Source organism: Amblyomma americanum, chromosome 5, assembly GCF_052857255.1.
Source record: "Amblyomma americanum isolate KBUSLIRL-KWMA chromosome 5, ASM5285725v1, whole genome shotgun sequence".
Classification (NCBI taxonomy): domain Eukaryota; kingdom Metazoa; phylum Arthropoda; class Arachnida; order Ixodida; family Ixodidae; genus Amblyomma; species Amblyomma americanum.
In genome coordinates this window covers 37,755,732-37,816,679 of record NC_135501.1, presented here as the reverse complement: position 1 = coordinate 37,816,679, position 60,948 = coordinate 37,755,732, and the positions used below count along the sequence as shown (strand labels likewise).

The 60,948-nt window shown below is 46.8% G+C and overlaps 1 protein-coding gene across 1 annotated transcript; it reads left to right on the top strand.

The window, feature by feature from the left end:
• Positions 1-234: 234 nt before the first annotated feature.
• On the top strand, positions 235-50,405 carry LOC144132380 (uncharacterized). The gene is made up of 6 exons (XM_077664737.1): positions 235-415; positions 9,136-9,360; positions 10,015-10,054; positions 37,962-38,039; positions 47,824-47,898; positions 49,873-50,405. The coding sequence occupies exons 2-6, from the start codon at positions 9,156-9,158 to the stop codon at positions 50,321-50,323; spliced, it is 849 nt and encodes a 282-aa protein (XP_077520863.1). The 5' UTR covers positions 235-415; positions 9,136-9,155; the 3' UTR covers positions 50,324-50,405.
• The last annotated feature ends 10,543 nt before the right edge of the window (positions 50,406-60,948 follow it).

Below are 60,948 nucleotides of genomic sequence, written 5' to 3'. Positions count from 1 at the left end.
GAGCTGTGATTCATATCCTATATGCTTTTAAACCTCCGTATATAGAAAGATAAACGACCGTCCCAGCAGATAAGTGGTGCCGCTCGGCTGACTATAGGACTCTTGCATGCATGGAGGCAACAGGCAACAGAAAGTTCCTGGTCTGCTCTCTACGGAGGAAGCATACAACGCTGGCGTCTCTTGACGTCATAAAGCCAGCCGCCAATAAAAGAGACTATGAGTATCTGCGGCCCGCGCTTCTGTGAACCACGAATCGCATTTTTTCTTTGTAGTGCGATAGTTTTTGCCATCAGACGCCTCAGTTGCTCCCGTCGTAACACTTGCTTCTAACCAAGGGGTACAGCGTTGGACTTCGTGCTACCATACGCCTGAGTACTAATAAAAAAGCACCTGCTTGGCATCACTTCTACGAAAAGTGAGTGGCTGTCCTTTGTTTCCATGCCAATTTGATGCCGTCCATTAATTTTCTTTACTTGACTTCTTTTCCTGCCCTGCGTCCTGTGCCATGATCTCTGGAATGAAATTTCGAGTCTCTAATATTTTGGCGTGCAGCCAACACTTGTTTCATGCTGCTAGACTTGAAACCGTAGATGGAAAGGATTGCTGTTTTCATTTGCTATGCCAAAGCAGTGCGAAGGCACAGAGAAGCAGAATGGACACGGTTTGGTTTAGCCCGCATGCTGGATGTTGAATTCAGCGCTTTTGATAGCCATACAAATTGCGAGTTCAAAAAGCATTCAAATATTCATTACTAATAAGAAAAACAGCTAAAGCCTGCAAGGTTGTTGTCAACATTTCAAATTTTTCCAATCCACAAGGTCGCATTGTGATGCTCTAGTGAGATGTGCTGAAAGAACCGAAAATTGTGATAGGAAGGGTATTGAATGCTTTGTTAGCTTCTTTTCACAGCTACTTTGTTAGTCACCACTCTAATTTGTGACCTTCTGATAAAGCGTAGGGAATGTTTCCAATAACCAGTAGTAAAAACTATGAGACCACTGCAGAAAATGCATTAGAGAAATACGAAAGAATGCACGTTTGCTGCAAATTTCGTTGCTCCTAGTGAACTTCGGTAACTGTTTAGTGCTCTTTAGTAGCCCCTAGTCGAGTTTGGTAACTTATTAGTGTTCTATAGTAGCTCCTAGTCAACCTTGGGGGATCCTTAAACCTCTTCTGCTCTTTTGTGGTTCCTTTGGCATCTTTACAAGCTCCTAGTCGACTTTTATGACTCCTTAGATGACTTTGGTAGCTGTTAATCTACAACCACTTAACAACTCCTTACTATCTAACCGCCAATATTCTACATCTGATGCTACCACTCGGCGCCGCAGCGTTCAATGGGTGAACAACCTCTGCGTGATAAATCATTAATTTAACGCTCTTAAATTGGCCCTAGCCCCAACGCTCAGGAGGCCGCTCTTCATGTTTGCTCCTCCTTAATGAAGTTAGTTCGCTATCAGGGGACACGGGTACTGAGGGGCGTAGTCCAACCACGAACTCTGGCTGTACTGCAGGCAACGGAGAGGTCACCTCGGATGCCGTAGTGAAGGACTCCGGAAATTTTGTCCGCCTGAGGTGTTTTAACCTCCACTGACATTGCGCAGTACACGGGCTTCTAATTTCGCCTCCATCGAAATTCGACTGCCGTGTCCGGGATCAAACCCGCGTCTTTCGGGTCAGCAGCCGATCGCCATAGCCACTTAGCCACCGCGACGGCTCATAGTACACTATAATATGCGAAAAGTTCAAAAGTTCAATGCGAAAAGTTTAAAGTTCAACATTGTAACAAAGATCATTATTTTATATTTAAAGGAGAGTGCGTAAGGTAAAACGTTCATATCTTCCAGAAGTTCAGGAAATAGGAAGTAATCCATAATAAATCAGGGAAGCTTACTCAGGTGTGGGTGCGGGCTAGTTGGTGATAGATAGTAAACCTAAAGCGCGGCAAACACAGGGACGTCAGACAAACTACGAACAAGCCTGCGTAGTCTTTCCTATGTCATTGTTTGCCGTTCTTTACATTTACTATAAATAAATGACACATATAAGCTCCCATCAGAAGAAAATCATTTCATTCAGGCTAATATCTGACCGTCATTATTAAAAACACTGAATTTAAATAGTACCAAAGCATGAAGGACAGTCTCAAACGCCTTAGCAAAACTAAATGAGCTCAATTTCATAACACGAAGTAACTTTTAGTCGAAGATAATTGTGCTTTCCAGAAAAAAGAACTTTTCTGCACCCGTGTCGATAATAATTACAAATGCTGCTGATTCGAGTAAACAAACAAGCTGAGAATAAATTGTGCTGAAGACGTTTCCTGAGTGCGCTGGATCACGGAATGGGCTGATAATTATATGCTGAACAAATACTGCCTGATTTATGTAACGAAACCACCTTTGGCTCATCAGTGGCGGAAAAACTCTACAATGATGGTAGAAAGATATCCCGAAGAATGAATGAAGAGCAGGTAGATGTGCTTTTCACGAGCTTCGTTCTTATGCCCTGAATACCTGAGCGTGCTGAAAGCTTCTGTCTTTCAATTAAACATAACCCACCAAGAGAGTCAAGGACAATCGGATCTGAAGAGCAATAAAGCTGTGCGCGATGGTGGGGATTCATACATTCGTAGCGCAAGCCAACTACGAAACGCAACAGAGGTGCAGTGTTTTTTCACGTCTTGCGCTATGCCTCTGGGTCTTCCCTACAGAAACATCCCATATGAGCAGCTCGTATGGAATTATGGGAATACAGAGTCCATATGACATAGAAATATATAGAAAAATCCACTTATTTTCTGTATAGTGTATTTATAAATCAAATTGATGTTTCTTGAACCAAGACACTTTTTTTTTTGGATACAGTAGTTTGAAGCTAGGAAGGAAGTTCACGATTCGGTTCACGATTTATAGAGTAAATGTCTGCGTTAATGGAGACAGGAATAACTTTTGTCGTTTCCGCAGAAGGAATATAAGAGCGCAGTTCTCTTACACGAAGTATACATATTGGAAAGGAACGCGCTGATATCTGGTAGTGAGAACGAGTTGCAGAATATTAGCAGATTTTTCTGTAGATCCTGTATTTTTCACATCAAGCTGCTTAAAATTAAGATCCAGGCAGAGCTTAATGAAGCGAGAGCACTCGGACGAACCCTCATTTGCGAGAGGGAAGTCCAGCCAGGTAAGAGCTAGAGAATTGACACCACCAAAAAGAAAGAGTGGACTTCGAGGCAACCGGACAATTTAATTCGCTTAATACATCATGTCGCTCAGAACTGAATTTAATGGAGAACTGGGCGAGCGCTTACACGGGCAAAAAATTAAATAACAATTTCTGAGAGTGACATGTGCACTAGCTATTTCTAACTGTCCAAAATATATAGTAATATTTAACACAGAAGAACTCAAACAACCAAACCATCAGCATGTCACCACGAGTATGCAAGGTACAGTCACAACGGAAAAATTTTCAAGCATTGTCACAATCAAAGATATAATTATCAGAAATATCTCTCGAGAGCAGCGTTTTGATGAAGACAGGAAACAGCTGAACACGTCTTAGCAACTGAAGATAGACCTTCGCGTTTCTTGGGCCCAGTGAGCACATAGGAACAAAAGAAGGCAACTGCCTTTACGAGTGGACAGATAAGTAGATACTGCAAGCGGTGCACAAAGCACTGGTGTTATTACTCGTTGAAGTAGAAACGCAAGATGCGTGTCTGTCAGCGTTGAGAAAACTGTCGGCAAGGAGTATAATTCACACACAAGGTCTGTGGCAGAACAGTAGTCGTATAACTTTTAGTACATGTGCACTTTTCTCCATCGCAAGAGATACTCTTCTCTAGCCGACTTACTGAATTGCACCAACTTCTTGGGGGACTAGCGTGTGGTGCGAGATATACCTCACTAATCGATATCTTGGATTTCCTAAGCTTCAGACGCTACGATATATTCTTATCTCTTGCTTTGAAGGAACCGAATTTCCGAATTGTTCATTCCTCTCATTGATACAGGCCCTGAACACCATCATCAGGGGAAAATACGTCAAGCGTGTCAGAAAGCATTTTGTGAACCTGTTGTGTAGACAACGCTTAAGGTTTAGTGCTCGGATCCGGGATAGATCAAGTTGCCGGGATGGGATCGCTCCTCAGGATCGTCCAGCCATGAATTTATTAAAACTGACTCAGTTTGAGCAGCTTTGGATGAAGTATCAGTGAGTGCAGCAGCATGTTCACTGTCCACCGAGTGTGCGTGGAATCGATAGCCGTGAGCGTGGTGGTGAGATCAGGCCCTTTCTGCTCGATCCCAAATTGGTTTTAATTAAGCTGGAATCGTTTAAGATCACCACGGCAGGGGTGTTTTTTGCAGCCAATGCAGCAATACCAGCAAGCACATCAGCTTTTAGGTTAGACTGCTATGTTATCCCTGCGCCAGCGTTGACTCAATGTCTCCTGCTAACATCAAACTTTTCACAACATGCTCCCATTCATTGATAGTTGAAACCTACAGAAGTGGACTTAGGACGGCCAGCGTACAAATATCGCTGGCACGTTTAGCGTGCATGGAAGGACCGTTACCAACCTGCATAGCAACCTGAACATATTATCAGGCATCCGCATTGCAGACGCTCTTCCCGGCCCACTCAAGGGGTTTGCTGAACAAGCGGGCTCCGGTGTCACTGTCACAAAGTTCGTGCCTGCCCTGTCCTTCATAAGCTTTTGCAGCCGAGATAGCCAAGACGTCTCTATTCTTCCGGAACATGTCGCGGCAAAGCGGCGACAATTTCGACCTCCCGCGGAGACAGAGGGAGTGAAGGGTAAATGCCATTACGCTCCCTCCCCGTATTGTAGCCTGGACGTGAGAGCTTGCACGTTGCAGGAACCGGGAGCTATGAGCTGAATGCCCCCGCACCCTTCGCGACCTTCGCATACGATACTCGTTGGCACCGCGGATTTCTCTCGTGTTCCTTCAGCATTTCTCCATCTTCTTTTCCCCTTTCAATATCGGCGTCTCGTTAGTACGCAGCGACTGAGGATTTTTTTTCTTAGTTCGCCACGAGAACACGGCGGCGCGAAAACCGCGACGCGAGCAGTGGGCCTGCCGAAATCTGTGCGTGCGGACGTGTGTGAAGTCAGACAGGAAAGTGGTTCCCAATCGAGCCCAGGCGGCGGTCTCACACGTAAAGCGCGGTACGCGTGGCCCAAGCTCACTCGTACACGTGAAACCTCAGCCCCGCCCCGCAATGAGCATCCGCAGCCACACGCTATCTGCGACCGGACCTTGCCACTCCGCAGCTAAGCCACCGTTTCTCCCCACTCTCTCGAATTCTTTTTTTTCTTTGTCACGTCGCCTACAGTTTCTCGTCTTGACCTTTTGTGCAGTAGTTCTTTCTTGCGCACAATTCATCATCATCATAGCCTGACTACGCCCCACTGCAGGGCAAAGGCCTCTCTCATGTCTCTCTAATTAACCTTGTCCTTTGCCTGCTACGGCCACCACATCACAGCAGATTTATAATCTCCCCCATCCACCTAACTTTCTGCCGTCTCGTGATAAGCTTGCCTTCTCCTCAAATCCACTCCGTTACCCTTAAAGACCACCGGTTATATCGCCTTCATATTACATGCCATGCTCAAGCCCGTTTCTTCCTCTTGATATCGACTAGGATGTCATTAAACCACATTTGTTACCTCACCCACTCTGCCCTCTACCGGTCCCGTTCCGTTACACCTATCATCTTTCTTTCCATGGCTCGCTGCGTTGTCCTATCGTACTCCACGCATGCACTGAGAACTTATACAACGTCACACTCTATTCTTCAGCCGTTAATGCCAGTTCTTCTCCCATGGAAGTTTGTACAGCTCAGCGACAGCAAGCCAACAGATAATCGCCGACCAACATCTGCTAATTGGGCATCGTTGCTTCGCCAGAAATTTGAGGAACAAGATGCTTGTCTGCCTGAAATATACATTGTTGTCTACGTAGACGCAAATACAAGCCTGCGAAGCAAGAACAGCAATCGACTTCCTGTGCAGACCTGCCCTGAATCAAACATCTACGTTTCAGCTACGGAACGCCCTTCTTCCTTTTGTGCAGAGCTCGTTGCAGTTCAAGAAGCACTCTGCTCCGTGGCCACCATAACTATGGTCCTTGCGGCCCGCGTTGTCATCCGCACTGACGCCGTTCAAGTTATCCGGTTCCTACGACGTGTTAGCCGCAGTCCGACGATATGTCGGGACATCCACCGGCTCGAGGCATGCATCCCGCAGCCAGTACGCATTGAGTGGGTCTCACGGGATCTTCTGATCTTTCAAAGTCAGGCAGATTTAGCGACCCGCCTTGCGAATCAAGACTCATCACAGCCTCGGTTCCATCATTTGGACAACTTTACCCTCCTTTCATCAAGAAAGTAACTCCTCAAGCGCTGCACACGTGCTCTCCTTCCTCCGTGAGCGTTAACTCTCCCCCGCGGTCTTAACCGTGCAGAGGAGGTTGCGCTTAGGAGGATCCGGGTCGGGGTTGCCCTCATACCAGTCGTCACTCGGAAGTGGCCTCAGTACCGAGATTTGTTTCCTCGGCCAGGGTGTCCGATAGCAAACACGAGGACATTTAAGCCGACATTCATAACTTACTGTGGGACTGCCCAGCTCTCAACACTACAAGGATCCGGCACCTGAAGGTAGCGGCTCTTTCGCCAAGCAACCCTGCTTCGTACATTGCCTGGACGCAGGGACCGTACCCTCGTTCTCTACTGAACTTCATCAAATCAGCTTGCCTTTTTCCATTTTTTAATCACTACTACATATTTCATCACACCTTCACCAATCACGGATGGTCTGGGGCGATAAATTTCGTTTAAAAAAAAAGCTCAACCCTATTAGTTCCCAAACGTTTTTGCCCGTTGATGAGTACCGATAACATACAGCGGTTGTATATATTTCTCTTGACAGATACTGGTAAACTGTCATTCATGATCTTAGAGAGCCTTCCATTTGCGCTCCAACTCATTGTTATGCTTCTAGTTGATCCGTCTTTATCCGGATCAGCAGCCACTACCTGCCCTAAGTAGACGTATTCCCTTAACACTTACAGCACGTCGCTGCCAATTATGAATTGCGCTTCCCATGCGAGACTGTTGAACATTCTTTTGGTTTTCTGCACAATATTTTTGGAGCCAGCTTTCTGCTCTGTGTGTCTAAATCATCGATCAAGCTTTGCAATTTATCTCTTGAGTGACACAGCGATGCAATAATGTCCTCGGCAAATCGCAGATTATTAGGTATTCTCCATTAACTCTTATCCACAAGCGTACCCAATCCAGGACTCTGAAAACCTCCTGCAAACAGGCGGTGAATAGCGTTGGTGAGACCGTGTCTCCCAGTCTGACACCCTCGTTATTGAAACTATTACCCTTTTCTTGCTTCCTCATATCTACGCGTTTGTTGGGATCGCAGCTGTGATCTGGTTTATTGCCTCGCGCAGGTTAATATGCTTGGAATTGTAATATTTATTTGTGATTCTTTATGCAAGTAAAAGTGTATTTTACTCAATTCGTCTGCTTCTCATGGCTTCGGTAAACGGCTAATCAGGCGTAGCCCCTATCGCGGGCCCGCAGTCCGAACCTATTCTTTCGCACGCCGGGAGAAGTCGGTCACTCCACCCACTCGAAACTTACCGAGAGTGCAGCAGTGCAGCGATTAAGAATAATCTTGGCGGAAAAAAAACCATCAAGCCACCCAGAATGTCCTGACAATCACGGATGACGCTTCGAGCATGCTTTGTTACGTTGTTGGCAGGAGTATATTCGCGAAATAAAGGAAATCCGCCATCCAGTTTACGGAGATTTGGATTTGGGAGAGGTCTTTCTGCTTCGACGGACGTTGTTAAGTTGATGGTGATGATGAATTTCTTCACCCCTACTTTCAAAAGCATAGCAGAGGTACGAGAAGCTTCTGGATATAAATGGGAAATGGCGATCGTATTCAGGGTGCCCAAGGCGTGCAAACAAGTTCGCAGATTAAGGTCGCTGGCAAAGATCTGGCGTCAAAAGAAAACCTTAATGAAATGCCGGGGTAATATTAAGTTATGGTTTGGTTCATATGGGTTTAACGTCCCAAAGCTATTCAGGCTATGAGGGACGCCGTAGTGAAGGACTCCGGAAGTTTCGACCGCCTGGGGTTCTTTAACGTGCACTGACCTCACGAAGTACACATGCCTCTAGAATTTCGCCTCCATCGAAATTTTACCGCTGCGGCCGGGATCGAACCCGTGCCTTTCGGGCCAGCAGCCGAGCGCCATAATCAGTTAGCCACCGCAGCGTCTAATATTAAGGTATATACTTCCTGCCATATTCAATTGCTTCTGCTGCGTCTTTAAAACTACTTAAAATGTAATTGTTTCCTTGTCTCCGTAATCACTTTGCATCTCTGCCCGAGAAATCGCAGGTTGGGGCCGTCATGCAGAGTATAATAAATATTTACCAACCACACGTAGAACTCCAAACACCTGTTTGCGCAACTTTTACTAATCTCATTTTCTAATTAGAGGACGAAAGCACGGAGTGTTAGCTCCCCGTCCTTTCAACAGTGGAGGGAATCGAAGGCAGCGGCGTTGTTAACCCAGTGTGTCTTAATAATCGAGAGCCTGGAAAAATGGCAAAGTTGTAAGAAGTAGAAAAATAGAAACGGGCTAAGAAAACAAAGCTACTCGAGCATTGTTGATGCCCGCAGTGAGAGAAAAATTTGAGCACCCCTCGGTGCAGCGTGACATTTTAAATAAAGTGTTTGAAAAGACTAGCCAACTCATCACCGCTCAGTGTTACTATGAGGAAAATCATACAAGGCTTATTTCTTTCGAAAAATTAAAGGTTTGAATGAGGAAAAGAGTTCAATAGTTTCTGTTTTTGTGAACAGTGTTCTCTGCGCTTTCTGACTAAAAATTGTTTTTCACTGCCCCATTTTTATGGGTCCCAAATTTGTGCCTGCAATGCTTTGAAAGTGCATAAATCTTTGTACGACAAAAAGCGCTAACTTCAAAATTTCTAATATATGTCTCTATTTATAGTGAATGAAATGCTTCGCACACAGATTTAAAGCATTATCAGAGGCAAATTTTGATGCGTCCCAACTTCCAGGAGCCCTTCACCTAGCATCCATGGACGCCTTCGCTCATGTCCTCGAAGCTGTTTTCCCTGATTGGAGTGAAGACCAGCGGACCCAAGTATTGGCCTACTTGGATCTCAAGGGTGTGAGATCTGTGACCGACGTGGAGAAAATTAATGAGGAGGAACTTGCTGACATCATCGGAGACCAGGTTGCAAGAACGTTCTTAGAGTGTATGAAGATGGCAGCCGGGGCAGGTAAGTTTTCATCGCTGTTTTAATTGGCATTCCTTTGAGATGTCGGTGGCCTAATACACGAATTGAGTTTATTATATTTAGGTTGTGATAAAAAGAGAGTAAGAAACACAAAATAAGCAATGTGTTTGCCTGCTATCAATACCAACAAGAAATATATCTACTTGTTGAGAGCAAGAAATCGAACTACTACGATGAAGTTTTATTCAGTGACTATAACAGCTCGACCTAAACTTAATGTAAAAAAGGGTATCAGGCATCTAGCAACCTAAATTAAGAAAACAAAAGAACCCTAATATATGTGCATTAATTATGTCATTTACATATTATTTGCATTTTCAGAGATGAGGAAACCTTGGGTTGTTGTTGCCAAACAGACAGACATTATTTGCAAATGCGAGTGTGTGCTCACAGACACAGCTACAAGATGATAGTCTTGCGAACTGGTCCGTGCGAACAGAATTGCTGGATGCCGTTAAATTTCAGCTGTCATAACATTTTCGTTCACTAACGTAACTACGTTCAAGAAATGTTAGTTCATAAAATGCGCATAATAATATTTATTGACCTGCCGAAACGAGGTAGGCGGCACAGTCAGCTGCAAACGTGTCTCCGGTCTCTGATGTAAAACAATTTTTGTTTACAAAACTTTTGCAGAAGCCACAAACAACGAGGCTCCTCCAACTCCTGTCGCGAGGTAAGAGACGCAACGCGAAATATCGTCACGCTGTTGTGACCCAATGTCCGGCAGGCAGAGAGACAGCGATGAGCGCTTAGTAGTCGTCGCTTGGTAGCGTGGTTGTAGTCGTCAGAGATCAAATTGATCACTGATTTTACCTGCGTTAAATTACGGGTGCCAAATAACATTTGGTTTTAATCTGAGAAAGCGTCTGCGCCAATCTGCAGCATCATATAAGTAGTTTTATGCGGCTGCAGTCTTGTGTGATGTGCTTGTCTCTTAGGAATATTCATTCAACTAAAATGGATGCAATGTTGTCAAGAACTGGCAATGCCCGCTCCACGTACATCTCGGTTTACTTCTGCCACTTCGAAGCCCTGCTCCAGGCGTAACTTCCGCATCCCGCGATTAACAGTTACTGCGCCCCTCTCGACCTGTTTGTTCCACCACAGTGCCTCGGCTAGCACGAACACAAGGTTCGTCACCTGCGGTCTGTGGCCGTATATCCTCGAATCCCGGGGCATATCGTTTACTGCTTGTGCTACGTGACCCTTCAGAACATTATGTAGTCCTGTGTCTGTAGCATTTCCGGTAATTTCCTTTTTGTTTTTTTAGCACCACGGTCATTGTGCTGCGCGGTAAAATCAACTGCTACTGGGCTTTACACGCTCCTATCTCTCGAGTGCCTATAGGTCCGCAGCGTCACCTATCAACAGAGGAAGGTGGCAGGGTGTGAGAAGGGAGAGAATGTGGGAGGGGACAGGCAGCCTTATGTATGAGGTGTCCGCCTCAGCTGCGGAAAACGGTTGGTTCGAAAACTACTGCAACCATACCAGTGCAGCCGAACACCACTCCAGAAGAAGCCCCGATACACGTCTGGCTGTGTACTTCGGCGGAAAAAGATAGATGTCTGTAAAAAAATATTCGCTGGTACAACGCAGCTAACGCTGAAACATTCGCATTGCCCACTCCATTGAGCGAGCGGCCAGACGGTTCTTTCAAGCGGGCAATCCAGCATGACACAAGACGGTTTGCGGATCGTGGGGGTTTAACGCCCCAAAGCAACTCAGGCTATGAGGGACGCCGGAGTGAAGGGCTCTGGAAATTTGGACCATCTGGGGATCTTTAACGTGCACTGACGTCGCACAGTACACGGGCCTCTAGATTTGCGCCTCCATCGAAATTCAAGCACCGCGGCCGGGATCGAACCCGCATCTTTCGGGCCAGCAGCCGAAGCGCCATAACCGCTGAGCGAAAGCACCGACATGACATAATGATGAGTCACAACTTTGAAATGTCTGTCTTACAAGTACGGGGAAATTTCGACATTGCCCACACAATCGGAAGGCCCTCTTCCCCTGTCGTGGAACACTTCGCCTATGCCTTCGGTAAAGAGCACCTTGTGTAAGCTATTACCCCCCTCGCTCCCTTGCTGCTTCGGGACGAGAACGACCCTGAAGCCAACATTGCGCACGTCTGCATCAATTTCGATTTCGCGGCGACTGTATCAGTGCTTAAGTTCCTCGAATTTATTTTGTGGAGCTTCCCACTTGGATAGAACATCAGACTTTGTTAGCTGCGTCAAAGGCAAGGAGTTGCGCGAAACGATCTTTGCAAGTAATCGGTAATGCGCATGCAGCCCAAGATTCGACGCGACGCTTTTTTGTCGTTTTGCTGCGGGAACTGTGCAACAGCAGCAGTTTTATCGGCCCCGTTTGTATTCCATGGTTGCTTACCATGTGGGCTGGAAACAGCAGCTGCTCACAAGTGAAATGGCATTTACTTGTTTTCTGAGGAGCTGTGATGACTTGATGGCCCCTAGCAGCGTTCGAAACCTTTTCAGACGACAGTCAAAGGTCCAGAAGACGACGCCAACGTAAATGTTGTATACGAGCCAAATATGCCGCTTGGGGCCTGGTACTACTCTGGTTATTACACGCTGGACGCTGCTAGGGCAGAACGAAGTCCAAATAGAAATAACTTCAACTCGCAGCCCGTCGGGTGTGAAGGCGGCCTCCTCGCGGTCCCTTGCATAGGCTTTCGATTTGCCAATAACCGCTCTTTAGGGCCATGAGAGAGAAGTATTCATACCGCGGAGGCGTTCTAAGGTAAGGTCGATGCGGGGTAGCGGGTAGACATCTTTCTTGGTTACGTTGCACAGTCGGCGGAAATCGACGTAAAACTGGAGATAACCCTGCTAATTCGCCAGGACGACCGCGGCTGCACATGAGCTCTTTTATGGCTGGATGACATCGTCACGGAGCACTTACTCAACTTGGTGCCGGATGGCTTGGCATTCGCAAGTTGAGACGCAGTAGGGGCTTTGGCGCACAGAGCATGTGTCTTCGTCGGTTATAATGCGAAGCTTTGCAACAGGTTTTCTTCGGACCTTTGACGAGGGAGAACACAAATTATGGCGGTTTAGCACTGCTAAGGAAGAATTATTGTGCGAAAAAAGGATTTTGCTGGTAGATTCACCCGCCGCGGTTGCTCAGTGGTTAGAGCGCTCGACTACTGATCTGGAGTTCCCGGGCTCGTACCCGACCGCGGCGGCTGCGTTTTTATGGAGGAAAAACGCTAAGGCGATCGTGTGTTGTGCGATCGATGTCAGTGCATGTTAAAGATCCCCAGGTGGGCGAAATTCTTCCCGAGCCCTCCACTACGGCACCTCTTTCTTCCTTTCTTCTTTCACTCCCTCTATTATCCCTTCCCTTCTGGTGTCCAACGATATATGAGACAGAAACTGAGCCATTTATTTCCCCAAAAACCAGTTATTATTATCAGGTAGATACTACCGCGATCTGCTGTTGCTGAGAAGACCCAGGTGTGCTATCCTTCTCTTTAAAGGCTGAGCCATCCCGGGCTTGTCAAATTCGTTTAAAAATCTCAGCCTTGTTTTTCGTCTCCTGTAAATCAACTTAGTCTTTCATTTTCAACGTCTTTGCCAATTTACTCAACGTCGGGGGTCTCAAGTGCCACGTTCTGTCACAATGTTGTCAACGACAGCGCATATTGCTCCAGCGCCACTTTTCTGCCAACGCATGCAGCGCACACCTGTCTTTTACTATCGCCACGTAGCTCAGTGCGCGAATAAGGTTTCCATTCACCCAGTGAGCCAGGTATGCGCGTTTCATTCCTTCACGTGACTCCCTCAAAGGCTTCACGCCCATCTGCTGATTCTGCAGGGTAGAAAAAAGAATAGGGTTTGACGAAAGCAAATGACGCAATAACTTCCTCACATATCTCGATGGACATCCGAAACGCGCCGGAAGGGAAACTATCATAAAACATGAAGCTAAACAAGAAAGGAATAAATAGCTGCCACAGTGGAGCAGTTTCGAACCCCTGAGATCTTTAACGTGCAATGACATCGTACGTCACACGGGCGCCTTTTGAGTTTCGCCGTCAACGAAACGCCGCCGCCGCGCTCGTGTTCGATCCCAGGTGCTCCGGGTCAGTATATGAGCGCCTTAACCACTCAGCGACCAAGGCGTGTTCGCGGGGTAAGAGGCTAATGTGCTTTTTGCAGCCGGATGCAAGTTGATGAAGGCTACGACGTGCAGTGCGGAGCCCAAGTGTGGGAGTTTAACGGAAGGTGCGATCGGTTTCGGCGGCAGCATAGTGCTCGTGCAGTGGCCTGCGAAGATCTGTTCGCTCCACCGCGGGTTCGAAGCCCACTCGCGGCAATAATAACTCGATCGCAGTAAAGATACCCTGAAATGATTGCGATTTGCATAATGCCACAAATTTTCTGTGTATCGGTCAGGGAGGGCGAAGGAATCTCGTACTTCGGCTATTTCGTCGAAGAACGAAATCGTCGTTCCTCTGTTAACGTGCCGGTGTTCTGCCCTGAAGTTCTTCAGCAGTACTTCAGTATGATCATTGCAAAAATTTACGATGCCACTTGCGATGCCGTTTCCTCGGTCAAGAAGCAACTCCCTCTTCCCCTCGATGAAAGCTTCTATCTTCTTGACATCCGTGACATTTACTTTGACCATGACACCTGACCGGGGTGGGACGCTCACTTCTTCATCCGGGAACCTGAGGGAATGTGCTGCTCCTCGTTTGTCATCGAAGGGATGGCTTCGACCGTCGAAAGCGTGATGTTCTTGGAACGCAGGTCGATGATCGCCTCATGTTCATTAAGGAAATCTATTCCAGTAATAAGTCACGGGGACATTGCTAGCACTACGAAGGACGCTGGAAAGGTATATCCCCTTACGGTGACCCGTGCTGTGCATCGCTCCGATGGCGTAAAGAGGTTGCCTCCTGTGGTGCGAATTTTTGGGCCGTCCCGAGTGGTCATGACTTTCCCAACTGCGCGGCGACTGTTCTATTCATCAGCGAGTTATCGGCTCCTGTGTGCACTAGAGTGTTAAGCTTCCGGCCGTCAATAACCACTTCATAGCAGGATGTCCTGGCTTTTGCGTTGCACGTCGTCCTCGACGCCGCGCCAAAGCTTCGTCGGGTATATTAATCGTGGGTAGGGCGTGTCTTCGAAGGTTTTCTGTGTGGCGGCGTCATTTTGAAGGAGGTTAGCATCTTTGTCGAGGCTCTGATTGTATACCGCGTCGGCGTGTCGGGGAAGGCGTCTCCATGCAGCATGGTCATTGGATGATCTGCGTTTCTGTCGTCAACAACCTCACCTCCAGTGATCGCTGTTTTCAGTTTCACCTACGGGGACTGAGAGATCTTCCTCGTACTACGGCTGCGGAGCTGCGGTGTGGGTTCCCGAACCGCGAAGCTGACGGCTATGGTGAACGCGAAAGGCGGTTGGGAGCATACTCCTCTCGATGCAGGTGCTCGTCGATTTCTTGACGACGTTGGCTGAAGCTTGGTCGTGGTGCGTGAAATAGAAAGCCACGAAGGCCGTTAAGGTGGTACGGGCAGTGACGAAGAAAATGGCCTCCTTCATTCCAATGAAGGAACATCGGGTGGCAGGCGGAAGTCCTACAGGCATCGCATTTCCTGGAGTTTGAGCGTCGTTTGTAGGTTGGGAGAGCGGGGGCAGGAGGGGGGGGGGCGGCTTTCGGGAACAGCTGGTTCGCGTCGAAGAGGCAGGCTTTTGATGTGTCGATGGGGCTGAGGACTGCGTACAGCAGTGGCGCGTATAGTCAAGGCTGGCGCTTCAGCTGGAGGCATCGATGACCGAGAGCCAAGAGCATGCCGCACTTCCCCGCGGACGATTTCTTCAAGCGTCGCTACTTGAGGCTGGTTTAAAAATGGGAATAGGTGATGCAGGTCTTCCGTTAAAACTTCTCGCATGAAATCGAGCAGGTTGCTTCAGAATTCTGTGCCATCCAAAATGGTTGTTGACGTCATTTAGAGCTGTCGAGAGAAATAGAGGGCTTGTGTCGCCAAATGTTTCTCAATGGTGGCTGCTTCCCTGGTGAATCCAGCGTCAGTCTTCAATGAACTGCGGGTGAGACCAACGAAAACTGCCTCTTTAGCACCACGCACCAAAAGCTCCACCTTCTTCTCGTCCGTCATGTCAGGATCGAGACGTCGAAAAAGGCGCTTCATATCTTCTACGTATTGGGTCACCGTCTCATTCCTTTCCTGTGTGCATGACTGTAGAAGAAGCTGAGCTTTTTCTTTCGTGACGAAGCTTCTCAATGGTTTTAGGAACTCCTTCTTGATTTATCCTTGCATCACCAGAAAAGCTTCGTGATTTCAGGACGAAATTCTGGCTGGACCTTCTAGGGCAAAGAAAATGTGGCTCAATTTAGTCTGGTCATTGAAACTGTTGAATACGGCGACACGAGGAACCTGTTTGAGCCATTATTCAGGATGCTCACCTGGTGAACAGTTGAGCGTGGGCGGGTGTCGGATATGGTGCAAAAAAAAATGGGGCCTGGTGTCATAGCAATGGCTGACGTCGGCATTGAGGACTCCTTCTTCGCAAACGCGCACACCGGTAGTAGTCCGTATTCAGGTGAACGCCTCTGGAGACGATAGCTCTTTCGCTATTTTTCTTCAGTTGAGACGCTTTCTGCGGCTCTCTCGTGATCTGCCTCTTCGAGACGGTTCGGGCTGCTTTGGCTGCTTGCAGGGGTGAGGATGTCAGGTACATTTGTTCGCCGCTCCACTAGATTTGACGTAATGGGGACTGCAGTCCGAAAAGCAGGAAAAGAGAGAAAAGCGCTTCTAAACAACTCTTTTTGAGGGCTGACTTGCGCCTACAATGGACTTAATCACTCGGCAGCGGCGTAGCAGCAAGCCTCCTCGGCGATCGCCGAACAGAATGTCCGCCGCTGTCATCCGCGCTCAATTTAAAGCTGATAGCGAACCTTCGAGATACAGCGTGCAAACTTTTAGAACATTCTGAAACAAGGTGGAACCGGGTTCGCCTAGATGCGATCAATCAAAAAAACTCTTTTCGCGTCTTCAATCACAAACAAAGCGATGAAATGGCGCGCCGACAAGTGAAATTTGAAAGTACTGCGTGGACCTTACAGTTTAGAAATCCTTGCTGAATTATTTTTAAATTATGGCTGTTAATTTCAGAGGACAGCGGGTCTTCAGCAATGACTGCATATTGCGGTATATAGACACGGGATGGTGGGCACCGTAAAAATCAAGTAATCATTATCATCATCATAATCATCATCAGCCTGACTACACCCACTGCACGGCAAAGGTCTCTGCCATATCTCTTCATTTAACCCTATCTTTTCCAGCTGCATACACCCTTTGCCTACAAACTTCTTAATCTCATCTTAATCTCACCTAACGTTCTGCCGCCCCCTACTACGCTTACTTTCTCTTGGAGTCCACTCCGTTACCCTTAAGGACGAGCGGTCATCTTGTCTTCGAATTACATGCCCGGCACAAGCCCATGTCTTCCTCTTGATTTCGACTAGGATGTCATTAACACACGTTTGTTCCTTCGCCCACTCTGCCCGCTTCCGGTCTCTTAACATTACACCTATCATTTTCCTTTCCATGACTCGCTGTGTTGTCCTTAAGCTGAACCCTTTTCGTTAGCCTCCATGTTTCTGTCCCGTAGGTGAGAACTGGTAAGATACCGCTGGTAGAGTCGAACTTTTTACCAGGCTTGATGATGCGATTAGGCCTACCCTAAGGGGGCTGCAAGGGCTCCCGGACTGTAACGCGAAGGACAAACCTATGTGTCATGTTCTCAAAGTCAAAAGGAACATAGAGGTGCTCACGGTATTGTAGATGTTGCGGGGAGCAGTTAAATCAGTGATGGGCCTCTGGGGAAGAGCAACCTGGGCTAAACAAGGGCCACCGCTGAAAGCAACTACCATCGCAGGCCCGTCGCGCATCGCTTATTCGCTGCACCGATGGGCAGGAGGGGGGTGAGGACTCCCTAGGAGCGATGAATCTAAAGCAGAGAGTGTGAGGTGCCCACCAAATCATCGTGGATTTTCGAACGCGGTGCGCCGGACAGCCGAGCCCTGCGCGTGCCAGCCCAGCGTTGCGCGTGCGCACATGCGAATGGTGTGTGCGAGGAGATGGCGAGGAAGAGCGTGGCGAGTACGAGGAGCGGAGAGCTGACGTGTTAGAAAACCGAGGTGTGAAGGGAGACAGCGCAGAAGAGGTCGTGTCATTCAAGCGTGGAGGTGGCAGCCGTCGGACGTTGGGTCCGTGCTGCAGTGACCTCATTTGATCACCGGCACAAGCCTCCTGAGTTCTTTGCAAGTGTGGAGGTGGAAGCCGATGGACTGAGGGTCCGTGTCGCCTAAAGGCACCCATGGATAGCCTGCTGTAAGCCTCTGGCGTTTCGTGACGCCGTTGACCAATGGCGTTGATAAATTATGTCCTGGCAGAGTCAATGACGAGGTAGCCAGTGAAAAGGGTGAGGTCGAGGGCCAAAAACTGGTGTTGGCAGGAAAGGAAGTTTCTGATCAAAGGAGGGAAAGTACTGCTTTAAGCGTTGGTCCTATGAGGTTCACCATGGAAGTGCAAGAAGCAGAACAAAGAGACGATGAGTCATTGAAGGCGTGTTGGGTGAAAGTAGGAAAGGTGTTCCATGGCAAGCACGACACTTCGCACTCGTAATCTGTTGAAAATGGTTTGCTGTACCGCCTCTATCATCTCGCCTCCCGCAGAGAAATTCGACAGGTAGTACTTCCCAACTCTTGCCGATCACAGGTGTGAAGGCTTGCCCACAATAACCCGTTTGCGGGGCATCAGGGCATTAAGAAGACAGATCGAGTTCTGGAAGAATTCTACTGACCGGGACTGCAGGAGAAGATTAAGAGGTATATCAGGTCCTGGGACACCTGCTAAAGGACGTGCCCGAAAGGCAGAGTAGGGAAAGCTCCATTGGGAAGCATGCCTCTTATCAAAGCCCATTTGATTCGGTCGCTGTCGATATTGTCGGTCCGCTGTCGCCCACATCTGTGAAATGGAATAGACATATTCTCACTCTCGTCAATTTTGCCACGCGGTATCTCGACGCCGTGGCTCTGCCAAAATAGATTCACCAACCGTAGCAGAAGATTTGGTCGAGATGTTTTCAAGAGATGCGCCGCAGACGAGTATTGGGTTTTCTCTTTTTTTGTTGATATTGGAAGACATGTACGAAAACCGCTCGCAGTCCTCAGAGAGCTTTGGACAAGAGAAGAGCTGGGAGAAGGTACGAAGACGACCTATGGTTACGTTCTCGATCTAAGGAAACGTCTCGAGCAAACTGTGAGAGCGGCACACCAAAATTTGCTGCGTTCCCAACAATCTCAGAAGAAATACTATATCAAGAACAGCCAGAAGCGGCATTTAAAGGCTGGAGATCGTCCCCTCATTCTCTTGCCGAGCTGCCACAATAAACTGCTAATGGAGCTGAAAGGTCCAGTTGTGGTTTGTGGAAAAAAGAACGACGTGGATTATTGGATAGATTTAGGCCACACTATGAAGCTATTCCACATCAATATGTTTAACGGTACGAAGGGCTTGCGTCCCAAGAGACCATGCAGGTGTCTTCTTTTCTCGTAAAGCGCTGGTTGCATGAGTGGTTTATAAATAACCGGACAGTAATGCCCAATGAACAGTGCTGCTATCCGGTGTGTTTGCAATGGTTACCTGTGCAAAGGTAGTCTAAGAGTGTCTAAATGTTGTTTATTTTTCTTCGTTTTCCGGTTATGTGTTGTTCAGTGTGAAAATTATCACCTTTACGATGCATGCAGACGGGTTTAAAGTGTGTACCCGACGTTTTGTGTGGTTTTCATTTTCCCTTTTTCTGGATGTATTATGTTAGACCACATGTTTCCTCTATGCGCATTTCCATGCGCCTCCATGAGTCACTGTGTAATGTTCCTTCTGTGACTACTTCGACGTCTAACTTGTCCGTTTATCACGTGAACATTATTGTTCGTGCATCACTGGCGTTTGTCTACTTCCCACATGAATATATGTGTTGTGTGCACCAACGGCAGTTTTTTCTGCGAAATAACTCTTTAGAAGGGGGGCGTATGTAAGGTGCACACCAAATCATCGTGGATTTTCGAACTCGGTGCGGCGACAGTGGTGCGTCGGACAGCGGAGCGCTGCGCGTGCCAGCCCAGCGTTGCGAGTGTGCGCGTCCCAATGGTGTGTGCGAGGAGATGGCGATGAAGAGCGTGGCGAGCACGAGGAGCGGAGAGCTGACGTGTCCGAAAACCGAGGTGTGAATGAAGGCAGCGCCGCTAAAAAGAATGGGAAGTTGATATTGAGAGGCAGAACATGAACATGCATGCCTCTATAAAACACTGATTAAAGCTACTGGCACGTGATACATCTAATGCATGCTTTTTTTTTTACTGCCGCACTCGGCATTCTTTAGTTCGCGTGCTGTGTTCAGACAGTCACCGCCTGCTCTATATTACCCCATTTTCGTCACGTCAGCTGAAAACGAAAATTTGCGATGAGCACATTATGAAGAAGTGAGCATTGTATTGGATTGTAAACAGGAGTGAGTGACTGACCTCTTTAATAGATTAATATTTTTGATATTTATTACTTCTCAACAAACCTAAATGACAATACTTGAGCATTGAGCATTGAAATGGTCTACAAAATTATGAGCTCGATGAGTTCTTTTCCTATGTAGATTTCTGGAGCCACCTGTTCGAAGGGCAAGGGCTTAGTAACCACAGCACTGTGGGGTATATGAACAGTGCCGTCTTTCAAGGCGTGAACAAAAATGAATGAAGTTGAAATGAAGTTGTCTAAGGTAGCTAACACACATCTCTGTTATTTGGAGTAAAGCAGGAAGAACCGTGTTTCGGAATAATTGAATTGGTTACGAGATGGTCAGAGGCAAAAAATTAGCTGCTGTTTAAGTATGCGGCACCGAATGGAAGAGTGGTAGCTCTTGCTTCTATAATGATAATTTATTTATTTATTCAGATACCTACAGCGCCTGGAAACGGGCATTATTTCAAGGGGAAAACATAGAAGAATGGCACAGATAGCACAATTCAGCAACGAAAAATGTAACGCTATGTTCAAACGATTTCCCTATTCTTACCTCGTGGCTTGACATCTAATTTCCGATTACAGCCGGGGTTAAGTTTGGAGACTACCATCATATTAAAGGGACACTGAGGAGAACTCTATCAATTTTTTTGGTTCGCAAAATCTGATAGTTCAGCATTTCATGGTTTTGTTGCCGCTTGTCCGGGCGCGAAAGACGCATTTATTTCAAAGAAATTTGGATTCGAAGTTGAAGAAGCTTTTTCCCGCCCCTCTGATTCAAACTCAGGGAATTCTTATGACGCCACGGCAACTCTTATGGCGTCACAGAACGGAGTGACGTGAATCGTGACGTAAACGCAGACTCCGTGATTTCTGTCAGCTAGCGGTGCGGTGTGCAACCTTCCTTTGCAAGCCTCAGAGATTCGTTTTGAGATGACAGATCATATAGCCTGTCAATAATGTTTTAATATACGAAACTGTGAAGAGAAGGTCGCAATGAATCTAGTCAAAAGGCGATGCACAAATGCAATCCTTGGCAGATGCCCGAGATTGCAGTGGAAAAGCAAATTGCATAAGAATTAGCATTTGCAGCTGCCGACGACTGACTGGTAACTGTTCAATACAGTTTAGAGCAATTGAGTGGAAGTCAAAGAACGAGGAAATCAGTCTTATAAATTTGAGGGTTCTTATCACACACTCTTTAAAAGCCATGCAAGAAAGAATGTCTAGCGCGGTGTTGCAGTGAAGGAGCAAGCGCAAGTCATGAAGAAGGAGAGCAAATTGGCTAGTGCAAGAAGGCTTTTTACGCTTTGCCTATTTGGGTAGGAAAACCTAATGGTTCATAACATCCTTGCAGTCTAGAGTACATAATGTGTTTTATGATTTCGAAGACATAACATTGGCAGAAATACGATGGTAGGGGCGCTGCTTTATGTTAGACAAGAAGCATCCAGGGGCCAGGCTACGATAATTTGGGAACGATCTATAGAGCATGCAAAAGATATAATGCACACTGCTCTGACATGGTTGTCTTGTAAAAATTTTGCAGCGCTTGATTCGAGTGCAGTATCGGGTGAAGCTGTGGCAAGGCGGTGCGCTGAAACTGTGTTTAAGAGACTAGGGCGACAGCACATATTGCTACCCAGTGACGTCGCGTTGTCCGTTCTTTCCAGTCGTCTTTGTTACAAGTATAAGATTATCAGTTCACTTTCTAATCTGGTGCTTCAAAGTTGTGTCAGATGACCCAATTACTATTCTTCAACTATCAAACTTCTGTGCCATACAAAGCATTCTCCTAATCAGCTTTAACAATCTGCTAAGACATATTGACTTCTTGTCCCTCATATTCAAATAAAATAGACACATTGCTTTTGAAGTTTCATGTGCTAGCATAGCCTTATTAATGCGCATTAGAGTTATGGGCAGTTTTCGGGGGCGACACTTTTTCCTTCCTTTTACTCTTTGTTAACATAGGAACTCCCTTAGAAAGTCGCTAGGGTAAAATGGCATTTTTTCCTACTCTTTTATTATGCCTCAATGTACCATAAGTCGTGTATGTTTTTTGTCGCATATGTTTTGGTGTCAAACTCATAGACAGGCCTCAGCGAGTGACTCCATGGCACACATTGCTCATTGCACAAAAAGAACTAAGGAGTTCAGTGTAAACTAACACAGCCACTTGCTTATATTACACTTTCATAGATGTCTTCCCGCAACATACAACGCAGAGTTAGCGCTTTTTAAACAGAACACATCCAACGAAACAAATAAAAACACAATGCGCGTGTTTCAGTCCTACATGGGGGGCAGGAACCGAGCTTGGTGCCGGTGAAAGCGGGAAACCTTCGAATGCAAGCGGCAACAACCATCCAATTCCATGAAGAATTCCACAATCAACAACCATTCTATTCAAGCATAAGGAAATCGGTTCAAATTAAATATTATCTCAGCCTCGAAGGACTGCGATTTCATTGATACTGCAGATCTTCCGGAAGCAGCTATATGTTGCCATTGCACACTCAACCACCATGCGATATTGCTTAGCACAATTCAAAAATCTGAAATAAGCCTTGTTAATGCATTTGGAAACGTGTTAAGGGATAAAGCTTTCGTGACCATGTAAACAATTCTCAATGGACACATTCCCCAGGAATTCTGGCTGAGCACTGAGGAAGATGCAAATACTCATCTATGTGTAATGAAAAAATAGCTAGCAGGGTTCAACTATGATACAGAAAATGGTCGAGCGATAGCTGTTCTTGCTTCTACTATGATTTGGCTGTTGCTTACTTCTTGTTTGACTTGGTTCATGCGGCTGGTGTCTCAGGTCAAATTTGGAGGTTCCAATCGTGATGCAGTCAAATTATCCTGGACATGCAATTAAAAGGCAAGTTAACCGATAGCCCTTAAGGTAAACGGAGTGGATTCCAAGAAAGAAAAGCGTAGCAGTAGGCAGCAGAAAGTAAGGCGGCCGGATGAAATTAAGAACTCTGGGGAGACACGGTGGCCGCAGTTCGCAAAGGACAGAGGGGCCTTTTTCCTGCAGTAGCGTAGTGAGGCTGATATGGGGATGATGGTCAAATTTCGGGGGTTGGTCGGGTTTAATTACTGGATGTCCATGTAAGGTTAGGAGGCCACCATCATATTAAGAACATTCATATTAGCGTAGCCATCATTTTGGCCCAAATACTTCATGGTTAAATTTCGGATGTAGAGTGAGCCAAATTTGAAGGTTGTTCGGGTCATATTTGGGGACTGTCATCCTATCGAGAAAATTCAAATTGGCATGTAAATCAATTTTGGTCCAAATCGATTAACATAAAATATGGGGGTCGGTGAGGGACCATATTTTCAAAAAGACCCGGGTCTAATTTGGAGACACTATCGCATTGGTCATAGTCAAACCACGTGGCCGTATCTGAGTAAAGGTTCTTGGGATAAAATTGCTACTTGGAAGGGGCACTTCAAAGTTAGCCATGCACAGGGACTGAAAATCAAGTTTTGCATCGAGCATAGCTACCGCTCTAGTAAGTTTAGGAACGCGGAAAATTCAAGGACAAAGGAAACCAGAGAAGCAACCTACGCTGCCGACACGCAGGTTTTTAGAAGCTCACAATCGCTGCCGTTCCGCGCTCGAGTAATCACGTTCGTTACAGACGCTCGCAGGCAAATAAAGGTAGCACATGAACAGGGCATGCGGGCATCATGAAGTGACGCGAATTTATTTACGCCCATTTCGCCTCGCCGTAGCCACATTTTTTTCGAATGACGTGAGAAAAGATCCTGCTCAGCTGAGCAGCAGCGGCCATAATAGTCGCATTTGCAATATTCAGGAAATTGATATGCCTCTCTGTAACCGCCGGTTACAAATTTATAATTGCAAATCGGGCACCTATTAGAAATAGCTAAAAAGAATTGAGTTATTTAATGGGACTGACCGGCAGCAGTTCAAGCAGCGAAGCGAAGAGGTAGACGTTGTGCGGCCTGGATTTCGAGGGACGCCTGTGAGTGTGTCCGTCGTGTCGCTGTTCGACCGACGCCTTCGACCTGCGCTTCGAATAAACACCTTTACACTTGGCGGAGGTGACTCGATCCCGTCCCGGTCCTCACCCTGGAAACTCGAAACTGAAGGCTTCTCGTCCTACCCTCCAAGGTCCTGGCGAACCATAATATGCCATCCCTACCACAGTCCTCTGTCACGGGGTGTAGCGCCAGCGTGACCCATCACTCTTTAGTGGCACCGACGACCAGGATGTCGAGGATTGGCGGTCCTCCTGCGAGCGGGTCCGCTGTTACAGTAGGTCGGACGATTCCGTTAAACTTAGCAAGGTCCTCTTCTATCTCACGGACGTTGCCAGCCTGTGGTTTCGGGGCCATGAAGCCGACCTTCAACCCTGGTCCTCAGTTAAGACCAGCTTCAAAGACCTTTTCGGCCGCCCCACCGTCTGGAAACTTCGCGCCGAGCAACGTGTTCATGCTCAAACTCAGCTTCCTGCCGAGACAATCACTAGTTATACAGAGGACATCGTTGACTTATGAAAGCGTGTCAAACCGTCCATCACCGAAACTGATAAAGTCAACCACATCCTCAAAGGGATCGCCAATGACGATTTTCATATGCTCCTGGAGAAGAACCCCAGCTCCGTCGCTACCGTCATGCAGCTATCCTAAAGCTACGACGAATTACGAAAGCAAAGCGCTTCTGCGTGGCAGTCCGGCGCGTCTGCGGAGGGTCATGCTGGCTTTGCCCTTGGTGTCTCCTCTTCTGAGCAGTACGAAGAAGTCCCGCTTTTTGTGCTGGCTTGCTCTGCTACATCACATTCCCGACCCCATCTGCCCTACTCCCGACCTGGCGCCATCCTTTGTGCCCACTATCCGGTGTGCAATTCAGGAGCAAGTCGCTGCAATTCTGCCATCCAGCTCCCCACTTCCCCCTGTGGCAGTACCGCTCACCTATGGTGAAGCAATCACAAGTATACGGCGCTCACCCACCCCTGCCGCCTGCCGTAGCAGCACAGCCTTTTATGCTCCAGTGCCGTCCATGCCACTGCCGCCAGCCCGGCTTCGTCGACTCCGCCGACACCCTACGAACCCTCGGCGTACCGACCACAATCGGCCAATATGCTACGCTTGCGGTCTTCGGATCCATGTCGCACGTGTTTGCCGTCAGCGATACCCTCGTTCTGGGGATTCCGTGCGCACGTTCAGATACGATTCCGACCCTCCATTGCCAAGTGTCTCTTCTGGCTCATCCAGGCTTCGCCCCCAGTACACTAATCGCCACTCGCCTTCGCCTCGCCGACGTTCCATTTCTCCGATGCTCCGCCACCCGGACCCCTTCCCAGAGGAAAATTGAATGCCGCAGTTCCGGAGGCAAGAACTGCGTGTTTTGCGAACTCGTTTAGTCCTCTGTTCCTTCCTGCTAACTTCGTAAGGTCACAACACCGCTGTCTGACTTCTCACAACGCACGACTACCTGTCGCTGCATCCACCCCGTCGCAGCCTGCACGGTTCGCGTTTCTATTAGCGACGTCGCCTATCCCAAGCAGCACAAGTAATTGGCCCAACATTGGAACTGTATTGGCAAAGCTGGCCCTAAAAAGGACCAGGATAGGATCATCCTGTTTCAATATTGGGCCGATGATCTGTGCTGCTTGGGATGCCATCGAGGTTTTTGTGCGGAGTGCCTGCTGTCGCGATGTCATCCTCGGCTGCGACATCCTCTCAACTAACCGCGCAGTTATTGATTGTGCCCGTGCGGAACTTGTGCTTTCTGCAGTGTGTAACGTTTCATTGTGTGACCTGCCTGCGCGCTCTGAAAAGCTTCTTGTAGCTGCTGACACCGACATACCTCCCTTCTCTTCTGCCCTCGTTCCGCTCAGACCTGACTCTTCCCTCAGCAGCCCGGTTTTATTCACACACACCGCAGCCCCCACCCGCCATCACCGCCTTCTGCTTCCTTTCGCTATTCTCACGGTTTAAGATGGTCGCTGCGCCATCTATGTCACCAGCCCATTTCATTGCCCGTCGTCTGTTCTTCGCGGCGAAAGCTTCGGCTCTATTGAAAAACTGGACCCTGCTCTTGCTACCGAGTTCTCCGATACCCGCGCCTGTCCCCCAGTTACTGCCTTGGAATGTTGTGCGACTGCGCCCGGTCCGCTTTACTTCGACATCTTTCATCGTAGTATCACTCCCGACCTTATGTGACCACATCTTGGAGCTTCACCATTTCCGCAAATCTTTCGACCTTCCCCAGCCCTCCTTTGGCTGCGCGTTGGCCGTCTCTCACGTGATTGACACTGGTGCGCACGCCCCCTTGCGCCAGCGACCGTACCGCGTCTCGCCGACTGAGCGCCGCGTCATCCGTGACAACACCGACGACATGCTTCAGCGCGGCACTGTACAGCCCCCCACAGCCCTTGGGCCTCTACTGTTGTCCTGGTGATTAAAAAAAATGGCTACATCAGGTTCTGTGTGGGCTAGCGCCGTCTCAACAAGATCACTGGCAAGGATGTTTATCTTCGACCCTGAATCGACGATGCATTGGTATGCCTGCAAGAAGCGGAGTATTTTTCATCCCTAGAATTACGCTCCAGCTACTGGCAAGTCCCGATGGCTGCCGCTGACCGGCCGAAAACCGCATTTGGCACACCAGACGGCTTGTATGAGTTCAATGTGATGCCATTCGGCGTCTGCAATGCTCCAGCCACATTTGAGAGACTGATGGATAATATTCTCAGCGGGCTGAAATGGGAAACATGTCTATGCTACCTGGATCACATTGTCGTTTGTTCAAAAGGTTTTCCTTCCCATCTGCACCGCCTTCTGCGCATACTCACGTGCCTTACCGACGCCAGACTCCAACTCAACTTGAAAAAAATATTATTCGGTGCTACGCAGCGGACAATACTAGGCCATGTCTTCTCTATGGATGGCGTTCTTCCTGATTCTGCCAAACTTCGCGCCGTCGCTGACTTCCCCAAACCGACCACCTTAAAAGAAGTTTCATAGGGATATGTTCAGATTTTCACCGCTTCATCCGCAATTTCGCCCGTACCATCGCCCCTTTAACGCAGATTCTTGCCGGCAGCCCGAAACTCTCGTCTTGGTCGCCAGCCTTCTATACCGCGTTCAGCACTTTACGTCGCCTGCTGGTCTCCCCCCCCCCAATTCTTCGTCCTTTTGGTCCCACCTGTCCAACAGAAATTCACATTGACGCGAGCGGTGCGGGCTTGGGTTTATTTTTTGCCCCATTAAAGTCTGGGCAGCAAGAATATGTTGTCGCTTACGCCAGCCGCGCCCTCCCAATGCAGAATCGAACTACTCTGTCAATGAAAAACAATCTCCTGCTATCATTTGGGCGATTTCAAAGTTCCGACCTTACATTTACGGACGGCTCTTCTTTGTCCTCAAAGACCATCACGCCCTCTGCTAGCTGTCCTCTCTCAAAGATCCTTCCTGCCGACTCGCCCTCTGGGCTTCGCCTCCAGCAGTCTGATATTCAGGTCATTTATCGCTCCGGCAGAAAGCACATTAACGCCGACGCCCTTTCTCATTCACCGCTCCCATGCGATTCCGCCTCAGCCTTCGTCTGTGCCTACGATTTCTCATTGTTGACGTCCCTGATATGCTTTCAGAACAATTGAAGGATCATTGGTTCACATCGCTGCTCACCTTTCTGAATAATCCCTCGTCGAATTCTTCGTCGCGGACCCTTCGCCGCCAAGGCCGCCATTTCGTCGTTCGCGATGACCTCCTATACCGGCGTAACTAATTCTCCGACGGGCGGAAGTGAGTCTTAGTGATCCCTCGACACCTCCGTGCTGCCATCTTCGCCTCTTTCCGCGCAGATCCACAATGCCGCCATGCCGGTGTACTGAAAACGTATGCTGGCTTTCGTCTGCGATATTCCTGGCGAGGTATGTACCACTACATACGTCAGGACATTCGGTCATGCACCACTTGCCAACATCGCAAGACACCTCGCCCCGCCGCTGCTCTTTTGCAGCCGTTACATTTCCCTTGGCGACCTTTCACCGCGTCGCCATTGATATTTATGGCCCGCTTCCAACCACTTCGGCTAACAACCGCTGGGTCATCGTGAACCTTCGCCATCTCACACGTCACGTCGAAATTTTGGCTCTAATACCTGCTACCGCAAACGATGTCGCTTCCTTCACTCTACACAGTCTCGTTCTTCGCCACGGCGCCGCGAAAAAACTGCTGAGTGATCGCCGCAGTGTTCTTTTTTCGGACGCGGTTGAGGCACTGCTAAAGCAATGCCAAATCGTTCGTCGCTACACCAGCGCCTATCACCCTCAAACCAACGGCATGACTGAGCGGTTCAACCACACACTCAGTCATATGTTCGCTATGTATGTTGACACCGCCCACTCGAACTGGGACCAATTAAGTGCTCAGTTTCGTCGCGTACGCGTATAATACGGCTACGCAGACAACGACAAGGGTTTTTCTTTTCTTTCTGTTAGTGGGTGGGGGCTCACATCCACCATGGACACCACTTTCCCTATATCTCGCCCTGAGCCTTCCCAGACCACATCACTTTCCGAAGCTCACCTGTATTCCGAAGAATGCCGGAAACTTGCCCGCTCTTTCACTACACAGCTCCAGTGGAATCAGAAGCACCGTCGGGATTCCTCGGACCCTGCCGCGTCATACCCATCTGGCACCCTCGTTTGGCTCTGGGTGCCTTCCTCCGCTCCCGGCCTTGCCACGAAACTGCTTTATCGCTATCACGGACCTCACCGCGTTTTGCAACCAGAGGTGTGCAAATGCCCTCATTTTTACTTTTTCTCCCTCACCCTCACTTTTGAATCGATGACCCACCAACACCCTCGCTCTCAATTTGAAAAGTTATCCGGGCCTCCCTCTTCCTCACTTCGAAAATTTTTCTGGCCCTCCCTCGCCTAACATCTTCGGTCCTCCTTCATCCTAACCCTCACTAACATTCCTTTTAAAACTAGTTATATTTTCTAGTCAGCAACGTCTGGCGATATTACCGAGTAATAAACATACGAGACAAGCCCTCAAGGTACTACAGACGAGAGGCAAGATACTTATACTGCTGTGTGCGCGCGTCTGTGCGAGTTGTTAGGGCTAATACATGAGACAAAACCAAGATAGTTTCGAGTTGAGCCCTAAAATATCACTCTGCCTTTACTTCTGCCACGCACTGCATGCAAACATGTGTTCCGCAGTTATAAAATTTCACTTTTATCTATAATTTGCTGATACTGCAATCTCTATTGGGGATATTAGCTGGGTGCGTTACTGATAAGTAAACAGAATGTAATTTATTTATTTTACAATTACTGCCGTCGTTGTGCAAGGCCTTGGGCAGTTGTGGCCGGCCATGTACATACAGAATATGTACATATAACAATAAAGCGCACTTCAAGATAACACATGGTCTCCATCGTCAAAATTCGCACGGTTCCTTATACAGAGTTAAATTGTGACCGGGGAAAAAATGTATCATGGGTGTAAAAGGTGAATGCGGGGCACAAGAACAGGCTCAGGACAGATTACACTGCATTTGCTTTTTTACTCAGGAGTGCGTCCGTGAACTCATCAACAGTGGAGCGTTCAACAGTTTGGGCATCCAGTGAATTCCAGTTACGTGTCGTCCTGGGAAAAAAGGACTTCTTGAACACGTTGGTTTTCCATGTGAAGTCCTTAGCCTTTTTGCGGTGAAACGAACGGGTCGTACGCGCATTTGCGGGCACAATGGATGTTTTTTGTTTATTCGTGTTTTGTCACTGTACACTAATTAATAAAACTTTAATCTTTCACGGTACCGGCGTGATTCCAGTGTTTATAAGTTAGCAGTCTGTAATAGACTGATAAAAGACATGCGCCGTCTATAGCATTTGTAGATAAACATCGCGGATTTGCGCTGGACGTTTTCTAGTATCGCTATGTTTGTTTTTGTGCAGGGGTCCCATACAGTGGCTGCGTATTCCAAAATCAGTCTAATGTATGTTTTGTATGCTAGTAGTTTTATTTCAGGCGGGGACGTTCCGTGGGTTCTTCTTAGATATCCCAGTCGATGCATTGCTTTATTTTTAATAAAGTTTATGTTATGATCCATAGCGCAGAAAAAAAACAAGGGACAAACACACTACGGCTTTATTTGGTGCACGCAGAATTTATACATGAAGTAAAGAACGATACCAGTCAGATTAGACAAGATACTTTGTGAACAAAGCCTAAAAATCACATGCAATACATTTCACCAGTTGGCATACTGCTCCGAGGCTAAAAATGCCATATCTTTCTTTGTCAGCGACAATGACGGGCTGCTGACGCAGCTTTCCGGTCCAGCTCTTTCGATTGCGGCAGCCTCGATAATTTCCCTTGTTAATCTATCGGCATTTCTGCCTATCACCTCGCATTTTTTAAAACCAGGCTTGCATTTATGAGCACGAGAGTGCCGTGCCAAATTGCTGGAACCGCCATCCCTAACTTCCCTATGGTGCTCGCTTAACCGCTCATTAAGGCATCTGCCTGACTGCCTCTGCATCTGCATCTGCATCTGCCTGACTTTGTTAGCTGGAATCAGGAGATATTTCTGCAAAAGGATGGAGTATGCATCAGCTCGTGCATTTCTCCAGCGCTCAGTGATCTATCTCTACCTTGATAATCTAGACAGGCGACTGCAAAATAAACTGGATGTTGCTGTTGTCATTCGGACGTTTAGGTATGTTGATGGCTACCTAGTGGTCCTTCGTAAGAGCCATAGAGATGTTTCTGTAACAGCCGCTACCGCTATTTCTACCTTCTCTGAGTGTCTGCACCCTCTGAAGATCGCCCATGAGCTTCCGGTTGAGGGCACTATTCGGTTTCTTGACCTAAAATTGGTTACTGGACAGCAGGTTTGTTGGATGTATGAGCCCAGAGCTGAGAAGCCCCTATTACCCTTTTCGTCTGCGCATACGAGGCTGGTCAAGCGAGAGGTCGTGAAGACGTGCTTTTCAAGTGCAGTTAGCAAGTCCTGCGCATGCTTGATAAAAAGTAGTTTTTATAAGCAGGTGGACCGCCTCCGAGCAGCAGGATTCCCCAAACACTTATTAGTTTCGGTTGCTGAGAGATTGCATTAGCAGGAAAAGGCCAAGAAGACTGGAACTGATGGCGAAGTGGGAAACAAGGTAGTGGTGGTGCCATATATCCACAAGCTGTCAGACTCCCTCAAGAAGGTAGCAAAAAAAAGTGGGAGTGAAGGTGTATATGTCTGCACCAGAAAAATTGTCCCGCATTTGCAAGGCCACCTGTCCCTACAGCAGGCTTCAGAATAGTTGCACGATTCGGCATAGAAACCCTTTCGTGCAGTGTACTGAAGATATAGTGTACAGTATCCCGCTTTCATGCGGCAAGGCGTACATTGGGCAGTCTCGCAGATGCCTTAATGACCGGTTAAGCGAGCACCATAGGGATGTTAGGGATGGCGGTTCCAGCAATTTGCCACGGCACAGTCGTGCTCATAAATGCAAGCCTGGTTTTAAAGAATGCGAGGTGATAGGCAGAAAGCCGATAGATTAGCAAGGGAAATTATCGAGGCTGCCGCAATCGAAAGAGCTGGACCTGAAAGCTGCGTCAGCAGTCCGTCATTGTCGCTGACAAAGAAAGATACGGCATTTTTGCCTCGGAGCAGTATGCCAACCGGTGAAATGTATTGCATGTGATTTTTAAGCTTTGTTCACAAAGTATCTGGTCTATTATGACTGGTATCGTTCTTTACTTCATGTATAAATTATGTGTGCACCAAATAAAGCCGTAGTGGAAGTTTAGCGCTTGTGTTTGTCCCCTGTTTTGTTGGTGCGCTATGGATCATAACGCATACCCACTAGCCCGAACCATCACCTTGTTATAGTTTATGTGCTGATTCCAACTAAGGTCAGGTGTGATTATGATTCCCAGGTACGTAAAACTTGACACTGTTGCCAGAAAATGGTTCACAATTTGGTATCTAAAGGTTAGCGATTCTTTCTTTGGAGTTACAGTCATTGCAACTGCTTTTGTGTGTGTTAATAGGCATTTGTCATGTGGAACACAAGGCCTGTAATTTAGCGAGTGATGAGTTTAAGGTTGCTTGGTCGTGAGAGGTAGATATTGCATGGTAGATTATGAAGTCATCAGAAAAGAGCTTTATTTTTACTGGTATGTCCGTAGTGATATCGTAAATGAAGACCGCGGCCCCAAAACTGAGTCCTGCGGGACGCCCTACTCAACTGATGAAAAATTGGATAGCACTTCGTCGATGCTGACGGCCTGGTATCTATCAGAAAGATATGCTTCAATACACGCGAGTAACTTGTCATTCTTAAGGATCGGTTTTAGCTTAAGAAGTATCTTTTGTGGGATACGCGATCAAAGGCTTTTTCAAAGTCAAGAAAAATGATGTCAATTTGACCTTGCTTATCTAGGGCAGATGCAAGGTCGTGGACTCTTTCTAGCATTGGTGTTACAGTTGATAATAACACAGGCAATGACCACAAGAAGAAAGTAGAAACACGTAGCTCGAAAATTTTGGAAAATAACCATGAAATATACATATTAATCAATACTGGAAAGAAATGCCGACATAGGTGATTCTGAAATGTGGTCATATGTTAGGAGATTCCGTTAAATTACTGTTCCTGGAAGGAAAATATTTAAAACGTTTCCCAAATAACTCAAGCATAGCGTAGTATCGGCCGAATTAGGCTTTTGTATGCGAGCAGTAAGGCAGAAGGAGCAGAAAGGCTGAAACGTCTCATCAGAAAGAACTTACGATGAGCAATAACCAATAGGTAGTCAATGTGCTTAGCCCAAGTGAGGTCATTAGTGATCAAGAGTCCGAAGTACTAATAATCTACCTCGAGAAAATTTTTGATATGATGAATATTGAGGTTTCTTATTTAAAGCGGTGTTTGCAGTAGTGAGCTGTACAGCTTTGTGGTCCAAATATTCTATCCACTATCTGGCAGTTTGTTTTGGCAGTAATTGATGCGCTAACAAGAGAGGTCGAGCATTGATTGAGAATTGTCCTGAAATTTGGAATTTTCTTCTAACATTTGCTTAAGTCGAAGGCAAATTCCACGTCCAACATAGCTACACCTTGGGGGTCATGCTTTAACTGAAAAATGTCACCAGTCTACTGCAGGAGAATTAAAATATCCTGACAATATAATACGATTTCGGGTTGAACATTCGTGCTCTCAAATTGTTGCAGTTCGCTTCATAAGGCAACGAGAAATTAGGGGGGCCTGTACATGGCTCCAATAATACGTCTAAAGTTTCCATAGCACGTTGTTCAAAAATTGCCCTCTACATTGGTTATATCAGGTATTGGTAAAATTCGCAGTAATCGTTTAAACTGAATGCGAACATCTCCCTTCCCTTGTTAAAAGAAAGTGGTAAAGGAATTCGTCTACTTAGGGCAGGTAGTGACAGCAGATCCGGATCATTAGAGGGAAATAACTAGAAGGATAAGAATGGGGTCGTGCGCATATGGCAAGTTCTCTCAAATCATGAATGACAGGTTGCCAATATTCCTCAAGAAAAAAGTGTACAACATCTGCATCTTACGGGTACTCACCTATGGGAGAGAAACATGAAGGCTAACGAAAACAGTTCAGCTTAAGTTAAGGACAACACAGCAAGCCATGGAAAGCAGCTTTCTATTCGATATTCTATCGAAAGCTTTCCAGAAATCGATAAAAATTATACCGATTTGTCGCCTTCCATCAATACATTCACCAATCTCATGTATAAGCTTAGTGAGAATTGTAGATGTGTACCTTCGTCGAAAACCGTGCTGACTGGTCCCCAGAATGCCGTTTTCCTCCACAAATTTCATCACGTGGTTGGTTAAAATATGCTCCAGCGTTTCGCAACTTGTGCTGGTCAGGGAAATTGGTCGGTAATTCGTGATATTATCTTCGAGGACTTGTTTATGAATTAGTATAACCTTAGCCCCTTTCTAGCCATTAGGTACTTGACCAGATTCCAGGGATTCTGGGAAAACTTCTAAGAGATAAAAGGAACACCACTCTGAATATCGCTTTAAAAAGCATTAGGAATTTCATCAGGACCTTGGGATTTTTTTTTCATCCAGTTTTAGACGATTGAAAATGCCGGTCTGACTTAATTTAAGCTCACGTAAAAGATGTATATCAAGAGATTTCGTTTGGGGCTTAGTACCGTCATCCAAAGTAAAAATTGATTGAAAGTATTCATTCACGAGGCATGCCATTTCTGTCCTATTGGTGACAATTCTATCTTTGCTTATCAAAAATTCTAGGTCAGATTTTGGCTTTGCGACTTATCTCCAAAATTTTCCAGGAGCCGTTTTGATAAAACTAGTTAGTGTTTGACTCATATAAAGATCCTTGGCTCGGGTAATTTCTATTTTCAACTCCATAGAGAGTACTATAATAGACTCGCGTGCTGTTTAGAGGCGGATTGTTGAGCCCTGAGACGTTTCAAAAGGAGTTTTTTATGAATAATCGTTCGTGTAATTCATGGGTTTCTTTTGTTGACTTTTTTAGTGCGTATGGAAACAAATCGCTTTATCGAGTCAAACTACACAGTTTTAAACCACTCCCACGCATTGTTTGCAGACGTAAATTCTAGAGAGATATAACGAGTGAAATCATCTTACCCTAGCTCTAGGTTATGTTATATTGCGACATCATCAGCTTTAGAGAAGTCCGGGACGGTCAAGGTTTGTTTAACGGTCAAGGTCAAGGTTTTTTACGTCTGCGTACGGTCTGTATCCGATACGTTAACGTACTTCATCTGTCAGCCTTCAGTACCACGTTTAACAAAGAACCAGAAAAGAAAAACGCAAAAAATTATTTGTGGCACCATAACCCTAAAAGAATACACCACGCGCCGAGAAATCTATCAACCACAATCAATCCCACCACAGAAGCACGGTACCCTTCCTTATGTCCGAAGCGGCAACGAAACCATGCCCCATATCCTGAAAAAGGTCGCCACGAAAGGGGAACACGCCTGCGAACAGGGATGAGCTTTCCCTACCTGCTCCCAAAGATTGTCCACACAAAAAAAGCTATGGTGCTCGGCTGCTGACCCGAAAGACGCGGGTTTGATCCGGGCTGCCGCGGTCGGTTTCACTGGAGGCGAAATTCTAGACTCTCGTCTACTGTGCGATGTAGGTGAATGTTAAAGAACCCCAGGTGGTCGAAATTTCCAGGACTCTTCACTACGGCGGGCCCCATAGCCTGAGTCGCTTTGGGACGTTAAATCCCGTTAAACCGAGCCAAACCAAAAAAAAAGTGCAAGGCATTCTTTAGAAAATGACTTGCGCTGATTAGAACGCAAGCTTTATTGACGAAACTAGAAGCCTAAAAAAAGGAATTCAACAGTACAAGAACGACGTGCGCAACTTCGGAAGAGAAGGCAACCCGGCTGCGTTTTCCGGACATCGCCCACAAAACCAACTTAGAAAAAACCATCCCCTTCGAAACCGGCAACAGTTACGGACAACGAATCTTACTCAAATTTTTGGCATATTGTTACTTATAAAAATAATGTAAAACATAAAATAGACAACTTGTCACCTCTGTATGCCCAAGAACATAGCTCCACAGCTCACAGCAGGAAAGGACGTAAAGCCCGGCACTGTGACTCACATCCCCAATGGACCGCCGGTATCCGAAGAATGTACCAACGACTCGATACCAGATGTACGGATATCGGATGCGCGTCCAAGTTCGCCTCGTATACGAACTGGGACGTCCCTGCTGGGCTGGCTCGTGCAAAAAAAAAGAGGCGGCCAAATGAACGTCCCACGTACATAAACGAGGGACATCTTGACCTCCTTGGGATGCCAGACTTAAGATGTAGGCTTCTCAGAGACGTCCACGGAACGTCCCACACCGCATTTGACCCCCGTATGACATCCGCTAGTCACCACAGTTTGGGTGATGAGACCTGTGTTGAAGAACCCAATATCTGCCCTCTCATCTCTCGGACGCCAGGAAAAAGACGTTTCTTGGACCACTTTGTTGCTGCTACAAATATTTAAATATGGCTGAAATTAGTAATTTTTTGGCATTATTTGAATACCCGAGGACGAATTAGCCTGCATACGACTTCTAAAGAACTGTGATGCAATTCTGCAGGCAGACAATCTCCGAAATCTTGACATCACGACAGTTCTAATTATTTACGCCTCTAAATATTCCGATCACCTTGCAAGGCACAAGGAGTGCGAGAATAAAAGAAAGGACAAGAACGCAGCTCACACTCTAATCGCTCAAATCACGCGCTTCTCCTCATATACTCTGGTCTGACATGTTTCAACATGTTGTAGTGGTTGATGGATAATAAGCGAAGTTTTTAAATGAAATTTTAGCGTGCTCTATGCAAGGTGAGGAAGGCGCAGTTTGAGATATTGAAATAAAAACATTTTAAGTTGCAGGGTATCATTGTTTCATAAATATTGAAAAAAAAAATCTGGGACACAACACTTGAAATAATCTTCTACTATTGCCGTTTACACAATCAGCTTCTATTAGTCGTTTCCCTCTCTCTCTCTCTGATCCTTACGATCTCGTCCCTTCGATCAGACTGTATCTACCGGATTTCTGCTGCCAGGAAAAGTGATGTTTTTCTTCACTGCTGTCTTATTGACCGCATTTCAAAACATCTATGGACTAAAGTCATCTGTCAGACCCGCAGACATCTTGACTCTGCCGCTCGTTTCTAGGCGTATATCGTTCTTATAGTGAATGTGTGGATTTAGTTCAGAAGTATCGATCTTAGTCTGGCGTCAGTCGGACATCACTGGCCGTAGTTTCGCAGGCAGTGGCAATACCAGCAGTTATTGCCCCAATTGAAACTCATGCCGCAGAGAACACTGGTTTAGCGAGTTGTATGACTCGTATGTCGGAGATGCCGGCTGTGTGCCTCTTTAATTGAGACATTTTTTTCGTGCGTGCGCAGCAGCCATTTTACTTTTTCGTTTCCCTCCGGCGTGCTCTCGTTGATGCCAGAAGCACTTGTGTGGAAAACACCGGTGACAGGCCATCTGCGTCTGCTTCCCTCACGCCAGAAAAGCATTTTTCTGGCGGAAAACAGTTCAGTCACACTAGAAACCATGCAGTAAAGCGCACTGCGCAGCACATGTTCACATAAAGGGGCAGTGTAGGGATCTGAGAGTGCAACATCCATCTGATTGTGACAGGAATGGAAGTTATGGCCCTCTCCATCTGAAGTACAGCGGCGGAAACATTGCGGCACATTTAAATGCAGAAATTAATAGTTTTTATTGAGATAAAAAATAGTTATCCTCACAAAACGTGTCCCTACGTTTGAAGAAACTGATAATAGCACATCTGCTCATGAAAATTGTCTCAGGAAAAAAAAAACCGCCTTGGATGACCGAGCCTATGTGGGACATATTCATAAACCACAAAGAGTGAATCCGCAGGACATCGACAGGTTCGCTGCCGGCGGACGTCCAAAAGCTGATGTCCGCAAGCCATTCATTGGTTCAGAAAAGGTGAGCCTTGATAACTGGCCAGAAAAGGTATCCGTAAGACATAACTTAAACATTCATTCTCGGCCGCGGATGTTGAAGTTTAAACGGGATGGCCGGCAGATATTTATGATCCAATCGATCTATATACCTCATGAAAGCGCCTTCAATGCTCTGCCAGATTTCAAAACGCTCCAAACGCAATTTTGTTCCTACCGTGTCCTTAAATACTCAAGCCACAGGACTCTGTCACCCGTGAAGCCAGCGCTTACACTCCAAGATTTTTAAATTAAGAAAAGTTTCTTCGGAGATGGCTCCGCATTTACTATTATATTCAAACCTAACAGGAAGGAAATTCTTATTAAAGGTTTAACTTAAAAAATAAAACAGCGCTTTGCTAATTAACCGCGATTTCACGGTAACTCATTCCTTCTATAAGCACAACTTGCTTGGGCCCTGGCAAAGTTAACCTGTGAACTTTAATTGCTTTCTGTCCAGGGGACCAGTCGCGTCCAAACCAGCAGCTCCCATTCAAAGTCTGGCCACTCTGGGAAATGGCGCCACCATGGCCAACCTGTAAGTACATGGCGAGCGTTAATCCCCACCTTAATAATGCTTGTTAAATCAGTGTCATATCTTAACAACTGATGCTGGGTAATCAAGGCACAATTTTTCTACAGCATTAGCGTTGTAAATTCACCGTAGAGATTCTAGCTACAACAAAAGGGCGAAAACGACCCATGAGAATCAGATAAGCAAAAGTCACACTTAGATGCAGAACGTATACATGTACACATTGCCTTTTAGAAAGAACTGAATAAAGCCACCGGAACGTGCTACTTGTAATTCATACTTCATTGGAGGGCCACAACCTGTACGCTTCAGTTTAGGTGCTTTATTCAGACTGTGACCTTCTACTCTCCATTCACAGTTTTCATACCGTCAGATTAAAAGCATGGGATAAACTCCTGCGTTAAGAATAAGATCATTTTATTGGTTTGCCGATGTGACCGAGTTATTAAGCACTTTATTAGATGCCGTGAATATTCCATTCTTGGGAAGGCCTTAAAATTAAACAGAATATAGTTATGCAGATAGTAAAAAATATTGGTGCAAACTTAGTAACATTGTCAAATAGGCCAATCATCATCAGCCTTACTACACCCACTGCAGGGCGAAGGCCTCTCCCCCGTCTCTCCAATTAACCCGGCCCTTTGCAAGCTGCACCCACCCTATGTCTGCAGACTTCCATATCATATCCGCCCACCTAACCTTCTGCCGGCCCCTGGTACGCTTGTCTTCTCTTGGAGTCCACTGCGTTACCCTTACGGACCAGCCGTTATCTTCCCTTCGCATCACATTCCCTGCCTAAGCCCATTTCTTCCTGTTGATTTCGACTAGGATGTCATTAACCCGAGTTTGTTTCCTCACCCACTCAGCCCGCTTCCGGTCTCTTAACGTTACACCTATCATTTTTCTTCCCATGGCTCGCTACATTGTCCTTAACTTAAGCTGTCTGTCTGTTGCTGCCAGGAAGAAAGAAAGGAAAGTGCACAGGCCTGCTCACTGACTCGAGAAGATCCACAATCGCTACCACGTGCAGATAGAAGGAGAGTTTAAAGATGGGATAGGAAGACAGGATAGTGAAGGCGCGCTAAAGACAAGGCCGATCCCGGAAGAAGTGCAATACCGGACCACCCGGTGGCGGGAGTGAAGCATCCTTCAAACTTTCCGCCACATTTCCAGAAATAAGTCCAACTTGGACCCGTAACAGATAGTCTACGGGTCCGGATAATCGCGCTGAAACCTTTTCGTTAGCCTCCACGTTTCCGCCCCGTAGTTGAGTACCGATAAGATACAGCTGTTGTACACTGTTCTCTTACGGGATATTGATAAACTACTATTCATGATCTCAGAGAACCTTCCATATGCGTCCCACCCCATTCAATTTGTTCAAGTTATTTCCCTATCATGATCTGAATCAGCTGTCACTACTTGACATATGTAGACGTATTCCTTTACCACTTCGAGCACCTCACTTGCAATTGTGAACTGCTGTTCTCCTGCTAGGCTGTTGATCATTAGTTTGGTTTTCTTCAGGTTAATTTTTAAACCCACCGTTCAGCTCTGCCTGTCTGAACGATTGATCATAGTTTGCAAATTCAACTCCTGGGTTATTCAGCAAGGCAACGACATCAGCGAATCGGAGATTATTTAGGTATTCTCCGTTAACTATTATCCCCAACTATTCCCAATTCAGTCCTCAGAATACCTCCTGTAAACAGGCGGTGAATAGCACTGGCGAGATCATGTCTCCTTGCCTGACGCCCTTCCTTATTGGAATTTTATTGCTAACTGTATGGAGGACTATGGTAACTGTGCATTTGCCACATATAACTTTCAGTATTTTGACATGACTCTTCTACACCCTGATTCCGCAGTACCTGTATGACTGCTGAGGATCCCACTGAGTCGAATACTTCCTCGTAATCAAGGAAGGCTCTATACAGAGGTTTATTATATTCTGCGCATTTCTCTATCACCTGATTGATAGTGTGAATATGATCTATTGAGGAATATCCTTAACAGAAGCCAGCATGATCATTTGGTTGATAAAAGTCTAAGGTTGACCTGACTCTATTAGCGATTACCTTTGTAAATTACTTGCAGGAAACGAACAGTAAGCTGATCGGTCTGTAATTTTTCAACTCCTTGGCGTCTCCTTTCTTATAAAATTAAGATAATGTTTGCGTTCTTCGAAGCTTCTGGTACAGTCGAGGTCATAAGGCAATGCGTATATACGGTGGCTAGTTTTTCTAGCACAATTTCCACTCCGTTCTTCAAAGGATCTGCTGTTACCTGATCCTCGCCAGCTGCTTTTTCCCTTTGCATTGCCCCTAAGGCTTCTTTTATTTCCTGTTTCGTTACTGGCGGGATGACGCATTGCTGTGCGCTACTCTCTCTTGCATTAACGATCTGACTACATTGGCTACTGTATAGATATGTATTGAACTCTTCGGCTGCTTTAAATATCTTATCCATATTGACAATGACATTGCCCTCCATTACTTTTAACGCATACATCTGGTTTTTACCTGTGCCTAGTTCCCTCTTCACCGCTTTCAGGCTACCTACGTTCTTTAAAGCATGCTGAATTCTCTCCATACTGAACTTCCTGTAAGACTGGCCTTCGGCTCCGGCATCTTCAGAGGCTGGCGCTTAACGAGGAAGACAATGAAAAGCGCCGAACGCTCCATCCATCGTTCGTGCTCTGGACTGACCGCTACCTCTGGCCTGTACCAGCATGTACCTCCGTTGTTCGCGAAGCAGTGCTTTGCAGGACGTTCCTTATTAAAAGTGGTGGTGGTTCCAGCGATCCCGTCGCCCTGGAGCTTCGTAAACGAGCATTGCCTACCGCCTCTGCGGTTCCTCAGACCGTCACCCAAAGCGCTTCCCCGCTTCTGCCAGCTGTCTTCTGTTCCGGAGCCGCGCGGCGGCGCGACCCGGTCATCTTCAGTTTCACAGATGACATGGATGTGGAGGATTGGTTGGGCTCCTAGATCGCGCAAGCGCATACAATAAGTGGGACGATAGCGTCAAGCCCAACAACGTTATATTTTATTTGAGCGACGTAGCCAATCTTGGTTTCGAAACCACGAGGCTGACATCTCAAACTGGGCAGCTTTCAAAACCAGTCTGACAGAAGTCTTTGGCCGTCCCGCAGTGCGTAAGCTTCGCGCCGAGCAACGCTTGCGAAGTTGGGCCCAGCAAACCGGGGAAAACTTCACCAGTTATATAGAAGATATCGTCAACCTCTACAAGGTGTCAACCCTTCTTTGAGCGAGGCCGACAAGATCAGGCGTATTAAGAAAGGCATTGAGGATGATGCCTTCCAAGGATCCCCAGACTGTCTCCGATTTCATCGGCTACTGCCAAAGCTTCGATGAGCTTCGCAAACAGCGCCTTTCTACCCGGCGTGCTGGCTTTCAGGAGGCCACACTTTCCAGCTTGGCTCTCCCAGGGGACGGTGCTCTGGACCAACAGTCGCTCCTCCAGCGCATCCAGCAGTTTGTACGTGAGGAATTCGCACGCCAGCTGTGTTGGTGTGCCTGCCCGCCTACTCCTGCACCGTCGCTCACTCCCAACCTACAGCGTGTCATCGAGCACCCCTCAAGATGCCATGCATCTCATGGCATGCCATGCGTTTTGTTGCCATTGTCGACAAAAAACAGCTGATCACGCTTTCGGAAGCAGGCCGAAATCAATTCCGAATATGTAGCGAATTTGCACCCTAATCGTAGTCATATACCATAAAAAGAATTCATAAGCGCACGGGGCTAGATACAAACAGACGCCGTGTCTCATCCAGTAGCTTTCCTGGGTGAAGCCTCAGATCACAAAACCATCGCCTCAACGGTGAGAACAAACACAGGCATGGGCATGCCTGGGCCGTACTTTTAGAGATTAGTTGTACAAATTGAGGGGCAGTGTATAAAACGCACCCCTTGCTAGATTTACTTACCTATAAATAAAGGTGATGAGGTTCGAAAGGAGTCTATACACTAAATTTTTGGCTGCATGCATACCTCTGATGCAAGTTAGCGTGACATAGGACGAACACGAGAGAGGAAGAGATGACAACGCGCTTAGTTGTAAGATAACTTGTTAGTAAAAAAATAAATCTCGCGGTCCTGTCTGCCTACCTCGTGTTTGCAATAAGTTGCGCTAACATGTTAACGAACAAATTAGACCAACTAGCGCCGCACCAGGTTTTATTTGACCATGTTTTCATCTTTATAATACACACGCCTTAGCCATTAGCATACATCTATCACCTTGTGATGTTCGCTTAAAGTTTATATGCATATAAATGGTTGTGGCCAAATACTACACTAGGCTATCCATACCCTGCTCTGATGGGCAGCATATAGTCGGTTATGACAACCTATATCAGGCCGTACCTCAGGCCTAGCTACCCAATTCCACTAAGGGGCGAATGTTTTATTTATCTGGTCAAAACATTTGTGTCACCGGGATTCGAACCCCTGTCCTATAAGCAGTCAAGGCAGATGCTCTAACTCTACGCCATGGCTGCAAAGAATTGCAAAGCATGATGAAGGATTTAGACAGGCGGATCAGAAGTATGATCCTGACAATTGATCCGGAGAAATTAATTGTAATGTTCAACACTCTCGGAAGCTAGAAGGTTATTACGATTGGCATCGAGGCGCTGGAACTGGTAGGGGAATACATCTACTTAGCGCAGGTAGTGACCGCAGGTCCGGACCGCGAGAGTGAAGTAGCCTGAGTTACAATGGGGTGGAGCACATGATCATGAATGTCAGTTCACCCATACGCCTCATGAAAAAAGTCCATAACAGCTTTATACTACAGGTACTCGCCTATGAGCCTGTAGAGGGACAGAGACTTAGTCCCCAACAAAATATTGGAGCGCGATGCGTACGAAGCGAACAGGCCGGGAGCCTGGAATCAACTGCATATATTCTACGCCGTGCGTGGGCCCACATAGCCAGCGCGAGCGCTTTTCTCGAGCCGAGGAGGCACAGCATTGCTGATGAAGATAGTGCCACTACAGGGCTCCCTCCGCGGAGAGGATGGAGGATGGTAATTAACAGCAGGGCGCCCATGAGACATGCTTGCTGACGGCGCGGATCGAGCCAGTGGAAGAAGAGGGGCTTGAGAATTCGTGGTGGGAGTTGAAAGAGAAACGTGTGTGATGAAGGCGGGTTTCACGCGGTCGATGGCAAATATTTCGTCTCGTCCATCGACGGACATCTTAAGAGTTTTCTCATCCCGCTGCAGGACGGGGTAAGGGCCATCGTAGGGAGGGGTGAGCGAAGGCTTGATGACATCATGACGCACAAGGACATGGGTGGACGTGGCGAGGTCTTTGCCCACGAAGACTTGCGGTGTCGATGGACTTTGGGTCGTGTTGCAGGCGCCTGAAGAGCAGGCGTAGTTTTTCAACGTAGGTAGGGGGCGAGATGTACTCGGTGAGGGCCGGAATGAAGAACTCGCCTGGCAAACGGATGGTACTCCCGTAAACCGTTTCGGCCGCCGTGCACTGGAGATCTTTTTTAAAGGCTGATGAAGGCTGAGGAGGACCAAAGGAAGGGAATAGGGCCAAAAGGTGCGAGTTTCGCGTGCAACAAGAGCAGCCTTCATCTGTTGCTGCAAGCGTTCAACAATGCCGTTCGCGGAGGAATGATACGCGGAGTAGTGAAAATGGTGTACGCCAAGTAAAGTTCTCAGGCCGAGAAACAAGGCGCACTCAAACTGGCGGCCACGATCCGTCGTCACTACAGCGGGGCAGCCGAAACGGGAAATCTCCACTGAGTGAAGTCGACAGCACTGTAGACGCCGTGATATCAGCCAGCGAAAAGGCTTCGGGCCACCGTTTGTAGCGGTCAACACACGTAAGTATGTAGTAGAAACCTCGTGACGGAGGAAGAGGGCCAACAATGTCGACGTGGACATGGTAGAAACGACAGTCAGAGGTCCGGAAAGGGTGGTTGGAGGATGGCGTGTGGCGCGTTGTTTTGGCACGCTGACATTGTAAGTTCTCATGAGCCCAGCGACCCAAATCTCGGTTGACGTTTGGACACACGAACCTAGACGTCACGAGCCGCTGCGTAGCACGAGTGCTGAGATGGCTTGCGCTGTGCAGCTGTGCAGCTGTTGGAAGACTTGGCGGCCGAAAGCGGTGGGTACAAAAGGCCGTGGAGTACAACTAGAAACGTTGCACACGATGGTGTCCGAGCAGAACGGCAGGGGTTTTGGCGACAAGGTCAGAGAGCCAGGGTTGGACTGAAAGTCTTGAAGCTCATTGTCTAACGCCTGTGCGGCTATCCGCGCTTCGAAGTCGTGCGCACCTGATCCAAGAGCAGCGTCACGGGAGAGCGCATCACCGGCATTGTTCGCAGGACCTTCGATGTGTCTTATATCAACCGTAAATTCAGAAATAAAACTCAGGTGCCGTATCTCTGGTGCATTGTATGAGCTCTGATTCACACGAAAAGCAAAAGTTGTGGTCCGTAACCACATAAAAAATGGCTGCTTCCAAGATGTGACGGAAGTGTCGAATGGCGAGATAGACAGCCAGCAATTCACGGCCGAAAGTACTCTACTGCGTTTCTGCGGGCTTGAACTTCTGGGAGAAGAAACCCAGCGGGCACCAGCAGTCGTCCTGAAGCTGTTGCAGAACGGCGCCTACAGCTGCACGAGAGGTGTCTTTGATGAGAAGCAACAGGGCGTCGGCCAGCGGGTGCATGAGCAGAGTAGCGTCGGGAAGGGTGTCCTCGGCGGCTTAGAAGGCAATTTCGGCAGCTGGCGTGCACTCGAGGGGACTTTGAGGACCATGCGGTGACTTTAAGAGATCGGTGAGGGGCAGGGTAATGCGGGCCATGCCGGGCAAGAAACTCTGTAGAAGTTCAGGAGGCCGAGGAACTCGCGAAGCTTGCGAAGTGACTTGGGGTGAGGAAAGTCGCGGATGGCGCACACCTTGCTCTCCAAAGGGCGAATTCTCTGCCCTTTGACGTGATGGCCAAGAAACTCGATGGCGACGACGCCAAAAACGAGCTTGGCCGGATTTATGACGAGACCGTGCTCTTCGACGCATGAAAAGAGCAGGCGTAGGTGTTCAGCGTGTTCGTCTGACGAGGAACTGGCAACCATCAGATCATCGAGATACGCAAACACAAAACGCAGGCCACGAGTTACCTCGTTAATGGAGCGTTGGAATGACTGAGAAGCGTTCCGCAGGTCGAAGGACATACGGACGTACTCGAAGAGGCCAAACGGTGTTAAAATTGCAGTCTTAGGGATGTTGGCAGGCTCCACCGGGGTCTGAGGGTAGGCCTGCACCAGGTAATTCTTGAAAAATATCGTTATGCCATGGAGGTCGGCCGCAAAGACATGAATATGAGGAGGAGGATATTGATCCGGGACAACGCGGGCGGGCGTTAAGGGCCGAGGCGAGGCGGCGCAGCACTGCTAATGATGATAGTGCCGCTAAAAGCCAGAATCGTGGAGGCTAACGAAAAGTGTTGAACTTAAATTGAGGACAACGCAGCGAGCTATGGCGAAGAAAACAACATGGGTAATGCTGAGAGATAGCAAGAGGGCAGAGGAGGTGAGGGTACAAACGCGGGTTAATGACATCGTTGTCGATATCAAGAGTCAGAAATGGGCGTAGGCAGGGCATGTAATGCGAATGGAAGACAATGGATGGTAATTAAGAGTAGCGGACTGGATAGTAAAAGAACGCAAGCTTAGCAAGGGGGCAGCTGAAAGGTGCGCGGCAGAGATAGAGAGGTTTGAGGTGATAAGGCGAGCGCAGCTGGCATAGCACAGAATTTACTGGACAGATATGGAAAAGGCCATTGGCCCACTGTGGGCGCTGTCAGGCTGATGGTGATATTTCGCCCCACGGCCTTCTCGGTCTTGTTTTAGTTTCGCTTCCATCATCCGAGTGATATCTATGGCTTCGAAACTCACTATAGGCCATGTCACGCATGAAAAAAAACTCCAGGGGAATCTGCTTCTTCGTTAGTTGTGATTCCGGCTCTGGAAGCAGGGTTGCTTTAGCGTTCAAGTGAATTCAAACGATGCAGTAGCAATTATATGGCAGTTATTTAGCCTCATGATATATGCGCGGAATTCTGTTGTTATAAGTATCGCTCACCTGTTCAAACTGAACGGAAACAGCATGACAGAATAAATACAACTATAAATTATTTAGCAGTCGCTGGCGAATGTCGTGTGATGATCTACTATACAAAGGTCTTACGCACGATTAGAAAGAAGAAAACATGCAAACAAAATTTGTTATCCATACTGCACTCGGGAGCGGCTAGCTATAGCAGAAACGACCATGTGGGGATGGGTGCAACGCCTAGGTAGACGGGGACAGCAGAAATTATTATTGTGGTCATCTGTCGTCCTTTAAGCCTGCCTTGATCATGCCGTGCGTTGAGGTGTTCGGTTGCAATAGTGCCGTAGCGGCTCGTGTGGCCTGACACTGAATGAATGATTAGCGCTTTCAAAATTTGAGACGACGCATGTGTTACACAATTCTGGACGAATGCGCACGGCTTATCCCTTTCGGCGAAGCTAATCCATCGAGTGCGAACTCGAGAAAATAGACAAACGCGTCGCTAAAGCAGACGAGCACCCCGCTAAACGCGTTGATAACCTGGCCGAAAGCTATACAAAATAAGATGGATATCCAGCAGTGCCTATGGTCGTCCAAGATAGTACAAGGCCCTCCTGCATTAGATAAATTCCTTTCGGAACCTTCTCTCCTCGACAGATAGATCGCAAGTTGTTCATTTACCATCGTTCATCGTGATTTCAAATTTCTTGCCACGCGATGTTGTTGATAGCAATTTTGTGTCTAGCTTTTTCACTGAAATAGGATTTTTTTCAGTTCTGTCGCAAGGAGGAAGTTTGTGTTAGGTCTTTTAAAACCTGAGCGGTATTATGCGTTTACTTACGTATACACTGATGTGTTAATACCCTGTACAAAGTGGCAAACATATTGAATGCCCCTGTAAATCCACTTCGTCTGTGGACATGCCAAGGCTCGTAGTATTACTAAATAAATAAATAAAACCTCAAATTAGTTACCACTTGACAAAACCTGTAACCCGCTTCTATTGTATTTCAGCTTTAAATGGGCCTTTCTGTATTTCAGGGCAACGTTCCATTATAATTTATTTTTGCTGTATGTTTGCTTTTTTCTGCCAGCTTTTCCTTCCACCATTGCTGGAAACCCCTAATTCCCTTGCTTGAAGCAGCATGATCTGGTTGAACACGAGAGGCCGAAAAATTTCCGTTTAAAAACAGCGTTGTCCCTCTCGGTGCCATCCACTGCGGCGTGCCACGTACTCCTTGTGTAGCGCACGGGAAGTAAATGCCCACATACCACACTATCCAGGACTAATGCGGTCCGGCAAACACGCTTGAGCTTGAGTTTGTAGCAGCGCCACGACGACTAGTGACGTATTATGACCAGCAGATATAATGGGACGTTCTTAACGCCCACGTATCGTGAGGAAGGCGTCCCAAGAACGATTGAAGTTGCCAGGGACTTACAAGAAAGGAAAGTCGCCAATGTGCCGCAAAACGACGACACCGAGTTATTGCTGTTGGCGATGCGGAGACGTAGTTCAGCCGTAAAGCTTGAAAGCCTGGTCAACAGAGAGCCGGATCAAGAAAGACAAATAAAGCAGGATTTCTGTCACCAAACGTGACTTCACAGTACTCATTCCTTCTAAGAACAAAACTTGCTTATCCACTAGCGAAGCTAACCTGTGACATTTAATTGCTTTCTCTACAGTGGCACAGTCGCGTGCACAACAGAAGCTGCCGCTCAAAGTGTCGCCACTGCGGGAAATATCACTGCGGCCGACATGTAAGTACACGACGAGTGAAAACCCCATTTTACAAAAGCATGCAGGGCCAATGTCATCAAAAGGGCACTACACAATCTAATTCATTTGAACAAAATGCTAGGCGCCAAAGGCCAAATTATTGTACGGAACTAGGAGGAGCTGTAAAAACTTTGACCGTACATGAAGGAAATAGAAAAAAACTAGGCTAAAAAGTACACGTGAGAGCCATAAAAAAAATCGTACAGAGATGGAGAGCATGTAGCATAGCCTTTATAAAAAAACTGGCCAAAACGACAGATACGTGATATTTCTAAAGCACGGTGCTGGCTGTTTCAGTCTGGATGATTTAGCTGACGTGCTTTTCAGTTAGTTTTTATCATTTTGCTCTACGTTAAGCCTTCTTTATGTCAGCAGCTAAAATTCACATCGCCAGGTGATAATGGGCGCACTAGTTCTGGCGTTTCGGCTTTCCCAACATGCCTGGATGTACAGACCGCTGGAATGATAAAATTCTCGCTTTTAATCCGACACCATTCGCATTCACACCGTGATTTCGCGTCCCGCGTTACTCACAAAATTAGCTGAGCGCTCAGCAAGACGATGGTGTCGAAAAGTAACGTCTCCTCATGGCGTCCTGGCAGCCTGCCCACCGCGCCAAGAAGCAACCTCCCACAGGGTTGTGACCAACGGGGCCTCCGTGGCGGGGAGCTGTTATGGTACAGCAGGCAAAATACATTTCAATTTCGACCGGACCACTGTGACACTTCGCATCAAGCAATTTCTCCTCCCGCGTTAATGACAAAAGTATCTAATTGGTCGAAAGGGTGATGACGTAAGAAGGACGCGCGACCATGGCACGAAAATTCAAAACAAAAAAAGCAAGGAAGGAGTGCGCAACTGGGAAAGGGAGGGACGAGCAGGTGAAAAAGTTTAAGGGCGCACTCACTCGGCGTATAATTATGTGTGTGCGAATAAAGATACGCTGACAGCGACAAACGTGTGTGTGGGAAAGAATTGACAGAGACAGAAAAATAAGTAGCAGGAACGCTGTCCATTGTTAACGTGACTTTTGCGTCCACATAATTTTTTCAGTGTGGCTAGTCCTGAAGTGGTTCCCGTAATAAAAGGCCGCGGCAGCATTCGGACCAGGTAGTTAATTATCCACTACTAGTAAACCAGCCTGCTAGTTAGCACGTCTTAGTTGTATTCTGATGTGCTGCAGCGCTGAAAAAGCAATGGGGAAAAAGTGCTCCCCTAACTCGAAAAGCCAACTTATAAAAATTGTGTAGTCAAACAGTCTGTCTATCTGGCCATGCATTATGCTGTGTTCCGCACGTCCAACTCCAAGGTGGCTTCAAGTCACTGTACATTTTTGGTGGTTGCGGGCAAACAGCGTTAGATATTGATGACACACACTAATTCGTAAATGTATTGGAGTGAAACATTATAACATGGAGCTTCAGTGTCTCAGAATTGGCCTAGGTTTTTGTAGAAATTATTTTGCCCATAGTTTGTACACGCTGCACAGTTTATCTTAATGACAGTACACGTTGAAGCTCACCTTAGTGAAACTAAAAGCAGCAATCTTTTAAAGCATTCTCAATATACATGACGCCATAGGGCGAGCATCCCACAGAGGTAAGAGGAGAGTTTGTGCGTTTTAGCTTGCTGAGCAAGACGAACAAGTGGGGCGAGGAGCAAGCACACAGTAGCCTTCGGAAACTGCAGGTGCTTCTGCGGCAGATCAGTCAGATTGCAATTTTTGCAGCAGTTTCCTCCAACACATTTGCGTTTGGTTTTTGGTTTAATATGAATGCACTTGCTTCGAAGACTTGGACCCTATTTTGTCAAAAGTTTATTATGCTTGAAAATGGCATCTTTTTTTCATTTGACTAATAGCACCGGTACATAATATAATCTCTTGTTACAGCCTGCTTGTTACAGAAAATTTATCTCACTGCACTGTCCTTTCATGCGCTGCGTTGGTCTTTCAGGATGCAGATGATGCTTGCCATGCATCAGATGGACTCTCAAAGAACCGCCGAGCTGATGAAATACGAGGGTGACAAGACCAGAGAACTCGTCACGACACTAGCCACTATGCAAAAGGGTACTCTGGACGCCATGAAAGAACAGATGCAGATGACAACGAAGACATTCGACAAAACGCTAACGACGATGAACGAGCATATGACCGAGCAAGCACAGTGGCACCGCGACCACATGAAGCAAATGGGCGAACAGATGGCCAATACAAACAAAATGCATGCAGATACCATCCAAAAGATGCAGGCTGCGATGGCGGCGCAGGACATTAGGCAAGCCCAAACGCTCCAGGCGATGAATAGCTCCATGGCACAAAGCGCGGCAGCGCACGAACAAACAATGCGGCGTATGCAAGAAGAAATGGCTAGAAGAAATAACTCGGATTGCGTTATATCCTGAAAAACATTTTTTTAAAAGAAATCAAGTTAGAGAAGAAAAGAAAATATTCCTTGTTTAAATAAAGTACCATTATTGAACCTTTTTGGAAGGGGAGAGTGAATCACTGCTCAACTTGTTTGTACCTCGGTCGCACCGAACAAATTGCAACATAGTTTGGACACACTCAAAGGGACACGAGCGTTGTGTTGAAAAGCAATGGTCTGTACCCCCCTCTATGCGGCCAAAGAAACGTAGTATGCGACAAATGGTTTCAAGTAAATTCGTTTTGTGCAAGAAACAAAAATTTTCGTCTAGAAAAAAAGATCATTTGTGGTGGTGAAGAAATTGAAGTTGTTCACTAACACACCATACTAGGTGTAGCATTTTCTTCACACCTTACATGGGATTCGCATGTTGAGAAGATAATAAAAAACCTCTCGTTGGTAACAGGTGCAATTGCTCGTTGGCGCGCGTTCCTTCCTCGTAAAATAAAGCTACAAATATATAATGCATTATTTGTCTCGCAAATAAGCTATTGCTCATTAGTCTGGTTGACAACAACTAAGACCAACCTAGAAAAAATTTACCTTCGGCAAAAGAAAGCTATACGTCACATTGCCAATTTTGATTACCTAAGCCGCACACAGCAAGCGTTTGAAACATTCAGTGTGTTAAAAATTCAAAGTATGTATGAATTCCGAATATTGCTTTCATTTCATCTGTCGTCATCTTTTAGGTCTATGATAGAAGGCACTGCGCTACTGAAACAGAACGATCACACAGTTAATACTCGCAACACAGACACTTGGTTAGTTCCCCATTTTCGCACTGACTATAAGTTCCAAGCACTACAGCACAATCTTCCAGTAATTTTAAATAGATATAAAGACATAAATAACCCTACTAAGAAAGCATTGCGTGAATTATTTCTTCAAAAATAATTCCTGACGTATAATTCGCGCCCAAGTACAGCTGCTCCCTTGTATCTTATGTAAATGTTTTCTGTATTTCCCTATTGTAATTTATTGATGATTTTGTGCTTTCTGGCTGTCCTGTTTTTTGTGAAAACTGTAACCTGACTATGTGTTCGTTTTTTTGTGTGTGTATGGAAATGTTCTCAACAAAGTCTGCTTCTATGCCTTGTAACGGCTGCCTGGGCCTCGTCAAGCTATATACCTACAGCTTTTAGTCCAGGCAGCCGCCAGAATGTTCTGTAAAATAAATGGAATTGAATTGAACTGAATTGAATATTGCAGATAAATTCCTTCCCTCTGCACTACAGTGATACGAGTTGCTTGTACGACCATAGAATTAATATAATAGCGGATACACCGTGCCCCTTTTCACCTGTCAGTCAGAGAGCGGGAGAAAACGAAAACTAAAATTACTTTTGGGTGAATGCGGCGAAAATATACTAATTTTGATGAAGCCTTCAGAGAACGACAAATAAATGGCTTTTACCGTGGGGAGTTTTCCCTACACTTGTAACAATGGCTGGGACAGCGCGCTCTATTGTTTATTAGTGACAATCGCCACTGATCTGCAGACCCGATTTTGCAAATAGAGGCATGAGGAGATAAACACGATTAAATGGGACGTGCATGCATGACACGGTCTTCTTTCAAGCCCCGGATCACTTCTACACGACGAAGTGTAATCCTTTGTGCTTTCTTCCTATGCTCGAGACATGTTTGTAGATGACTGTACGGGCGAGCATTTGTGCAAGCTTATGGCATTAAAATTTAATTTAACGTAAGCAAAAACATCAGCTTATGTAGAGTGAACTTAACAAATAACTGGCAATCCCGTAGTGGCAGAGGGGACCCTAGCGCATGAGAGCTAGAGCGCAGAGAACGGGCAGGGTGATTAGCTAACAAACCTTGCAAAAATCAAGTGGTCTATGGAGCCTAAGCGAAGGACGATTGCCAAGTATTGTGGTGGTATAAGTGGTCCACACTGAGTAACTGCGTACTACGGTGAATTCTGGGCAAAGTGCCACGCGACAAAAAGTGAGTAATCTGTTATAGCTGCAGCATGGTCAAGTCACTTGTAGTTCATGAATGAATACTTAACGGCTGGAACTAAGGTAAGGCACATGAACTCCATTAATGAAGACCTTACAGCTGCAGGACAACAGCAGCACTTGAAGTCTCTGAATCAAGACCTAACAGCTACAACACAGGCAATGCACATGAACTCCCAGAAAGCAGACATTACAGCTGCAGCACCGACAAAGTACTTTAAGTACGAGAATGAATACCTTACAGCTGCAACACAGGCTAATGCACATGAACTCTAATAATGAATCCCTTACAGCTGCAGGACCGCAAAACCACTAGAACTCCCTGAATGAAGAACTTACAGCTGCAGGACCGGAAAACCACTTGATCTCCCTGAAGGAAGACCTTACAGCTGCAACAAAGGCAGTGCACTTGGAGCTCGCTTAAGATAGACCTTGAAGCTCAGGAAAAGCACTTGAAGTCCTTGAATGATGGCCTGTTTCTAGTTTGGATGATCCGTTTATTTTTAAAGGGCGCGAGATGTCAAGCGAATTCCTTATAGGCGTGACCGCTCTTTCTATTAGCCTGAATAACCTGTATAACTATTTCCCATATGACGGATGGTGGTACAGAGCGGGTAAGGAAGGCATTGAATAGAAAAGGAGTGATAGTTTCGAAAGCTCTGTAGGAAAGAAAACATTGAAATTCCTTGAGTGCATGTCGTTTAATTTTTTCTCTGCACTCGTTGTCGAAAAGGATCTGCCCAGATTTCTGTCCTCCGGCCTTATGAAGTGATCCCTTGCTCGCAAAGGTTGACATAAGACCGAACAAGCTCGTATTCAGTTTTTAGACGCTTCACGATTCGTTAATGATAACTAGCTTAATGCTGAGATTTCGTTCAGTGTCTCATGAAGGTTCTTAAGCTCCGTGACGTTTTGTTTCCTGCTATCGTCAGTAATTTACTCGTTGGAAGGAAATCTCTGAAGAATATAAGCTCCAGTTTATAGATACTAGGTTGTTCTTGCTAAAAGGGAATATTTATTGTAAATATGCTCCATGATTGCAAAACAGCTCTCTGTCCTAATCTTCTGGGCAGTCTGAATTAGTTAAACGTGCACTACCTTTAAGTACGTTAACGAACACTCCTAATATATTAGGCCATTACTACTTCCATGAATGTCTCGAGGCCGTTACATGAAGCCCAAGAGCAGCTCGATAAAAAGGTTCTCTGTTTAGGACATCAAGGCACCAACTTTCTAAGCGTTTTCCTCCTCCAAGTTGCTATCCTGGTTCGTCCCCTTCTCACTGCGGTTGCGGTGGCGTTGCAGTGATCTCACCAATTTGCACAACCGCTCCCCTCCTGCAGCAGTGGGGACGATCGTAATAATCACCAGATGTCAGCAAGCTGCGCCGAACATCCTTCACCAAAACTCCTAAATAAATTACTACCGATGAAGCACTGATCGCTAATTGTCACGGTGTCTGTCACCAGTGAAAAGGAGCAGGGAGCCCGTCGGCTCTCTCTTACACTGCCAATTCTGCAATGTGCGGAGAAATGATAAAAAAAAAGCGCCAACTCTGCATGAGTACAGAAATAATCGTGGACCTCGGTACTTTGGCAAAATAACCAAGGTTGTTTAAATTTTTCCCTCACAAATAATTTCTTATATCAACCAAGCAGCAATGATATAAGAATGGGGAAAGGCACGCACTCGCCTCCTGCTTAAAGGCTTGCAAGTTCGCATCAGGGTTAGGAAAGGGAAACTGCTCGACGCGTGCAATCATGAGCGCCAAATTTAGTTTTGCGAAGAATTCACAATGCGCAACAAAAGGTCCAAGCGTGCAAGCCTAAAATCTGTCGGCTTATTCGATTCTGTAACCTCCCTAGCATGGATACGTAAAAGGTATTGTGTAGGTGTTCTTGTTTCCTTTAACGCGAGTATTAGAACCCACATGTTGGAAAAACTTGTCCAGAGCCGGCGTCATCGGAGTCGCGACCGTTTGAAGCCTGGCAGCGGGAGCGGCCAGAGCAACCCGCCGCTCAGGCAACCTAGGTAGGCCACCGAGATCACGTGATCTTGTGGTGTATTGCAACTTGACGAACGGATTGTGGCCAAACTGAGCAGCGTGGCAGGTGGCAATTAAAGTAATGATTGCTCGCGAGAGGTTGCTCGGGAACTCCCACCGATGCCAGCACTTGCCACTGCAGGGCAGTGGTGCATCGCCTAACTGCTGCACCACTGTGCCACAAGCTGTATGACTCCCAGGAATTTATGTATGTAAAGAAAAGATTAACGAGTTCTGCATATATGGACATTAGCCGTGATGTCTCTCGTACACTGGTGACTCTCCTTGTTTAGTATGTCTTCCACCTGTGTTGTCTGTTTAGCGCATCGTCTTTTTTCAAAACCATGCACGCACTTGCCCTATAGAGTGTATTCCTAGGACATTAACCCGTTAAGATCATCGCGTTATACTTAAGCTTATTTTTATTTATTTTTGAGCATAATTGATTGAAAAACACAAAAACAATATTCCACGGTGGTATGTGGTTATTTTTTCTTCTTCCTAACCAATCATCTTTAAAAAATGAGTACTTACCCTATTAATATCTCATTATAGAAAACCACAAATTAAAAACAAAAATTCATCTATGCTTCATGGTTTTGATGACTGTTAGCTTCCATCATGTATGTCGTAACGAGCCCCCCTTTTCTCTTCCCTTGCCTGTTTCTTGAAGCATATTAAACATTTTCAGAAGCATAAAACAAGTTGTGATCAAACCGTATCCTCTAGTGGTATTTTACAAGTATTTCACACCACAAACATAGCGAATTAAATAGCTGCTTATAAATTCGTATATGTTATTTAAACTAGGAAACTTCAAAAATATGTTTTGGTCATAGAAAAAGATTTGATGCGATAGCTTGTATCGCAGCAATAATTGGTGCACATTATCCTGCTTGTACAAAAATGGACCTCGAGTTTTTACTTGATACCCGTCCATAAAATGCAAAAGGTGCATCTAGTGGACAGGTTTTTGAAATAAAAATTGGTTTACAGTTTATCGCCTTAGTCATTATTTATCCTCGCGGAACAAACCTGGCTAATGAAGATCGTACAGTAACACTACCACATGCACTCTGCAGCTAGAGTGGCTCCTGATTTGCTGTTCATTAATATATGGCCCTAAACCCCGTCTGGCTAAGGCATACCAGGACACGTCGCGCTCCGTTTCCGACGTCGCCTACAGCTCTCCGTCCCTCCACCTCCTGCGATGTCCTATTTGGGACCTCAGTTTTGAGTTTCGCCGTGGCCGCCGCCAGAGTCTTCTGCTCATCAGGCCTTTCATCACATCAGGCCTGCTACTGATGCCTGCTCGTCAGGCCGCTGACCTTTCCCTCGTCGCCGCTTCATTTCTCCCATGCGCCGCCAACCTCCCTCTGCCGAGCTGGGAAACTAACCGTCTTAGTTCCCGAGGCACGAACTGCGTACTTCTCTGAACGTCAGAGTCCTATGTTCCCCGAGAATGTTATCGCCGTTTTTGCTGAAGGTGTTTCGGCGCGTGCCCTCGTAGACACTGTTGCCGCCGTATTTGTTATTAATCAAGAACTCTGTCTCTTTCTTTGCAAGGTGACGTCGCCTCTTTCCGGCCTGTCGCTGCGTACCGCCAACGCACAGCAGGTGCAGCCGACAGGTGTCTGCACCGCTGGAGTTATAATAGCCATCGTTATGTATTTTATTGAATTCATCGTCCTCGACACTTGTTCTTGTGAAGGCATTCTCGGCAGGGATTTTCGGTCCCATCACCATGCCCTGATTGAATGCAGCCTTCCGGAGGTCGAACTCTCCGTGACGTGCGCTCTGCCATTCGCTAGCTCTCTTGACGAGACGAGTCCTTGTGCTCCTACTCAACTCCTCGTCGCCAAGGACATCAGTATCCCACCCGTCGCAGCTGTCTCGTTCGTCTCTCTGCGCCTTCTCTCACTGGTGCTACTGTTTTGTTTTTCCCTTCCGACGTAGTTTCCCGCAGCCGCCACGTACGGCGGTTCTTCGCCATACTTGACCTGCGCAGTGGTACCAGCACACATCTGATGGCCACTACTCTCTCGTCTCCCGTCACATTGCTTCGTGCAAACTGCGCTAGCCGTATTGAGCCATTGAACCTACTCTTCGGCATTGACGCTTTCGCACATTCGCCTGCTTGCCATGTTGGTGCCTTGACCCCTACTCGCGTGGCTTCCGGTCCGCTTTAGCGTGGTGTCTTCAACCGTTCTGTTGACAGCGACCTCAAGCCGCACCGTCGCGAGCAGCTCCTTGACCTGCTGCGCCATTTCCGCTGCTCCACCGATACGCCGTCCACTCCCTTCGGTCGTACAACGATCGTCCCCCACCACATCGACACCGGCCCTCGCCCAGCTCTTCACAACCGCTCATACCGTGTGTCACCTGCAGAGCGCCTCGTCGTCACTGAACAAGTCGACGTCATGCTCCACCGCGGTGTTGTTCATGGTTCTGGCAGTCTCTGATCGTCCCTATTGTCCGTCCGAAGAAAATCCATGGGTTCATTCGTTCCTGCGTGGACTATTGCCGCCTCAAAAACATCACGCGTCGGGTTATGTATTCACTCCCGGGCGTTGATGGTGCGTTAGACTGTTTGCAAGGTGCAGAATTCTTTTCCTCTCTTGACTTACTCTCCGGGTATTGGTAGGTTCCCATGGCCGCAGCTGATCGCGCGAAGACGGCATCCGCCACTCCGTACGGGCTCTACGAATTCGACGTTATGCCATTCAGCCTCTCAACGCCCCAGAGACGTTCTAAAAAATGACAGAAAATGTGCTGCGCGCCCTCAAATGGAATATCTGTTTCGGTTATTCGGCCGACATCGTCGTCTTCCGCCACGATTTTCCCACACATCTCAGTCGAGTCCGTCAGGTTTTGACCTGCCTTACACGCGCAGGCCTCTGACTCAACCTGAAAAAAATGTCACTTGGGTGCCAGCACGCGCACACTATCCTCGGCCACATCGTGCGAACATGAAATTCAACTGTACCCTGACAAGCTGCGAGCGTTTTCTAACTTCCCGAAACCGACTTCTCTAACAAAACTACGCTGCGTTGTGGGCCTCTGCTTCCATTTTCGACATTTTCTCCGGAATTTAGCTACATTCATAGCCCCCTTACACAGCTCTTGAATGGCCACACGAACCTCTCCTCTTGGACACCGACCCGCCTGCGACGGCGCCTTCGCGACGCTCCGCCACATTTTGAATTCACCGCCCATACTTCGTCATTACGATCCCGATGCTTGCACAGACCTCAACACGGATTCCACTGGTGTCGGCCTTGGTGCAGTCCTCGCGCAGCGGAATCCCGGCTTTTACGAATACGTGGTCACCTATGGCCGCCGTGCTCTTACTAACGCGGACTCCAACTGCTCCGTTACTGAAAAAAGGTGTTCAGTAATCGTGTAGCAATCACGAAGTTCTGCCCACACTTGGAAGCCCCACCTTCGACGTAGTTACAGACCACCACGATCTTCGCTGGCTCCTTTCTCTCAAGGATCCGTCGGGATGTCTCGGCCTTGGACATCCGTGTCGTGTACCGCTCAGGCCGCAAGCATTCTGAAGCAGACGCTCTATCTCGGTCGATAGTGCCACCACCTGTATTTACTGTTCCCGCGCCCTACCCTAAACTGACCGCCCTCACCATCTTGAATATGCCCTCCGAGCAGCGATGAGATCCTTGGATTTCTTCCCTGTTCAATATACTCTGGGCCAGTGCCATGGCCCCACATTATCGAGCACTCCGCCGCCAAGCTTCACATTTCTCCATCTGGGGACGGTCAACAGAACAGGGGCCTAAGTTGTCAAATTTAATATATAAATGAAGCTAAAGCCATGAATAATTACTTCAAATCACTATAGCGTTGATGATGGTGACATTGTTCTCAAAAGGCCTTTGTATGAAATGCCTTTTGCGCCGATAAGACTAAGTGAAATAGCTGCGTTTAATCATTTGCCTACCCTAGACGCAAAGAAAGCACCCGGCCCTGGCAACGTAATTCGCAGATGTGACAGATTGCTAAATTCTTGTGCATACCGTGTAATAGATCATATCCACGTGCACTCTACCGAAGAATAGAAAAGCACTAAAGCTATTACGGTACACAAATCTCGACGCAAAAACGAACCCACTAAATTCAGACCCATCTAATTAGCATGCCCAGCATGTAAACTAGAGCACACCATGGCCAAGCGTAGTATCAAATTTTTTGAACAAAAATTGGCCGGGGTCAAACTCCGCTTAAACCTGTGTGTGACGTGCGAACTTGCTGTGGCTTTAAGTGGTGATGTAACGACGCAATATCATTGAGACAACTTAAAATTTTTCCGGGGTGGCCACAATTTCGGGGGTGGCCCAGACCAAATTTTTGGAAATGACTCGGGTCATATTTGCAGGTCGCAATCGTGGACTTCGTGCGTAATGTCATTTCGATTAAAATCCCAAATTAACTGACAATACGTGTAAATAAAAATAAAAAATAAACTACATGGAGGGCACCAACGCATTCACTCACTTAGATTGGCTTCGTTCAATCTGATGCACATGTGAAAGCAGAAGCGGATCTCGAAGCGCATTTTATACGCAGCCTAGAGGGAGGCCAAAAATAGTTATTTTTATTGTTTCCAAACGTCAGTATTTGACCGTTGAGTAGTGTTCAAATTCTAGATGAAAAGAATTGCGAAAAATATTGTTTAAAGCAAGAACACTGTTGACAAGTAATAGAATCTAACTAATGTTTTCCGCCACTCAGACAGAAGGACATAACAAGGAAACCAAAATACGCTGCGTTTCCTACTCCCCTCTCTGCTATCGCATGTCTCGAAAGCAGCTAGTCTAGCTTGAAAATTGAATAAAATCGCACTTTTTTTCTGTACGAGTTTCTAGACAATTTACTGAAGCCCCTGGCTGCACAAACATGCCGAGACACAGAAAACAACTTTACAGGCATTTTTCACTCACAAGCCCCTCCGGTGGAACCACGTGCCCGCGCAGAGCAGTGGCGTATCGCTCAACCACTGCTCCAATGTGCCAGGGGCGTCGCCCGCAATCTCAGGGAGCTATTAATGTAAATAATGAACAATTCCTCTTATACGGACATTAGCTTTTTATTAATGCTCCTTAGTTACACCATTAAGACGAAGCTTAAGCAGATTGTTTCGCCTCCTCTTTTTTTTTCGTGAGACCGTTTTTTTGCTTTGTCTCTACTGAAAAGATGTGCTGATATTTGGGCCAGTTGATGTCGATACATAAAAGAAAAACTTGTAGCAGCGCGAAGAAGAAGGCGACAACGGCACAGAATGATCACGACACAACCAGTGCTGCGACGAAAAGTCACGAAAAGCGGCGCTCGTCCTGTCGTGATAGTTCCCTGTCGTCGACCCCGTCTTGCTCGCGCGGCGATGAGTTTGTGTATTATGTATCAACACCAACTGGCCCAAACTACTGTACTTCTGCACAGTTTTCTTCTACACTGGGCGATTTCCTTTCTGTTAAAAAATGTAGCACTCGTCCTATTCCGTTCGTTCTCTGTCGTCGTCACCGTTTTGTTCGAGCGGCGATAACTTAGTGTATTATTTATCAATACCAACTGGCCCAAACTAAACTTCTGCACAGTATTTCTTGTACACTGGGCGCTTTCCTTTGTTAAAAAAATTGAGCGCTCGTCTTGTAGTGATCGTTCTCAGTGTGCGAGCTGCGACAAATTATTGTTTTATGTCTCAATACCAACTGTCCTAAACTTCAGTACTTCTGAAAAGTATTTCATTACACTGGGCGCTTTCCTTTGTGTTAAAGAATGCAGCGCTCGTCCTGTCGTGATTGTTCTCTGTCGTCGTTTCAGTCTTGCAAGCGCGGTGGTAAGTTCGTGTATAACGTATCAACACCAAATGGCCTAAACTTAAGTGATCGTAGTTATTCCTATAGTGATCGTTCTCTGTCGTTCTCTGCCTGGCGGCGACAAGCTCTTTTATTATATATAAACACCAACTGGCTCAAAATTCCGTACTTCCTCACATTGTTTCTCCTATACTGGGCACTTTCCTTCCTGATAAAAAATTGCAGCGATCGTCCTGTCGTGATCGTTCTCAGTCGTTCTCTATTGGCGAAAAGTTCTTGTAGAATATATCAATACGAACTGGCCCAAACTTCAGTACTTCTGCACAGTATTTCTCCTACACTAGACGTTTTTGTTCCTGTTAAGAAATGCAGCTCTCGTCCTGTCTCTATTGTTCTCTGTTATCCCCGTCTTGTTCGCGCGGCGTTAAATTCGTCTAATATGTATCAACACCAACTCGCTCAATATTCAGTACTTCTGCAAAGCATTTCTCCTACACAGGGCGCTTTCCTTTCTTTTAAAATATGCAGCACTCGTCCTGTCGTGATCGTTCGCTGTCGTTGTTCCCGTCTTCTTCGCACGGCGATAAGTTCGTGTATTATGTATCAAAAAACTGTCCTAAACTTGAGTACCTCGGAAAGTATTTCTCCTACACTGGGCGCTTTCGTTTGTGTTAAAAAATTCAGCGCTCGTCCTGTAGTGATTGTTCTCTCTCGTCCTTCCCGTCTTGTTCGCGATGCGACATAT

Bases quoted from the DNA above. Each gene is read 5' to 3' on its own strand.
- LOC144132380 (XM_077664737.1), top strand. From the start codon at position 9,156: ATGGACGCCTTCGCTCATGTCCTCGAAGCTGTTTTCCCTGATTGGAGT. The intron at 10,055-37,961 runs GTAAGAGACGCA...CTTTCTGTCCAG, and splicing joins CCTCCAACTCCTGTCGCGAG to GGGACCAGTCGCGTCCAAAC. The intron at 47,899-49,872 runs GTAAGTACACGA...TTGGTCTTTCAG, and splicing joins AATATCACTGCGGCCGACAT to GATGCAGATGATGCTTGCCA.